Raw genomic sequence first — 72,089 nt, 5'->3', positions numbered from 1 at the left:
CAAATAGTTTAACTAAATCGAATTACTAATGAAAAATTAAAATCTAATTAAATCATAATGAATTTAAAATAGAGAAGATTAATAGTAAAATTGACAAAATCCTAAAATCAACCTCAAAGCAAGAAGAGTGGAGCAACGGTGGAGGTGGAGGTTGCGGCAGTTGAGGTGACTCGCCAGAGTGCGCCTCGATGGAGAGAGCGGTGGATGTCGCGGTTGCGGAGACGTGGCTCGCAGTGGAGATTTTGCTTCCCCAAATATATGTGGAGCGTTGAGCGCGGCCGGCGGGGGAGGTTCTGGCTCGCCGAGATCAGTGGAGCGGCAGCGGCAGCGGCAGCGACGGGAAGGGGCAGAGAACGGAGGTGGAGGCGGTGATGAGAGAGGGGTGGTGATGAAGAGAGAGAAGGAGAAATTTGAAATGAGGGAGACGAGGGTTCGCGCTTTCATTTAGGGCACGTTTACCGTCGAAAAAATCTGACGGTAACGTTCCGTGTGCCGAAAACTGCAACGTTTCACTAAACAAGGTTACCGTCGGATTTACCTGCTGGTAAATCCGACGATAGCCATAATTTCTTTTTTTTTTCCTCAAAATATTATCGTCGGAACCTCAATTCCGACGATAATATGTTAGGGTTATGAATTTATAGCCAAATTCGACAGTAAATTCGATGGAAAACTGGCAGTTAACTTCTGACGCTAAATTCGATGGTGCTCAATGTTTTTTTTGTAGTCACCCCACATGACAGTAGGTTAAGGATTTGTTCTGCAACAAACCGCCACCACAACCAAAGGATAGAATGTAGGTTTTTGGTTTAAAAATGACTTGGCTAAGAACAGGGATTCATACATTTCATTTGGGATAGATCCGGATACTCTTCGTAAGTATGCCAAGTACTATGATCTTATTTTTCACTACACACATATTTTTGTACTGTGACTCCATTTCTTATGTGCACGTATCTCGGGTATTAAGTATTTGATTTTTTTATGCCATATTCTAGGTGCATCCGGAATACATTTAAATCTTGTTCTATCATATATTTTCGATACTCAATCGCTGAAATATGATTTTAGTTAAATTCGAATCACAATATCAAAATGTGACTAACTACGTACATCAATAAATATTGGCTCCTCCTTAAACGCTCCTTGCTAAGTATGGAGTGTTGCACACCTTGTGAATTCATTAAATCTGAACTCTTCATTTATTATATTTTATTTGAATGGTCTACATTTAAAAAGGTAACCTATTAACAAGGTTAATCATTTTTTTACAAGTTTTAGTTTTTTTTTGTAAATCTCAAATATTGGGCTGAAGTTCGAAATAAAAAAATAGTATATAAATATTAAAAACAACATGTCTGTATAAAAAAAAAAGTTATTAGACTTTAGAATTAAAATAATAATACATAAAAAATAAGTTGAAAATTCATGTACTAAATCTAAAAAAAAAAGATATATTAGAATCTTAAAAAAAAATAATATTAAATATATATTATGTATATAATATTAAAATTTAAATAAAATTTTTTGTGTGTGAAATAAAATTATAATATTAAATATAAACACAATGATAAAAAATTTTATATTATATATATTATGTATATAATATCAAAATTTAAATAAATTTTGTTTTATGTGAAATAAAATTATAATATTAAATATAAACACAATAATAAAAAATTTTGTGTTATATATATATATATATATATAATTTTATTTTGTGAGAAACAAAATTAAAACATTAAATATGAACAGAATGATAAAAGATTTTATATTATATTAATTTAATTAAAAAAAACATATATGCAACGTAAAAAATAAACAAACATATAATAATTTTATTTTGTGCGAAACAAAAATTTATATAATTTTTATTAACAATTTTTTTATTGAAATATGTCATTTTACTATAATATATTATTTGGGATAATTATATTATTTTAGTTAATATATATTATTTAAAAAAATATTTAAAATTTATTATTTTATATTAAGAATATTGTTAAAAATATGTTATTAGTTTTTCTTAAAATAATACTTTCTTTTCTTTGGTTCAAATACTATGATAATAAAAAAATTTTACGTAACTGCGTCTACTCAATACATATTATATTCATTTATTTCTATATTGTATGTAAAATAAATAATTAATGTTTAAAAAAGTTAATAAAAAAAAAAAGTATTCTATTTTTTTTACCAACTTTTAGGTAAATATAGAGACTATGTCATTTGAACTATAACTCATTGACAAAGAAAGAAATACTCTTAATTATATATTAAATAGAATAATTATTTATTAGGCTCATTCTTATACAAATAAAAATTTTTCTTAGTTTTATATCTGTAATATTTTATACCAATTAGCTTTAAAATCTAATTATTTTTTGAATAAATTAATAAAAAATAATATAAATAATTGTTTAAATATAATTGTATTTTAATTTTTCATTCTATTACGTGCACGTTTAGGATAATTTGAAATAAAAGATAATTAACTTGTTGTAACTTTCATGTATTTTGTACTGTGACTGCGTCGTCATCTGAGAATCATGACGCCTTCATGGAGACCGAGTTCTTCTACAGAATCAGTTTTATGTTTAGAGTTTGCCAACCAGCAGCGGCGACAGACAGCGTCTTCCTTTTCTATGGCAGTAAATTTTCGGGTTTTGAATGTCCATTTATGGTAGAAGTGGAATGGGTGGGTTCATCTGTAACTAGACAGAACAATAGTGGAAGCACCTGTTAGCAAGCAAAACAGTGAAAATGCTTGAAGACATCACATCAACAATAACAGAGTAATGGAGGAATTCGATCAAATTTTTCTGAGTATTTTTAGTTTTTTTTGTTAGTGCCAGTTTGTTTGTTCAGCCCATGACAATGCAAAAAGAAAAAATAATAACAATAATAAATAAATTTAATTTACTTGATTACTTTTGATAGTAGATTAACTTTTAAAGAGTGCTACACTCCCTACTTTGTCTGGAGTGCACTAGCTTTCGCCATAAATATCGTGTGTTTTACAGATTTCGATAAATAATATATTTATTTAATTTAAATAAAAAAAACTCATTTGAAGAGAAATACAACTTGAAGAGAAATTTTTGTACAATGATAGGAACCTAATCGAGAAATTTATTTTTCCTGGATGACAAACAGTCAAGCTTTACTGCATGCTACGGAACCATTGCACCATAAATGTTAACTTATTTTGTCTTTTTGTTTAATAATTTTCTTTTTTCTTTTTTTTTTTCAACTTGGTGTTTAGATTTCTTTGTATCATTATAAGGAAGGCAAAAGAAACCCATCGAAACGAGTACCTGGGAATATTACCTGTGAATACGTATGTTATGTATTACTCACATCTATAAAGTTTTAGAAAGTTGCATTCAATCCGGTCATTCATAAATTTTTAAATTAATGATATTTATTCAATGATAGATTTGCATTTGGAAAGATTTTCTGTTTTTTATGAAAATGTTGTGTTCTATAACTTTTCAATTATATTTAGATGAATAATATTACATACTCAAATTTTTTTTATAAATCAAGTCGAATGGAGTTAAATAATAAAAATTAGAATAATATTAATTATAATTAATTTTTATTATATTAAATCAATTTAATTAAATTTAATTAATAAAAAATTTTGGATGTATAATATTATTTTTTTTGGATTTTGATTCCACATTAGTGCGGTGAAAGGCTTAAATAATACTAGTGGGCATGGAGGCTGGAGCACTAGGTGATTGCCTAGTCTTAAATGAGTTAAATGATTAAATCAGTATCATTACTAAATTCATCGGTTATTCTAGAAAGAAAATTGTATAAATATATATTATTTGTCCATCTATCACAATGTGACCAAAAGGTAGTTATTATTATAAGTAGAGCTAAAAATAGGGAGCAAGTAGGGATGGTAACGAGGTGGATAGAGAAGGATTTTTGTTCTATTGGATTCTATTTCATCTTACAAGAATTTGTATTGAATTTGTTCCATTTTTATTTATGGATAGTAAAAAGTTAAATTTTAACTTATTCTTGCAGGTATTTGTTTTTATCTGCTTTTATAATTATTAAACTTCAATAAATAAAATTAAATTTTAAAATTTATACTACCATCATTATATATATAATATAAATTAATATAAAAATTTAAATATAATATAATATTATTAATTATTTTATTAATATATATATATATATATATATATATCGAGGCGAGTAGGGGTGGGTTTAACCTAAATCTGACTCTTTCCTGTCTCGTCCAAAAAATCCGCCCTATTAAAAACCCATTGCAAACGGATAAGGGTAGAGTGAGTACACACGAGTTCTAGTAGTGTTGTCACCCCTAAAAGCAAAGAAAAAGATTGATAATGTTCAAGCTTCAAAAAATCGCTTTTTATTTTTTGCGCGGGGCTTAGAATGGTGATTTCTAATAGGGTTAAGTACTTTTTTTTCGTTCAAAATATCTTGGATCAAAATTAAAATTGTTTTCGACTATTTTTTTTATTAATATCATCCTCAACGTTACAAAAACGTTGTAAAATCATCATTTTTTAATTCTTAGACCAAAATACCTTTCATCATCCTCCTCTTTTCGCCTTCCTCACCCACACCACTTCCACCACATCCACTGCCACCTATATTGCCGGCGAGAAAGAAGAAGAGGAAGAAAAAAGCTTCGCCAGCAAGAAAGGGCATCGCGAGCAGTAGTGGCGACCCAGCAACAGCAACCTCTCTCTCTCTCCCTTCCTCCCTCCCTCCCTCCCTCCCTCCCTGAATTAGGGGCAACAGCAGATGAAGTTGTGATAATGTAGGTGGCAGTGGATATGGTGTAGGTGAGGAAGGTGAAGAGGAGGATGATGATGATGAAGGATATTTGGTTCAAGAATTAGAAAAATGATGATTTTATAACATTTTGTAACGTTAAGGATGATATTAATAAAAAAAAAAGTCGGGAATAATTTGAATTTTGACCTAAGACATAGAAACAAAAAATGTACTTAACTATTTTAAATAATATGGAGAATTAATGTGTTTTTTTTTCATGTGAAAAACACATATTTAAAGGTCATCTTTGTGACTTTTATTATTTATTTTTTTTGAACATGTAAATTTGAGGGTCAAATTTATTTTTTTATTTTAACTTCTTTTAAATATACAAATCTAACCATTAGATTTGCATTTTAGTATTAAAAACTTTTTAAAAAGTGTAAATTAGACTCTTTAATTTATTTTTCAGTAAAAAATTATTTTAACACAAATTAAACCCTCCAGTTTGTAAAATTAAGAAATCCAATTTTCATATTTCTCTACAAATTTTATTATTTTTTAAATTTGAGAGTCTGATTTATTATTTAAAATTAAAAAAATCAATTCATATAAAAAAATACACCAATTAATCATTACCATAAATTACACACAATCTTTTTTCATATCTAAAAAAAATAACCTAAAAAAATAATAAGAAAGGAAAAGTTATTTTTATTCAGTTTCAAAGATATTCGTTGCCATCATAGAAATTACACTCCAAATTAAATTAAAGCCACACCCAAAAGTGGTTTAACGACGTGGTGAAATTTTTCGATATAAAATGCATAAAGTTAAGATTTTAAAACACTACTCATTGTCTAAAAATAAAAATAAAGGAGTGGTTATTACCAACCATTTTTTTATAATGTGCTTTGTTATTTTGTTCTCTTTTCTTTAAAAATAAATTTTATTTCTAAAATATTAATCCAAAACTATTATTTATTAAATTAAATAATTTATCATCTTGATTAATCTCATATTTATCATTATTTCACATATTAAAAAATAGATAACATAAATAAACAATTAAAACTCTCCGGTTAAAATAAAAATGTAGTAATAATAGCACCTAGATCCTTTCTATTTAACATGTTTACTCAACAGTCTACAAAGAAGAGGGTAGTCATCAAGAGTCAAGACATCAATGATTCAACATGTCATTTCTTTTTTTTTTTTTGGACCTATTCAGGTATTCAACTTTCAACACGATATTTGTAATCAAAATTTTTCTACTATATTCTAGAAGCGGGAAAGAATGAATCATTGAACAACTGCGGCCCCACAATGTAACAACTACAGGTACTAATATAAATTATATATTAAAATATAATATATATGTATAATTGTATATACAAATATATGATGATTAGTTTTAATGATTAATTTCAGTGTACAAATAGTATTTTTTATATAAATAATTACTAAAAAAGAAAACAAAATAAAGAAAAAAATTGAACGACAATAGACCTGTCAAATGGATCAACTAGACTTTATTGAGTTTGGTAAACTTGTATCTAATTAAAATGATGATCAAACATTATTATATATAAATTTAGAAAATTATCAATACTTTTAAATTACTTCTAATTGTTTAGTTAATGAGTTTGTTAGTGTGCAGAAAAAAAAAATTAATTTTCTAATGGGCTAGCAAATAGAAGTTTGTTTTTGGTTTCCAAACAAGTATAAGTTCATCACATGTTCAATTCAAGTGGTTGAAGAAAAACTAAACTGGCCCAAAACCATCTAGGCTCATCATAAATTAAGAAAGAAGCAATTGACTCAAGTCTTCAAGTATGCTTCGGTTACTTGCTCCCATGGCTAATGGATTTCAAATTTTAACTCAATTAATTAGTTCATGCCTTAGTAACTGAAAGTGAAAATTTAATTTTGTTAAATGCACTCCTTGATAACCGAAACTCAAAATTAAATTAAGTTTATTGTGCATTGAAAGCTTCTCTCTTCTCTCTCCTCTCTCTTATTTTTTGGTCATGTCAATCCATCAGAGAAGAAGATAGAAGAAGCTATCAGAACAAAAAGGCTATGAAAAAGAAAGGCTAAGGAGGATCTTTACTTCAGAAGAAAAGATTTTGGAAGATGGCTTCAAGATTTTGATGCCAAAAAAAGAAATAATCTTCCTCGGTGAAGAAGCAAATCTAAGTTAAAAAAGTTTAGTTCCATTTTTGTTCATCAAAGAAGAAAGATAGCCGCTGTGCTACACGTAGGAAGAAGCAAAAATGGAAGGCAAGACGCTGTCCTGGGTCAGGAGCTCATCAAGGGTCCGAATCCTTTCTTGGAGCCAAAGACAAGATCAAGGGTTCAGATTAAAGGAGCTTGATGAAAAAGGTTTAGAAAGATGAGGTAAGCTTGCATGCATCAGCCTCAGTTCTCTCATCTCTCTCTGGTGAAGCCGTTGCTACTCGTTGGTAGGAGAAGAAGTTGTTGGGTTAGGGTTTCAACTTTGGAAGCTTCCCCTTCTATATTAAGGGTGAACGGCCAAAGGGTGAGATCAAGGAGAGAAAGTGTAAAGCACAGAGTTCTCATAGCTACCCAAGCTTCTTGAGTTCTTCTCCTTCAATGTTGTTCATTTTGTTTTCTTTTTCTTAATATTGTCTGTCTGAGACTCATGGTAAAAGGCAAACATGGTGAGGTTTGTAAGAAAAAGCCAGTGAGAGGTAAAAGGATGTGAGCAATATTAGAGAAAAAGCCATAGATGCTCAGATTTCTTTGTACATCTATCTGTTGTGTTTCATGATCCTGTAGGGATTTCCTTGCGAGTTGGGTTAGCACTTTGCGGTTGAAAACTAGGTTTTGAGTCCTAGTCAAATTCAGATTGGGTGTAGAATCTGGATTTGTCCCATATAGGAATGGGTAGTTCCTAGGAAGAAATTGGTATTTGAAATGTTGTGATAACATAGTAAAATTCCATCATTGTTGTGATGGAGACTGGTTGTAGGCCACATTGCACCTAGTGGCTGAACCAGGATATATCTGGTGTTAATTCTTCTTCTCTACTCCTTTCTCTGTTTCTATTAATCAGGAGACAAAACAAAAATGTCTCTCAACTCGACACAAGACAAAAGCAGAAATATCTCCTAAAGTTTAGTTGAAAAATCAGATACTGGAATTCAGCAAAAAGGGGTTAAGATTCAACCCTCCCTTCTCTTAGCCACTAATTATCATCAATTGGTATCAGAGCTTGGTCTCAAAGAGATCAAGCTTTGCAGCTTGGAGAAAAGATCCTGATAGAGATCAACAGTGGTTCTAATCTGGTGGCCTACACTCTGACAGAAGGGCAATCAAGCAACAGACCCCCATTCTTCAATGAGAAAAACCACAGCTACTGGAAAGAAAGAATGAAGATTTTTGTTCAGTCTGTAGATTACAGACTTTGGAAGATAATCCTGGAAGGTCTACAATTTTCAACCACAACAGGAGCTGATGGTGTGGTTGTTCCCAAAGCTGAGGCCGATTGGAATGAAGATGACAGAAAAAAATAGAGCTCAACGCCAAGGCTGTCAACCTGCTAAACTGTGCGGTCAGCTTCAAGAAATACCGTCAGGTATCAAGATGCACAACAGAAAAGAATATCTGGGACAAGCTTCAAGTTACTCATGAAGGCACAACCCAAATCAAAAGATCCAGAATAGACATGCTGAACAGAGAATACGAAATATTTTCAATGAAGGAAGGAGAAACAATTGATGAAATGTTTGAAAGATTCAACATTATCATCATTGTCTTGGATGCTATGGGAATCAGACATTCAGAATCTGTGCTTGTGAGAAAAATCTTGAGATGTCTCACTAAAGAGTGGGAAACCAAGGCTATAGTGATAGCTGAAAGTGGTGCCATTGATGAAATGACTTATGCTGATCTGAGAGGAAACTTACTTACTTTTGAAAACACTTATTTGAAAAAAGATACAAAAAAAGGAGTTGCTCTCAAATCTGTCACTGAATCTCTGGATGATGAATCCAGCGATAATTTATCGGACAATGACTTTGTTTTGTTTGCTAAGAAATTCAGAAAAATGATGAAGCTGAAGGAACGTGTAACACCCTACCATACTTAATCTTATGCTTAAGTCATAAGACTCAGATAGTAAGGTATTACGACCTCTAAAAATAGAAATATATATATATATATATATATATATATATATATATATATATATATATATATATATATATATAGAAAAAGAGATACTTAACTAGGAGCCTTGAAAAACGGGTAAATCAAAATCGTAAAATAAAAAGTGCAACGCTCAGGAAAAAGGATTACTTGCGTGCTAAGAAACCTAAAGGTTATAGACAATTAGACATAAATAAGCAAAAGAACGGAAAGAGAGCCAAGAATACAGTGAAACTAGCTCCTGACTCAGCCTGCGAAGCCAAGGCTGGCCGGAGAATATTTACATATATATACAAGTATCCCAAAATACTCAAAATACAGAGACAAAGTCCTAACTCTCCTGTAACCTCTATGAAGAACAAAATAAACAAGTTTCTTGGAGAGCAAGCTAGGTACATAGATACATATATATACAATCATAAAACCCAAAATAACCCAGGAACTACTCTGCTTCAAGATCCATACACCTAGCGAGGAGCCTCTCGACCTGCATTTGAAAATAGCAACACAGTATGGAATGAGAACCAGAGGTTCTCAGCATGGTAAAGGTGCCACGCATATAATAAACAAGGTCCTGGGAATGCCAGAGGCAATCCTAGAACTCCGTCATGTAATTATAAAAGTTAATCTCTAAGCAGAAGCCATAAAAGGGGTAGGTTACCTAAAGAATCCTAACCTTACATACTTTAAACCTAACATTAACTCCAAACCAGTCCACCCTTCCTCCGCTCCTCCATCACCAATTAATTTACACAGACAAATAAGCACACAAGACAAGCACAAGTAACTTACAAGTAATACAGATAACAATTACAACAAATAGCATGTTATAATCACGTAGGCATTCCCAAATAGTTCAAAAACAAGCAATTCAAACAATGTGCACATGATGCATGCCTGTCCTACGGCTGTTGATATCAACTGTCGGTTACGTAGCCATCCTGACATGTTCTCAAGCTCAAACTACACCATGGGGAGAATCCCCAAGCTGACATGGGGAGGAGAGAACGCCCCCAAGCTCAAAAATATCCATGGGACGAATCCCAAGCTGACATTGGGAGAAGAGACAACACCCCAAGCTGACATGGGGAACATAATACCCCAAGCTCAATAATAACCATGGGAAAAAAAATCCCGACTGACATGGAGACAACGCCCCAAGCTCAAGTTATTCAATCATTTCTTACAATTTATCATTTTCATTCTCAATACCAATTCATATCTCATCTCATCATTCTCAACTTTTCTTAACTCATTGCTCATACATTTTATTATTCTTGATTGATTATCAACATCAACTCTCAACTTTTATTTCCTTCTTTGTTCCTCATTCTTCTTTCTTCTCTTTTTCTCTCAATATCATTGTCTTTAGCTTTAACCCTTCCTAGGGGCAACTTATATTTCTTTTCATTTCCTAAGCTTGTTTATTCTAAAACCTTGTTGTGCTATAAATACTTATGCACAACCTATTTTTCTTGGTAAGGTAACTCTAGAGATCCTAATCTTCAATTTAAGTTAGGTTTTGCTGAACTTGGATTAGAATTGAATTTTTTACAAAATTTAGAATTCTGCTACTGTATTTACAAAATTCCAGAAAAATAGACAACATCAGTATTTTTATAAATTTCACAATAATTCTAATTCTAATCCGTTGCCTCTAAATTTTGATGGGATTACAGTCAACATTCTCAAGTTTAAAAACCCATAAGTTTCAGGTTCATATCACTTCGTTTGAGTAATTAACTATCAATTGGAAGAGGTTCCCCATTTTTATGAATCAATTCAGAATTTCCAGCAAACAACCCATCTTCCAAATGACTTATCTAAGTCTAAAAAATAGATATGGACCTCAAACTTATTCTCACTTAAAATAGACTGATAAATCTTTAAATCCTTTTTGGAGGCAACTCAAAATTTCGTTTAAATCCAAAGTTATAGCATCTGAAAGTTGGTACTGCAGAACCAGAAAACCAGAAAAATCTGCAGCAACTACTAAACTTCAAAAAATCATATCTTCCAAACCACTTGGCCAAATTTCCTGAAATATTTTTGGAATAATCTTGACTTATAGAAATTTGTTAGAAAAATATATTAATTCGAAAATCATGTCCAGATTATTCCCAGTTTTCTTTTTAAATTGCTATCCAAACAGATTAGGAATTTCTGCAGCAAGAGTTCTTAATTTCACTAACCAAATTTAGTCCTCTGGGTTTCCAACTTATACCAATCCACCATTCCTCTTATTCATCACTTTAACTACTTAAATTATATCCCAACCCTATCCCAAAATCTCAGTTCTATGTACCTATCAGAAATCACCATGATTTATATCATACAAGCTCACTTTAAAGCATTAAAATTCTGCACTTCTTTTAACAATAATAAATCAACCAATCAACAGAATTTCAACAACAACAACAATCTTATTAACTTATCACCTTCAATCAGAAATTACATCTAACAATTGTCCATTATTCGTAATTCTAACCCTTACCTCAACCTTCTTAATCAAGTCAAACTTCTGCATCCCAATCAACATACGCTTAGCTCACTATATATATATATATATATACACATCACGCTTCAACTTTAGCAATCAGCCTTCACAATTTAATTCACTTTCTACTCTCAATAACCCAACATCAAACATTCAACAATACACAATTGTCCATAATAAGTCATCACAATTTATCAAGTTTCATCAAGGCCACTATCATTAACATAAACAAACATTCCAGCTTATCATATGGTTATCTAGCCTAAATTTTCACAGGGCATTACATATTAAATGCGCGAAACCTAAACCATACCTTGACCGATCAATATATTTAGTCCAAGGCAGCCACCCAAGTCACAACACAGCCCCTCAAGCTTTTAGAAACCACCCAAAATCTTAGTTTCAATCACCACCAAACCTCCAACATATACACTTTTACACCTAATTTCACATATATCACCATACATACTCAAAATTCACATTTAACATACTAGAATCAAAATTGGCTAGGGTTTATGAACCTTACCTTGTATGTGCCTCAATGGAACCAAAGCCCACTCATTCCTCAACTCAATTTGATCCTATAATCATCAATTTAACCAAAATCTTAACATCCAACAACCTTAATATTCCCGAATTGAAGAAGAGAGAATAGGAGCTGGGATTTTGATTTCCTCACCTTGAAAGGTATTAGCCTTTGTAGAGCTTGTCTCTGCGGACGCGTGGCCGCAAACGGTGCGGCGATCAGAGCTCCGGATCAAAAGTTAGGTGGAATCAAAGATTTGAGTGAGGGTTTGGTTATTGAGAGTGTTCTTCCCTTATTTCTAATTGTTTCCAGCGTGCATGCTGAAAGAGGAAGGAAGGAGAGCTTCCTTAAGTATGTTTGGGCTGAGTGGGTTGGGCCTTGGGCCCATTATGGGCCTGGTTCGATCGGTTCGGTCCGTTCGGCCCAATCTTTGGCCAAATCTTTTAAAATTGGTGTCAAAATTCTCGTTTTAATTAGATCTATACTATTTTACTATTAAATTTTCATTTCTAATTTTCTTTTATTAAAATTAATTTATTGACTAATTAGTCGCTAATTTACGGGGTTTAAAGAACGGAACAAATGAGGCAGTTCACGGAAACCAAAGAGGGATTTAAGCAAGGTGATTTGCTACAACTGTAAAGAAACTGGACACTTCAAGTCTGATTGTCCAAAACTGAAGAAGGAGGACAAACTGAAAAAATAAAAGAGGAAAAGACTCATGGCATCATGGGAAGACTTGAAGAATGATTCGAATGAAGAAGATGAAATAGAAACCAAGTTCCAAACTTGTCTCATAGCCGACATAGTCAATGAGGTAATATTTCCTGAACCCTCAACTGAAGATCTTCATCTTATGATAGATCATCTCAATGAGAAAATCAAATGCTTCTTAAATGAAAACTGTGAACTTGAATCTCACGTTACCATTTTAAAAGCAGAAAATGATTTTTTCAAAGATAAATTAAGGGAAGTTGAAACTGCTATTGATCTTGTTGAAGAAAATAAGTAGTTAAAGGTTGAAATTAAGAGCTGTGAATACCATCATTTTGTGATTGCAAATATAAATTATTTTGAGGAAAATGAAAGGTTGCATAAAGAGGTAAAAAGACTAAAAGAAGACCTAGCTAATTTTGCTCAAAGTTCTGAAAAGTTGAATCAACTCTTAGCTAGTCAAAAACCTTTCTATGACAAGGCTGGTTTGGGTTTTCATAAAAGTTCAAAAATTGTTTTTGAAAAATCTCCTTTTGATAATATGGCTTCCACTTCAGATGACATAAGATTTCAAAACCCAACCAATCTAAACAAATAGCAACCTAAAAAGTTTTGTAGATTATGCAATCGGAATGGTCACTTTCCCATTCAATGCTTCATAAGTGAAAGAATGATTGGTGATAAAATTTATAAGATTGTTGGTAACTATAATGACTTGGGGCAAAGAAGATGGTTTAACATAAAAGGATCCAAAAAGATTTGGATACCTAAGGTCACTTAAGATTTTTGTAGGTTTGCCTAGCATCCAAGAGAAAAGACAACATGTAGTATATGGATAGTGGATGCTCTAGGCATATGACAATGGAAAGGGAAAAATAGTGGCCATTGGAAAAGTGGGTAAGAACTTCTCTTCTTTCATCAACGATGTTTTGCTTGTTGATGGACTGAATCACAATCTAGTAAGCATTAGCCAATTGTATGATCTTGGATATTTGGTTATTTTTAGAAAATTGGATTGCTTGGTTATTTGTGAAAAATCCGGTGATATTTTATTTGAAGAAAAAAGGTACAATAATGTGTATAGATTAACTCTAGAGGATTTAAAGGATCAAAAAGTAACTTGTTTTACCTCTCTTGAATCTGAAAAATGGCTTTGACATAAGAAATTGGGACATGCAATCATGTACCAAATTTCTAAGCTTGTTAAAAAGAATTTAGTTAGAAGAATTCCAAATATCAAATTAGATAAAGATATTACTTGTGATGCTTGTCAACTAGGCAAACAAGCACTACAAAAAAACTTGGTAATTACGGCGGTTTTTTAGAGTTATTACGGCAGTTTGAACCGCCATTATTACCTTGAATAGCGCTCAAGAAAAACCGCCATAATTTTAAGCGCTATTTGGTTATTACGGCGGTTTTTGAAAAACCGCCACAATTACCTAGTTAAAATGGCAGTTTTTGAGTTAGGTTAAAACGGCGGTTCAAACCGCCGTTATTTCCAGATAAAATGACATTTTTTTGTTAAAACGGCAGTTCAAACCACCGTTATTTCCAGGGTAGAACGACATTTTTTGTTAGTTAAAACGGCATTTATGAACCGCCATTTTTACCTTGACAGAGTGGCATTTTTGGTTGGTTAAAATGGCATTTGAAACTGCCGTTTTTACCAGATTAAAACGGCATTTTTGTTGGTTAAAACGACATTTTAAACCGCCGTTTTTACCCTGATAGTAGCATTTTTATTGGTTAAAATGGTATTTGAAACCATCATTTTTACCATGTTAAAATGGCATTTCATGTTGTTTAAAATGAAAATTATAAGCCGCCATTTTGACCGGGTAAAAGTGACATTTTTTTAGTTTAGAAAGGTAGTTTTAACCGTCGTTTTTACCGTGTTAAACAAATAATTTTTTTCATTAGCAAAATAAAGCTAAAAACCATATTTTAATGGTTAATAAGTGCAAATATGGTTAATATGGTTTAAAAAGAGGCAAGCCTGAATAATCAGGTGATGAATAAATTATTGCATGCGGTTTGGGGTTACTTTGCAGGTTTGTTTCTTTATTCATCCATCTTAAAAGTAGGAAAATACCAAGTTAGAAGCTTCTGGAATACAAATGAAATGCAGATTCAACTTATATTGATAATAACATTAACTAAACACAGCAAAACAAGCTTCTTCTTCTGGTTTCTTGAGGTATGATATGCAGCTTGATTCCGGTTTGGTGTGAAGGGTTTGCTTTTGCCAATCCCTTTTCTGCAAAAAGAAAAGGAAAGAAACACACACATTCGATCATTCATTCAGGTTTATTTGATGGTAAAGTTAGAGATTAACACCGCCTACCTATTTCATAGAAGAGCTCATTCACATTCTGTGCAGTTTTTGCTGAAGTTTCAAGAAAAGATAATTCATTTTCTTTCGCATATTCTTCACCCTCCTGCATATACAAGAAACAAGCATCACTGTTTCACCACCCAAAACCTAATTCTTTCATTAAATTTGCACTGTAATGTAAGCATATATATCAAAAAGAAATACCTCATTTGTAACCTTTCTCTCCGCTCCCAAATTAGCCTTGTTAGCCACCAAAAACATTATCAAACTCGGATTTGCTGATCACATGGTTTATCAAATAAATTGAGTTAGAATCCTAGTTACTCACTACTTATTTATGAGATATAGACAAACTTACCATGTCGTTGCATTTTTTGAACCCACTTCTTTGCTCGCGCAAAAGATTCCTGGTTACACAATGCATCACTTACAAATCAATCATCACGTTTGTTTTATTTTTCGTGCACTGCTTCTCATGTATGGACTTTACTTTTTTCCCCCCCCTAAAAACAATGTGGATGTTTTTGCTTCATCTAATTTCCATGAACCTCAGCTTTTAAATGTGAAGACTAGTTTTCTACAAAAATGTTCTATTTTTATTCTAACATATAAAAACACTTAAAAATTATATAGATATGAAACAACTGTAAAGTTTACTTATATAGAAATGAATTCAAGAGGTTCATTTAAGGATCATTTGGGTAATAAACAATGGAATGATATAAGCGAATATTGAAACAAGTGATTAGTGATGAGATGATTAATAGAGTTAGTAGTTAGTACCATGCTTATAATGTCATAGACAACAATGACAGCAGCAGCACTACGATAGTACATAGGGGCTAAACTATGGTAACGTTCCTGCCCTGCTGTGTCCCATATATCAAATTTGATAGTGGCTTCGTTCAAAGACAAAACCTGAGTGAAGAATGCTGCCCCAATTGTTGATTCCTGCATCCTTCCACATAGAATAAGGTTAATCCATTCCCAACACTAATAGCCATATAATATATTAAGAAAATGCAATAACTAAGAGTAACTTGGTACTCAGAAAATTGGCCTTTCACAAATCTAAGAACCAAACTTGTCTTCCCTACTCCCATGTCCCCAAGAAGTACCTGCCAGATCATTAATCATTATTCATCGCCTGTTTATTTAGCCTTGCCTCTTTTTCTAATGATATTGATAAAAAGTGTATAAAATTGTAATATAATTATTTATGAACTAAGCTTATTTACCTCTTTTTTCCCCAGGTAGTTTTTACCGTCATTAATTTGTCTAATGAAATTATCAAAATATCTGGACTTGCGTATATATCTAATTTTTCCATCTGCTTAAAATAAAAAGTGCAAATAGTAGTAGTTATTCACTCTGATAGTTGAATTAATTGACAAATTTAGATTCTTCATCTGCTCCTATTTATAATCTTCCTATGGCTATATATTCTATTATTCTATCAATACATTTGGGAATTGGTAAGCAAGTACCTTGTTGAGTTACAATTTTAATGCTATAGTCAAAGCCTCCATGGTTTCGATCACAAGAGCAGAAGCTGAGTCAAGAAAATAAACAAGTAGAATGGTAAATTCCTTAGTAAGTTGGAGAACAAATGCATAAGATACAATATCTCAGTCATTACATGGAATTTCTTGATGAGCTCACCATCATCAATTCTCTTCGCCACCAAATAATCCTACAAACTAACCCTTATTCACTAATAAAATGGTGTTATAGATATAAAAATAATCTTATGCCTTCATCTAACAGTTAAAGTGTCTATATAACTGTAATTCAGAGGCTAAGTATTCCTACTCCACTTCTTTATGAAAGTCAAATTATCCATTCCTCAAGCCAAACAAAGTCAATTTTGAGGAGCATGCAGGAAACTTGATTTAAAACCAATGATGTGCCTTAACAACTTAAGCTTTTAGGAGCAAAACCCCTCGGCATTTGAAATTTGATATCATCATAAGCATCTATGACTATGATCAAAGATATTGCTATAAAGTAAAATGGAGCTACAAAAATACCTGATTGTTTGTCAATGTCATGGGGATATTTTTCTGCATTAGAAAACACAGCCTATATCAAGACCATTTATCCCTGAAAAAAAAAGGAACGAAAAAAAGTGAACTATTAAAAATTATTAAAAATAAGTATACAAGTTCAGAGTAGAGAGAAATTAAGATGGAAGTTGTATTTTAGAACTATGGTTTTAAGAAAAAGTGTAACAAATTTGTTGCCTACCTGAGATTGCTAAATTCGTCATTGATAAGGCATCTGGCAGTGGAGGACTTCCATCTCTAAAGCATATGATTGGCAACATACTCTGTGGAGCTGTTTCAATTCTTGAGACATCCTGAAATAGTGTGCATACGAACAAATGAAAGAAGCAAAAAATATTCACGAGCCCACCGATCACACAATAAGATGATGTCTTAGAGAGCTACGATAATCAGAGCGCTATTTCATTTTAACTTTAACCAATACAATATGAGGCATCATAAGACAAGACATCAAAATAGAATAACATGAAATGAATTCAATTAACAATCATCATTCCTACCAACAAAGAAGTATAAAGTGAATATACTTATAAGGTCCACATTTGAGTTCAATGCTATAGACAGCACAGAGAACCATGGCGGCAAGTCAACTGCAGCATGTATCACATACCAATTAAACACCATATCAGAAGGATTGAAGAAAAAATAAAGGTTACTCCTCACTCTCTAAACTCCCAAGAAATACTATCTAAAACGTACATTTCAATGCTCCACAAATTAGAGATCAAATAAGAAATACTGGTTCTTCCAAATAAAATAAAATTGTATCATTCTTTTCAAAATTAACATTGGTCATCAATTAAAGCTAAACTGATAAAATACTTTCATGAGAGGCTAAACTCCATAATATGTAAGTGGAATCAAAATTTATACTCCATTAATGAAATAGTTGACAATTGAAGAGGATCATAATCACACTGCAATGGAAAAATATTAGTTGATAACATAAAGTAAACTTTTAAATAACCAAAATAACCTCTTAAGAAGATCATAGTTATCGGATTTGGATCCTCTAAAGTTTGAATTCACTTTAGAAAGTAAAGTGTGATTTTGTATCTTTGAATAGTTTCTCTTTTATATTTATTATTTGTCCCACCTATGAAATTAATGGTGAGAAATCACACTTTACTCTCTAAAGTAAAATTCAAACTTTAGAGGATCCGAATCCATAGTTATCACCTGGATAACCGGAGAATCAGGTTCCAGTTCTGTAATAAAAGCATTGATAAGGACAGAATTTAGTTGAAGCATTTTATCGAGCAGGTTATGTGCTAGTAAAATAAAAATGAATTTTAAAGCAAAAAAAATTTAATGCTTTCAATAAAACAATCTACCACATAGTAAGATATAAAGCATGAGCTTTCATATTAAGAATCAATAAAAAATTGAAAATTACAAGCAACTTTAGAAGTACCAAATTATATCAAATCAAATGAAATAAAAGAAAAAGGACATAATCATTATCAGAAGTGAATCGTTGAATAGCAAAACAGAACATTTATAATATAAGAATGGAAACAAATCAATAATCATGGATTCACTTTTTCTTTTCTTTGTTTGGAAGAAATAAAGCAAATTTGAGACGGATAGACAAGAATACTCACAGTTAGTGTCACCATAAATGAAACAAAGAATATCAAATTAAGATGAAAATTGATGCTTCACTCACCAGGACTTTCTCCCATAAATTTTCTGCCAACTTCATGAACATTATAGAACAAATTATCAAGAATTTAAAGAATGTACTTTACAATTTACATCTAAAAAAAAAATTGATTGTTAACCTACCTTTTCGAGACTATGATGCATTTGCTTTAGCTTAGGATGCCATGTCATTGATTGCTGCATTCACCTTCTCTAGTAAAATAATGAAAAGGGAAAGGAATTTAAAACCTGCTGGATTGCTCCAAGAGATTTTCATCTAAAAGGACGTATACCAATGACAATTAAATTTTTTATTTTTATTTTTCTGAGCATGCAATTTACACAGATGTTAAGATGAACTCAAATTACTTATGATGACAAGGAATCTAGTTCACTTACAGTAACATGGAACATGTTGGTGAACTCAGTTATTCAAGGCAAGACCAAATACCAAAAATTAACATGAACAAGTGCACCAAAAGCTATGTAGAATTGATTTTCCATAAGATCCAATTATATTCTTGCAATTATATTATAGTACATACATGCATATAGAAAGCAAATCAGGCAAGTGTTTCAACTTTCAATTACCAAATCAAATATCAAAACATAACATAAGATCTCCTATTTCAGCAAACAAAAATACTCAGAAGGAATTATCCGTCTAATTTTATATTGAACATCAGATGTTCTATAATCACAAAATTTAATAATATTTTCATAATATTTTTAAGCTAATAAGGCATTCCGGTTAGATTTTTGAGTGATTTTTTTTATCTACTTTGATTAAACTAAACCACTCTATATAATTGTGATGATCCTATACCTTCAGTAATATTGATATTATATATCTAAGAGCAATTATACAGAGAGGTTAATTTGACGTTATAAAATTTTATCAAAAGCCTAGAAATCAAGGAAATTAGATTTTTAATTTGACAGTAAGCAAAAGCAAACAACAATTGATATTAAATTAGGAATTTAAAAACCATAAATTTTAGAAAAAAAGTAAAAAAAGAAAGGAAGACCTAATGTGGCACTGGCGGATCAGGACCTTGGCATGGTGGATTGACTTGGCCATGCCGGCCTTGAAGAGGAGAGTCTGAAGGTGGCGCTCGAGGAAGTTCTCGACGGTGAGAGCAAGGACGTCAACACAAAAGTGAAGAAAAAGCGGAACCAAATTGTAGAAGCTCACTAAAGGCAACAACAATGTTGTTGCGGCAGCGAGGTGATAAACGAGCAACAAGGGGATGAGAGGCAATGGCTAACCTTTAGATCGAAGCTAGAACAAGATCGTAGAAGCTCATTGAAAGCAGCGGTGAGGAGATGAACAATGGCGGTGAACGGCGAAGAGATTCTAGTCGGAGAATGCCACTGAGGAGATCCTTGCTGAAGAAAGTTGTTGCTGGAGCAGATCGCACGCAGAGTAGATCCCAGTGGTAATGTCATTACCTTACAGAGAAACAGTGCATTAGTTTCGCAATTAGGGTTGGAATCAAATAGAGTGCGTGGGTTTTTTTAAATCATGGACCCAGATAATGGCGGTTTTAAACCGCCAAAATCATCAAAAACCGCCATTTTACGCAAACTAATTACGGCAATAACATAATACGCCATAGTATCTGAATATTATGGTGGATCTATAAAACCGCCATATTATTAATGTCATTTTAAACCCTTTTTTTGTAGTGAAGTAAGATCATCTTTTAAATCCAAAGATGGAATCTCTACTAAAAGGCCATTGGAAATGTTACATATTGATCTTTTTGGTCCTACTAAAACTCAAAGTTTAGGAGGAAAACATTATGGTTTGGTAGTGGTGGATGATTACTTTAGATTTGGTTGGGTTCTTTTCTTAGCTCACAAAACTGATGCGTTCTATGCTTTCTCTTCTCTTTGCAAAAATATCCAAAATGAAAAAGATTTAAAAATTGCCCACTTAAGAAGTGATCATAGAAAGGAGTTTGAAAATCAAGATTTTGAACATTTTTGTGATGAATTTGGAATAGCACATAACTTTTCATGCCCAAGAACACCTCAACAAAATGGGCTTGTTGAAAGAAGGAATAGAAGCCTTCAAAAAATGACTCGAGCAATGCTTTGTGAAAATGATGTTCTAAAGTTTTTGTGGGCTGAAGCTGTAAACACAGCTTTTTATATTCTAAATAGGACCATCATTAGAAAAGGTTTAAAGAAAACTCCATATGAGTTTTGGAAAGGAACCCCACCTAATCTTAAGTATTTCCATATTTTTGGATGCAAATGTTTTGTACTTAATAATAAAGAAAATCTTGAAAAATTTGATCCAAAATCTTATGAAGGAATGTTTGTTGGATACTCCACCACTAGCAAAGCATTTAGGGTTTACCTCAAAGAACATAGAACTATTGAGGAATCCATACATGTGTCTTTTTGTGATTCTAACTCCATTCCCAACGCTCTTTTAGATGATGATGCAGGTAGTGAAACTGATGTGAACCATCAAGCCAATCAAGAAAATTCCAAATTTGTCCTAACTGTTGAATCTATCTATCCAGAAATATCTCTTCAGAATGGAGGAGACATTTCTGTTTTGTATCCTGAACAAGCCAAAGAATCCAGAGCAGAGTTGCCAACTGAAACTACTCAAAGAAAAACCATTCCTCAAAGGCCACGTGAATGGAAATTTTTTAAGGATTACCCTCATGAATTCATCATTGGTGATCCTTCACAAGGCATAACTACAAGATCCTCAAGAAAGAAGCAAGCGGATGCAAGAAACGTTGCCTTCTTGTCCCAATTAGAACCCCTCAATGTGAAGCAAGCTCTTGAAGACCCCTCATGGGTTAAAGTCATGGAAGAAGAGCTATCACAATTTGAAAAGAATGAGGTTTGGACCCTTGTATCGAATTCAAATGGTAAAAAGGTAACCGGTACAAAATGGATTTTCAAAAATAAATTGGGTGAGGATGGTAGTGTTATTCATAACAAGGTTAGACTAGTGGCTCAAGGTTACGATCAAGAGGAAGGCATTGACTTTGATGAGTCATTTGCTCCGGTAGCAAGAATGGAAGCAATTAGGTTGCTTCTTGCCTATGCTGCCCACAAAGGATTTAAAATGTTTCAAATAGATGTCAAATGTGCCTTTCTTAATAGCTTTATAGATAGGAAAGTATTTGTGGCTCAACCCCCTGGTTTTGAAAGCAAAGATTTTTCAAATAATGTTTTTAAACTTTCAAAGGCCCTTTATGGCCTTAAGCAAGCATTTAGAGCTTGGTATGAAATGTTTAGTGCCTTCTTGTAGGAAAATAATTTTCAAAGGGATACCACCAATACTACTTTGTTTATAAAATTATCTAATGATGATATCTTACTTTTTCAAGTTTATGTGGATGACATTGTGTTTGGATTGGCCAATGAATCCTTGTGTGAAGAGTTTGAAAAACTAATGACTAGTGAGTTTGAAATGAGTTTAATGGGAGAATTAACTTTCTTTCTTGGTCTTCAAATCAAACAAACTCCTAGGGGTATATTTATTCACCAAGAAAAATATGCCAAAGAGTTAATCAAGAAATTTAGTTTAGAAAATTCCAAACCAATGAGAACCCCTATGCATTCAGACACTAAACTTGACAAGAATGAAAATAGCAAAGATGTGGATAAACAAGGTATAGAGGAATGATAGGATCACTTATGTATCTTACATCCTCTAAGCCTGATATTGTTCAAAGTGTGGGTGTGTTCTAGATTTCAATCTCACCCAAAAGAATCCCATCTTTCGGCCGTTAAAAGAATCATTTGATATATTAAAGGCACATGTGACCTTGGCTTATGGTATCCTAAATCTAATGAGTTTTATGCAGTGGAGTTTTGTGATGCAGATTATGCGGGAGATCGAGTGGATAGAAGAAGCACTTCCGAAATGTGTTGCTTCTTTGGAAGCTCACTAAACATGTGGTCAAGCAAGTAGTGAGCCACTGTCACTCTATTTACGGCTGAAGCTGAATATATATCCGCGACTGCTTATTGCTCTAAACTTTTATGACTTAAAACTCAATTAGAAGATTACACATTAAAAATTAATATTTGAATAATAGCTTATTGGCAAGTTGGCCTGTTTAATTCTTATGTATTTATGGGTCTTAATTTTTAAGATATAGATTATTTACGATCAATTTGATGAATTATATAGGCTGATTTATTTATTTTTTGTTTTTTGAAAAACAAAAGAGTTTATTTAAAATAACATGTTTTAGTCTCACAAAAACAGTTTTCTCGATAGAAAAGAAAAGCTTTATGACAAAAATTAAATCACTTATATATACACCCAAAAAAAAAAAATCTTAAACAATTTCTTTTTGTGGTGGGTCAAATCTTTAGGTTGATTTACAGGAAAAATCAGAATCGTGTTAAATTTGTATTGAAATGCAAAGGGAAAAAAAATTAAACAAACTACTTATTTAGCTATTTAGCTGTGGACTGGCCCATTTAATTTGATAGTTTGTGAACTAATCGGATTTATCTCATCTAATTTTTCATTTTTACGGATCTAATTTTAGATATAAGAACATGTCCGTTTAACTCAGATAAATAAATTGTCCGTCTGTCCAAACAAATTTGGCTCATATTTTTAAGAGCCATATGTCTAGGAAATTTAAACAAATAATCGATAAAAAAAAGAGTACCGTACAGAAACATATGAAGTAAATAATAAGAGGATTTTAGTTTTTAGGGTACTTATGATGATGATATATGAGTAAATATAAGATAATTGCAGTTATGGTGATAATATTTATATTCGTTAAACAATACTTTTATAATTAAAATTACAAGTATTCTTAAAAATTATTAATTCAAAAATTATCATTTTAACTAATGTTAGTTTTAGTGACACAAAATATTTAATATCAATATAAAATAACTTTGTTTATAAATTTTAATTTTACAATAAATTTAATTTAAGGAACTTAATATCCTAATAACCCTAAATTTCTCATGGCATTTTAAAAATTGTCATCATAATTGTAATTTCGACAAATTTTTACATTAAAAAAAGTCAAATACACATTCAAAATTCATAATTATTGAATGACTATTTTTTTTATTGTTTTCACATATTTATCCTTTTCAAATATGATGTTTGATCAAACACTTAAACAAACATCATAACTTCAATAGAATATACTAAATAAAATATCATTTTTAATAACTAATTTGGTTAGTTCGGTGATCAGCTGATGTCTCGTCTACTTAAACAAGTGTCTAAGATTTAAAAATTCTATCTTATACATGCAACAACTCATTTAAATCCTTTAATTGAGCTCAGGTCCACGACAAAATAATTATTGGCCCTTCGAATTAAAAATACCATAGAAAACAAAAAAATGTCATTCTTAATTTTTCTTTTTCTCTATTAGTAGCAAATGAATTGTCCTATCACCAGACAGGTACAATTGTCTGAACAGCACACCGAAAGGAAATATTTCACAAAGTGCAATTAATGAGATTCACGCTAATTTGGATAGGAGTGGTAAGCAGCATGTTGGTATATGTTTGATGAGGGATGAAGCAGTGCATGATTCAGATTTAAAAGATGAGGAAAACAGGTGTTGTGGAAGTAGTCAATAGGTCGATTAGAAGTTACAAAAAATAGAGTGATATTTGATCTTTTGGGTTATTGATGACATTGTCAAAAATGATTAGGAATTAATTTATTTTATCTGTCTAGTACTTTTTTATCGATGCTTCGCCTTAATGTGTTGAATATTTTTATTAAAAAAAAAAAGGTACAAGCTCAATATTAATGTTAAAGATGCTTAGCAACGGGTGCGGGCAGCGGTGCCATGTGCTTCCGAAATTGTAATGATTAGGTAATGGCGGCATCAACTCAAAAACTTATGTGAGTTCACTACAAGAAAAAGCGTATTTATCGACGCAAAAAATCGACGGCTATCTCTCCCGTTAATATTTTTCGACGGCTTGCTGTCGATATTTTTTTAAAAAATAAATAAAAATAAAATAATAAAATCGACGGCCTGTTCGTCAATTTTTTTATGATGCATTAAATCCCTATTAACTATCGTCATATTGTCGACGAACCGGAAGACGAAAATACTTTTATTTTAAAATCGACGGACATGGCGTCTATTTTTATATTTAAAATATCGACAACCTTTCTGTCGATAAATTTAAACAGTTCAGATTGCTTTCTTAAATAAAATGAATGGTGTGGATTTAATGTATAAAATAGACGCTAAAGGCGTTGCTTTTTTTCAAATTAAAATCGACATAAATGGCGTCGATTTTATATAATAATATCGACGAAAATGTTGTCAATTTTAGTAACAATGTAAAATTCTCAAACTCATATTATAGACAGAAACAGTGTCGATCTCACTACAAGAAATAATATAATTATCGACGCCAAAAATCAACGGCCAAACTTTTCGTCGATATTTTTCGACGACTTGACGTCAATAAAATAAAGAAATTAATTATTAAAAATAAAATATTAAAATCGACGACAATGCTGTCTATTATTTTAGCAACTTTCAACAACTTTCTCCTATAGCCACATTGCCGACAAAGGAATGGGTGTAACACCCTACCATACAAAGTCTTATGCTTAAGTCATAATTCAGAGATGGCAAGGTATTACGACCTCTAAAACAAAAATTTAGTACGTATAGTAGTATGAATAATTGATTATAACTAGGAGCCTTTGTAGAAAAAGGGGGTAAACAAAAACCGTAACTCGAACAGGCAACACTCCGATCGACAACGTAATGAACCGGGATAAGCTAACGCGAGATCATATATATAAAGAGTGTCAAAAACAAGAATATCAAGACTCAAAACCCGGCTGCGAAGAGAACCGGTCCGAGCATAGCAATATATACATATGATAAAATAAGGAAACCCCAAAGGAAACCCAAAGGGACACAAATACAGAAAACCTATTCTCCAAAAATCCCCTCTAGAAGGAGTCATCACAGTTTGTATTATTTAATGGAGATAAAAGTATCTAAACAAGATATATAACCCAAAACAGAGTCCCGAGAACAAAGGATCTTCGCTAATCCAGAAGTCTCCAGCATGCCTCAACGAGAAGCCTCGCGTCCTGCATCTGAAAACCACAAAATCCGCATGGGTGAGAACCAGAGGTCCCCAGCACGGTAACAGCTTCCACATATATAATACATAATAATAGAGGAAAGCCGAAGGCAATCCTAGAACTTCCTTCAGATAATATCAAAGGTTATAAACAAGCTAAACCGTAAGTGGCAACTGACTAAAGATTCTTCAGTCTAACTAATACTTCCCTTTCCAATTCCTTCAGACCTCCCAACCACCAGCAGGAGTATAATATAGCAAACACAGTTATATCAGACAAGAGATTTTACAAATAGGAACAGATAAGGCATTTAGGCAATTAGCAAGTAATATGCAGTCAAATAGGCAATCTCAAACAATTCATGTAGTATGCTTATGATGCATGCCTGTCCCTAGTGGCTGATGATATCATCTGTCGGTTATAGAGCCAACCCGACAAGTCCTGGTAGCTAGCCATTGGACTGTCCCTCTGTCGTGCATCCCCAACTCGAGTTATACTCATCATAAACTTGATCATAATCATGATCCATATCCATCACCCTCACTGGTGAATATTTATCCATCACCATCACTGGTGAATATTTATGGGGGCGAGCTCATCCGGGCCTTTCACAGTGTCCGGCCACACTTACGACATTGGGTTAACAGAGCTTCGAGTCTCAACCTGGAGCACATGGTGGCTAGCCATTGCTACTACCCAGGGAAACCCTCATCTCCAATGGTGGAAGTGCCAACATTCACAATTCATTCAACAACATATATGCATTTATACTTAGCCATAAACATGGCTCCGCCGCCACACGGCATAATCCAGCCATCCGGCTCACGGTTAAATCCATAACCAGCCAATTCATTAACAATTACGGCCATTCGGCCCATGGCATAACAAGCACTTCCACCGCCATCCTCCACATCTCACATAATCATCTTTGATCCTCATGGATCATTCATTTTTCCCTTGCTTCACTCGCAAGTTACCACATTCACTAGCCCTTTTTCCTTATGCTAGGCATATCATAATGATTTAAGACATAAGTGGTGAGATTGGAGGCTTAGAAGTATGAAGTTTGGCTTTTAAAACTCAAAAATCAACTTTGGGATGAAAACAGGGCCACGCGTACGCGCACTCCACGCGCACGCGTGGATGATGCTTTCTCGAAGAACGGCGCATACGCGCCAAGTGCGCCTACGCGCGAGGGGTCATTCTGCTAAAAATTTTCTAAGTTAAAAGCTGCAGAATTCACAGATTCAACCCCCAATCTTCCGACGGTCATAACTCTCTCATTTTAAATCATTTTTCACCCGTTCTTCGAACGGCATGGACATCCCGGATCCAATTTCATTTCTAAACAGAATTGGCACAAATCAAAGATCCGTAGTCCAAGTTATGTCCCGTCAAAGTATGCCCAAAAACCATATTTTCATTCAAAACCACAAAGTGCCATTTTCAAAACAAGCCACTTTCAACTCTTTTCAAAATCAATTAAAACATGCCAATTTCATCCCTTTTCTTTGAAATCAATCAAAGTGTACCAAATTCAACAACAAGCCATCCTCAACTCACGCATTGACATTTTACCAAAATTCTCAAAACTACCTCCAACCATTTTAACACTTCTCAATCAAAAGGCCAAAGGATAAACACAATATTATGTCATACATCCTTCTCATCCCAATTTCTAACAATATCAATTTCCAATCAACCATCATTATACATAATCATCATACTCACCAACAATATGGCACCACCCATCAATTCAACCTCAATCATTCATCAAGCATATATCACAACATGCATTTTCTCACATATCACACAATCAAGGCATCAATATTCATAATCACACATATGATCACATCATATATCTCAACCATTCCACAACATCATCAATTCAATGCCTATCTTAGGGCCTCTAGCCTAAGTATTTCCTACCACATTACATATTAGATACGGGAAACCGAAACCATACCTTAGCCAATTTCCCAAGCTCAACCGGAGCACTTCCAGACCACTTGTCCACAAGCTCTCAAGGTATCAACACCTCCAAGAACAGATTTTATCACACAAAACCCTCTTCCAAGCTTTCCAAAATCACCAATCAAGCTCCAATATTCACATATACACAACCTAAGCCACAATCATCATACCCATACACAACATCTCAATGCCCAAACCTCATAGAACAACAAATTACACTAGGGTTGAGAATCTTACCACACCCAAGGTCCAAAGAGACAAGATTAACCTTCTCCTTCAAGAGAGTTGGGTCCTATAACATCAAAGAACCCAAAATCTCAACATTTTTACTCATAAAACTCGAAATCAAGGGCTGGAATTTCGAACAGTAAAACGTGGCTTACCTCAAGATTAATTGTATGAGTTTTGTAGAGCTCTCCGCGGTGAACGCGTGGCCGCAAACGGAGCGGCAATCGGAGCTCTAGATCAAAAGTTATGGTGGTTTGAAGATCAAGTGAGAGATAGAACTTGAGAGAGTGTTCTTCCCTCCATGGCCTCCATTTCAGCGTGTTTAGTGTCTCAAATGAGGAGAGAGAGTGCTGAAAACTAGGGTTTTGGTTTAGTTTAGTTGGGCCAAGGGCCCACTTTGGGTCCGGTTGGCCCGGTTTGGCCCGTTCGGTCCAATCTTGGTCCGATTTCTATAAAATTGGTATCGAAATTCTCGTCTCAATTTCCTCTATCATATTAAGCCATAAAAATAACATTTTTGGCTTTCTAGAATAAATTCTTATTTATGGGTTAATTAGCCGTTAATTAACCGGATCTTACATTCTACCCACCTAATTGGGAATTTTGCCCACAAAATTCAAATTCAAATTCAATTACCTGAGAATAAGTGCGGATAATCCGTTCACATCTCCGACTCAAGTTCCCAAGTGTGTTCCTCAACACCGCCTCGACTCCAAGCCACTTTGACTAATGAAACCTCTTTTCCACGCAACCGTTTGATACTAGTATCATCAATTCTGACTGGAGCCACTGGAAGCGTCAAATCTTCTCTTAACTGAACCGATTCGGGTTCTAACACATGGCTAGCATCAGGAGTGTACTTTCGAAGCTGCGACACGTGAAATACGTCGTGCAGGTTTGAAAGATGGGGTGGTAGAGCCACCCGATACGCCACCGGCCCAATCCTCTCCAAGATCTGAAATGGACCAATGTATCGAGGATTCAACTTCTTTGCTTTAATCGCTCTACCTACTCCTGTGGTCGGAGTAACTTTCAGGAAAACATGATCTCCTGCCTCAAATTCTAAGGGCTTCCGCCTTTGATCGGCGTAACTCTTTTGATGACTCTGCGCCGTAAGCATCCTATCTCGAATTTTCTTGACTTGTTCAGTGGTCTCAGTTATCATTTCCGGTCCCAACAAGCCTTTCTCTCCAGCTTCATACCAACATAGTGGAGATTGACATTTTCTCCCATACAAAGCCTCATACGGAGCCATTCCGATGCTCGCATGGTAACTATTATTGTATGCAAACTCTACTAACGGCATATACCGATCCCAACTCGCCGATTGGTCCAAAACACAAGCTCTCAACATATCCTCTAGTGTTTGGATCGTCCTCTCGGATTGACCATCTATTTGAGGATGGTAAGCTGTACTCAAGCTTAATCGGGTTCCAAAAGCTTAATCTCCTTTATGTATAACCGAGCTAGATCCTCAAGGGTGTAAGTCATCCGAACGGGTAAAAAGTGAGCTGACTTCGTCAGTCGGTCCACGATCACCCAGATAGCATCAAAACCAGTCCTAGTCCTTGGCAATCCCGACACAAAGTCCATTGCAATACTTTCCCACTTCCATTGCGGAACCTCTAAGGGTTGCAACATCCCGGAAGGTCTTTGATGTTCAATCTTTACCTTTTGACAAGTTAAGCACTTTGAAACATATTTCGCCACATCATTCTTCATACCCGGCCACCAAAACATCGCCTTTAAATCATGGTACATCTTAGTACTCCCCGGGTGAATGGAGAATCCGCTTTTGTGTGCCTCCTTTAATATATCTTGCCTCAAAGTGCCAACATCCGGCACAATGATCCTACCCTTGAATCTCCATAACCTATCTTTTTCTTCCGACACTCTCCACTGTTTTCCTTGCTCGATAGCCGGTAACACCTTCCATAACGCTTCATCATTTTCATGAGCCTTTAGGAGTTCGGACTTAAAGTCACTCGAGATTTCTAATCGGCTCAAACACAAGGTTCCAGATACTTCTCGAGCACCAATTTTTAGACTCTCGAATCCCTTGAGCAACTTCTCCTCTTGAAGCATCATCCAAGACGCATATAACGACTTTCGACTTAACGCATCCGCCACTATATTCGCCTTTCCAGGATGGTAATTTAACTCAAAGTCATAGTCTTTCAACAATTCCATCCACCTCCTTTGCCTCATATTAAGCTCTTTCTGATCAAAGAGGTATTTCAAGCTCTTGTGATCGGAGAAGACTTGGAACTTAACCCCATAGAGATAATGCCTCCACACCTTCAAGGCAAACACAACCGCAGCGAGTTCCAAATCGTGCGTAGGATAACTAACTTCGTGAGGTCTCAACTGTCGTGAGGCATACGCCACCACATTATGATGCTGCATCAGCACGCACCCTAGGCCCTTTAACGATGCATCACAGTACACCTCAAAAGGCTCGTTCGGCTCAGGTAACACTAACACAGGTGCAGTGGTCAACTTTTTCTTCAATGTCTGAAAGCTCTCCTCGCACTCAGGAGTCCAAACAAACGGAGTGTCTTTGCGAGTTAACTTTGTCAACGGCAAAGCTAATTGCGAAAAGCCTTTGATGAACCTTCGGTAATAGCCAGCTAAACCCAGAAAACTCCTTATCTCAGTTACTGTGGTTGGTTGCTTCCAATCCATCACAGCTTCTACCTTGGTTGGATCTACGGCTATTCCCTTCTTACTCACCACGTGACCCAAAAACTTTACCTCACTCTTCCAGAATTCACACTTAGACAGTTTCGCATAGAGTTTCTTCTCCTTTAAAATCTGCAACACGGTCCGCAAGTGTTCCGCATGCTCTTCCTCAGTCTTGGAGTAAATTAGTATATCGTCAATGAAGACAACAACGAATTTATCCAGAAACGGACGGAATACTCTATTCATGTAATCCATGAATACTGCAGGAGCGTTCGTCAACCCAAAGGACATTACAGTATACTCGTAATGACCATAACGAGTCCTGAAAGCGGTCTTAGGGATATCCTCACCCCTCACCCTTATCTGGTGATAACCGGATCGCAAATCGATCTTAGAGAAAACCTCAGCTCCTTGTAACTGGTCCATGAGATCATCAATTCTCGGCAATGGGTATTTATTCTTTATGGTGACCTTGTTCAGCTGCCTGTAATCCACACAGAGCCGCATACTTCCATCTTTCTTCTTTACCAGTAACACTGGAGCACCCCACGGGGAAACACTTGGTCGGATAAAGTTCTTACCCAACAATTCCTCTAACTGAGACTTTAGCTCGGCCATCTCTAACGGTGACATCCTATAAGGAGCACTTGAGATTGGTCCCGCCCCAGGCACCAATTCAATAGCAAACTCGACCTCTCGGTTAGGTGGAAATTCCTCAATATCATCGGGAAACACTTCCGGAAACTCACACACTACCGGAATCTGATCCAACCTTTGATCATCACCCGAAACACCCGCGGTTAACAACAGGATACCCTGACATTCGATTCCAGAACAGTTCACCATCATCGAATTCAAGTAATAATTATTCACCACAACCGGCCCTTCTGTATCCTCCGGCATAAAGTACACCGACTTTGTAGAACAATCAAGCAGGACATGGTTCTCAGATAACCAGTCCAATCCCAAGATAAGATCAAGACCGATCATCGGTAAGCAGATTAAATTATGGACAAAATCACGCTGCTTGAACCTAAACGAAACTTTCGGGCATCCTAGTCTAGTTACCATGGCTTCATGGGTAGCATTATACACTTTTAAGTCATAACCTAAGGTTACGATCTTCAATCCTAACTCATGGGCTTTCTCAAATGCAATAAATGAATGCGATGCTCCCGAATCAAATAAAGCATTTAAAGTTTGACCAGCCATTTCACAGTTACCTCGAATGAGTGTCTCGGATCCCTCTGCACCCACAGCTGAGGTGGTGAACACCCGACCAGTCTGTTGTGCTTTCCCAGCACCTTGCTTTTGCTTCTCCGGACAACTTGCGGCTTTATGCCCCGCCTTTCCACAATTGTAGCACAAACCCCATCCGGCCTTGCATGGTACTCCCGGATGGTGACTTCCATACCTAGTACAAGCTTGATCATTCTGAGGCTGCTTCCCAAACCTTTTCCCTTGGGAGTTGTTGTTGTTGGGCCTCCTAAAAGAACCTCCCCTCTTGAAGGGTGGACCTCTAGGTGCAAAGCTCTTCCCTCGGTTCTGTGGGAATGATCCTTTGTGACTTCCTTTCTCAACGGCTGCCCTCTTCACGCACTCTTCAGCAACCCTACACTTGTTCACCAATTCGGAAAAAGTCCTAATCTCCATTGGCCCCACTGAACCGAAAATATCACTCCGGAGTCCTCCTTCGTACTTAACACACTTCCATTCCTCATATCCTACCGGAGTCCCTTGACACATACGAGAGAATCTGAACAGCTCCTCAAACTTGTCAGTATACTCAGATACGGACATAGTACCCTGCTTCAGCTGCAACAATTCAAGCTCCTTGGCCGTCCTAACAGAAGTCGAAAAGTACTTGTTATAGAACTCCTCTTGGAAGACATCCCAGGTGATATAGTCATCACCCTGCTGCAAGAGGCGTCAGATACCCTGCCACCAATGCGACGCTTCACCAGTGAGCAAATAGGTAGCAAACTCAACACGCTGTCCTTCAGGCACCACCTGCACTTGTAGTGCTCGTTCCATAGCCTGAAACCATGTATCGGCCTCAGTCGGGCTAGTAGTTCCCTTGAACTTCGAGGGATTAACCTTCAAAAAGTTCGCCAGTGTCATCGGACCCTGAACTCCACCTCCGTCATTACCATGGTTGTTCATCTGTTGACCAAGAGCCTTAGCAGTGGCTTGCATAGCAGCAGCCATGTTCTCCAACGCAGTCATAAAGTTCACCGGGTCATTAGGATTAGTCTCCGGCGTACGAGCATTCGTATGTCCTCTCCCACGGCCTCTACCGCGTCCACGAGGTGCCATCTGCTCCCTATACACACCAAACAATCGATATTAAGTTGATCAGTCTCAATATTGGAAGTCTAGTGCTTCAAAGTCCCAAATGCATGCTCATGAACGTTTATGCCAATTATATCAAGCAGATATACTAACAGCACATAACACACATACAGAGAATGCACAGAAGCATAGTCAGTCCATTCCTCAGGCTCTACAGGAACGAACTGCTCTGATACCATAATGTAACACCCTACCATACAAAGTCTTATGCTTAAGTCATAATTCAGAGATGGCAAGGTATTACGACCTCTAAAACAAAAATTTAGTACGTATAGTAGTATGAATAATTGATTATAACTAGGAGCCTTTGTAGAAAAAGGGGGTAAACAAAAACCGTAACTCGAACGGGCAACACTCCGATCGACAACGTAACGAACCGGGATAAGCTAACGCGAGATCATATATATAAAGAGTGTTAAAAACAAGAATATCAAGACTCAAAACCCGGCTGCGAAGAGAACCGGTCCGAGCATAGCAATATATACATATGATAAAATAAGGAAACCCCAAAGGAAACCCAAAGGGACACAAATACAGAAAACCTATTCTCCAAAAATCCCCTCTAGAAGGAGTCATCACAGTTTGTATTATTTAATGGAGATAAAAGTATCTAAACAAGATATATAACCCAAAACAGAGTCCCGAGAACAAAGGATCTTCGCTAATCCAGAAGTCTCCAGCATGCCTCAACGAGAAGCCTCGCGTCCTGCATCTGAAAACCACAAAATCCGCATGGGTGAGAACCAGAGGTCCCCAGCACGGTAACAGCTTCCACATATATAATACATAATAATAGAGGAAAGCCGAAGGCAATCCTAGAACTTCCTTCAGATAATATCAAAGCTTATAAACAAGCTAAACCGTAAGTGGCAACTGACTAAAGATTCTTCAGTCTAACTAATACTTCCCTTTCCAATTCCTTCAGACCTCCCAACCACCAGCAGGAGTATAATATAGCAAACACAGTTATATCAGACAAGAGATTTTACAAATAGGAACAGATAAGGCATTTAGGCAATTAGCAAGTAATATGCAGTCAAATAGGCAATCTCAAACAATTCATGTAGTATGCTTATGATGCATGCCTGTCCCTAGTGGCTGATGATATCATCTGTCGGTTATAGAGCCAACCCGACAAGTCCTGGTAGCTAGCCATTGGACTGTCCCTCTGTCGTGCATCCCCAACTCGAGTTATACTCATCATAAACTTGATCATAATCATGATCCATATCCATCACCCTCACTGGTGAATATTTATCCATCACCATCACTGGTGAATATTTATGGGGGCGAGCTCATCCGGGCCTTTCACAGTGCCCGGCCACACTTACGACATTGGGTTAACAGAGCTTCGAGTCTCAACCTGGAGCACATGGTGGCTAGCCATTGCTACTACCCAGGGAAACCCTCATCTCCAATGGTGGAAGTGCCAACATTCACAATTCATTCAACAACATATATGCATTTATACTTAGCCATAAACATGGCTCCGCCGCCACACGGCATAATCCAGCCATCCGGCTCACGGTTAAATCCATAACCAGCCAATTCATTAACAATTACGGCCATTCGGCCCATGGCATAACAAGCACTTCCACCGCCATCCTCCACATCTCACATAATCATCTTTGATCCTCATGGATCATTCATTTTTCCCTTGCTTCACTCGCAAGTTACCACATTCACTAGCCCTTTTTCCTTATGCTAGGCATATCATAATGATTTAAGACATAAGTGGTGAGATTGGAGGCTTAGAAGTATGAAGTTTGGCTTTTAAAACTCAAAAATCAACTTTGGGATGAAAACAGGGCCACGCGTACGCGCACTCCACGCGCACGCGTGGATGATGCTTTCTCGAAGAACGGCGCATACGCGCCAAGTGCGCCTATGCGCGAGGGGTCATTCTGCTAAAAATTTTCTAAGTTAAAAGCTGCAGAATTCACAGATTCAACCCCCAATCTTCCGACGGTCATAACTCTCTCATTTTAAATCATTTTTCACCCGTTCTTCGAACGGCATGGACATCCCGGATCCAATTTCATTTCTAAACAGAATTGGCACAAATCAAAGATCCGTAGTCCAAGTTATGTCCCGTCAAAGTATGCCCAAAAACCATATTTTCATTCAAAACCACAAAGTGTCATTTTCAAAACAAGCTACTTTCAACTCTTTTCAAAATCAATTAAAACATGCCAATTTCATCCCTTTTCTTTGAAATCAATCAAAGTGTACCAAATTCAACAACAAGCCATCCTCAACTCACGCATTGACATTTTACCAAAATTCTCAAAACTACCTCCAACCATTTTAACACTTCTCAATCAAAAGGCCAAAGGATAAACACAATATTATGTCATACATCCTTCTCATCCCAATTTCTAACAATATCAATTTCCAATCAACCATCATTATACATAATCATCATACTCACCAACAATATGGCACCACCCATCAATTCAACCTCAATCATTCATCAAGCATATATCACAACATGCATTTTCTCACATATCACACAATCAAGGCATCAATATTCATAATCACACATATGATCACATCATATATCTCAACCATTCCACAACATCATCAATTCAATGCCTATCTTAGGGCCTCTAGCCTAAGTATTTCCTACCACATTACATATTAGATACGGGAAACCGAAACCATACCTTAGCCAATTTCCCAAGCTCAACCGGAGCACTTCCAGACCACTTGTCCACAAGCTCTCAAGGTATCAACACCTCCAAGAACAGATTTTATCACACAAAACCCTCTTCCAAGCTTTCCAAAATCACCAATCAAGCTCCAATATTCACATATACACAACCTAAGCCACAATCATCATACCCATACACAACATCTCAATGCCCAAACCTCATAGAACAACAAATTACACTAGGGTTGAGAATCTTACCACACCCAAGGTCCAAAGAGACAAGATTAACCTTCTCCTTCAAGAGAGTTGGGTCCTATAACATCAAAGAACCCAAAATCTCAACATTTTTACTCATAAAACTCGAAATCAAGGGCTGGAATTTCGAACAGTAAAACGTGGCTTACCTCAAGATTAATTGTATGGGTTTTGTAGAGCTCTCTGCGGTGAACGCGTGGCCGCAAACGGAGCGGCAATCGGAGCTCTAGATCAAAAGTTATGGTGGTTTGAAGATCAAGTGAGAGATAGAACTTGAGAGAGTGTTCTTCCCTCCATGGCCTCCATTTCAGCGTGTTTAGTGTCTCAAATGAGGAGAGAGAGTGCTGAAAACTAGGGTTTTGGTTTAGTTTAGTTGGGCCAAGGGCCCACTTTGGGTCCGGTTGGCCCGGTTTGGCCCGTTCGGTCCAATCTTGGTCCGATTTCTATAAAATTGGTATCGAAATTCTCGTCTCAATTTCCTCTATCATATTAAGCCATAAAAATAACATTTTTGGCTTTCTAGAATAAATTCTCATTTATGGGTTAATTAGCCGTTAATTAACCGGATCTTACAATGGGTGATAATTATTTTTCTTTAAAATCGACGGATCTGTTGTCTATTTTAATAATTATAATATCGACAATTTTTGTCGTCGATAAATTTTAACGATGGAGATCTTCTTTTAAAATAGGATGGACGCTATAAATTTATTATATAAAATTGACGGTTAATATGTTAATTTTTAATTTAACTAAAATCGACGAACTTGCTGTCGATTTTTATCAACAAAAAATTATGGCCGCGTTTATTACCTGCGTCCTTCGTTTCAATCAATTTCCCAAATATTAACCCCAAACCTCCAGAGACTCAAAGTTCAGAGTGAAGCTGCTGCTGCTTCTTCTTCTCCAACGCTTGAGAGTAGAGACCAGAGACGGAGTCACCGTCACGGAGAGAGGCAGAGAGTAGATCAGTAGAGCTTCTTCTTCTCCGACGATTGAGAAAACCCGCCGTCCTCTATCGGAGAGCAGAGCTTCTTCTTCTTCTTCTCCTCCTCTGCCGAGCCCGCCACCGCGCCATCCTGTTCATGTAAATTCCTCTCAGTCTCTCTGATTATTATACTTATTTTTGCAGTTGTTGTATCTACTATTTTCATAATGAAATTCTGAATTTGCATTTGTTAATAACAATCGCATCACTGAAACCTAGTTAGCATAATCAATTCATCATATTTCATCAATCGCTTCGTCTCTCTGTGCCGTTGTTGCTGCTGCCTTCAATTGATCGTGCTCAATCAAAATCAGTTACTCTCTCTCTCTCTTTCGTTCTTCAATTGATTTTTTCATCAATAAAAAATTTGCTCAGCATTTGTAGATGATTCACTACTTTTCTCAATGATATAGGTCTTCAATTCAAAGATTGATGAAGGAAGAAAGGTATTGTGGGTGTTATCACTACTTTTGTTTATTTTTCTGTGTTATCCTGCAATTTTGTATTCTTTCTTCATGACTGACATGGATTTATAGGATTCTTCTCTATTTTCGGTGTTAGTTCTCTAATTTTTTATTAAGTTAGATTCAATGATCAACTATATGTAACCTCATTTTATGCTGAAGAAATCTGTAAAGAACTTCAGTGTCTTGCAACGCTTTTTCATGAAGAGCTTAGAAATGATCATTTAGTTATTTTATTTTTCTTAGGGAAGAATCATCTCTTGCAGTCTGAGATTAATCAATATGATGCCAATTTTCAGGGAGTGAAATGCGGTATCTATGGTGCCAATTGCCCTGGGTGGATAATAAGCATGGAGGTTCATTTTCATTTCTTCGCTTTCACATTTTGTTTCGTCATCCTCTCAATATTTCTTGTTGACTAAGCGCAACATAACTACAGGCCTGTAATGGTCATGGACTTTATTGTGTTCCTTTGTATGATACATTAGGTGAGTCCTTAACTTCTTTAGCATGACTAATCATTTAAAAGATTCTTTTAAGTTTGAATTCATTGTCCCAAGTTTAAAGAACACAGAATCTCATTGATAATAGATATACTATATCAGAAGCCTTAGTGTTTATAACTTTTGTTCCTAGGTTCTTTTCATACCAAGAATATCTTCTGTATTAGTATTTTAATTTTTTTTTCAAAGTTTGACTTTTATTAGCATTCATATGTATGTGTATGCTCAGGTGCTGGAGCAGTGGAGTTTATTATATGCCATGCAGAGATCTCAATTGCTTTTGTAGAAGAAAAGAAGATACCCGAGGTTCTTCTACTAAAATTATTTGTTACATCAGTGTCTTCTTACAAAGCATGATTTTTTATTAAATGTGATCAATCCTTTTCATATATTTATTTCTGAAACTTCTCAGCTATTGAAGACATTTCCAAATGCATCGAAGTTTCTCAAGAGTAAGTTTTCACTGATTCTCTACATAGGTTTCCTAAAATGTCTCTGTATTATAAAGAAGCAATCACATTTATTTCTTCTTTGTAGCACTTGTGGCTGGTTTTGAGGTATGCAATTCTCAATTTGGAAGTTATTCAAGCAGCAATCTCTTTGGCCAAACAGGAAGGTCTTCTTTGTTTCTTTGGATTTGGCCAATTTTGAGGTACTAACCACCACAATTTGTTTTTCTTCTGCTTTTATTATTCTCTTCCATGGAAAAATTAATGAAGCTAACTGTTTTCTAATACTTCTTTTCTTTGACAAGATGGTGAGGAAATTTAAGCCACCACTTATGAAGTTATTGGAGTCTGGCAATATAGACCTCTGTTTTGCCAATCAGGATGAAGCAACGAAACTTCAATTGTAATTTTTTCTTCTGGCTTCTTTCCCAATCTCATTCTCTTTTGCTTTGGTTGGAAAATGTGTAGTTGACTCTGCTGTGAACTGTTTGCTGTTGTGCATTGATCACTTGGAGAACATGACTAACTATACAATCATGGTAGTTTGGTTCACACTGCAGGAATTTGTTCTCAAGCCATTGCCTCCCAATATACTGCATATCAGGATCTGATTCATGAAGCTTTCTAAAGAAAGCTAGTGTTCTCATTGCTCTTGCAATGACTGCTGGCACTCGAGGGGTACGATGCTTGCTATATTTAGAGTGCTATGTTTTGCTCATATTATTGTAGATTCTAGATTGGCATGTTGACATGTTGATGACCTTTCTCGTTGCTTACAGGTTGTGGCTGGAGAGCTTGAACTGAATCATGAATGCAATTTGATGCACTGGTCACCAGAGGATTTCGAATCTAAATTGCAGGTATTTTAAATATTTTCCTTTGCTGAGAATATATTACCTATACAAATCACTCATCGTATATTTCGTTATGACGAGAATTTATGCTAGATGAAATTTTGACAAATAGCTGATGTGGAAATTGTGAACTAGTTCATAACTCTGATTCCTAAGGAAACACAAGGTTTTCTATTTTGTCCTAAAACCTAATGACAAAATTCAGTTTACAGGCTCTACTATTTTGTCCAAATATAGTGTTTTGATATGAACAAGTTTTAGCTCATTGCAGTTCTTGATTTCTTTCTTTCAATTTTGTAGGGGATCTTGATTAATGGGCAATTCCCAAGGCCCACTATAGATGCAGTTACAAATAATTTAAAAACACCAGGGGATGAATTGGAAGTGAATCTCAAGAGTTGGGCTGTTAGCTCAATATCTAGCTTTCAGAATATTTACTTTTTGGGTCAGTATTTAGTTATTACATATTTGGTTTTAAATTTTCAGTTTCATGCTACATTTTGTTACTTATGACAATGTGACTTTAGTTTTTCAAAGGTTGTAAAATTTTATGATTTTAGCTTTTTGTACTACAGTCTGCACTATTATAATTGTTCTGTGCAAAATGCATAAACATCTAAAACTAGTATTATGTTCAAGTTTACTTTGTTATAATAATGCATTGTACATTATTTTCGTGTAGAGAATTTGATTGGGAAGGGTGGTTATGCTGAGGTTTACAAAGGGCGTTTGCCAAATCATCAGTTAGTAGCAGTTAAAAGACTAACAAGAGGAACAGCTGATGAAACTATAGGTGTGACTTCTTATCAGAACTTGGAATCATGGCTCATGTAAGCCACACCAACACTGCTAAATTGGTTGGTTATGGTGTGGAAGGTGGAATGCATCTGGTTCTTGAATTGTCTGAAAAAGGAAGCCTAGCTTCAGTTCTTTATGGTAATGCAGGATTAATTGTTTAACCTTTTCAAAATTTTCATGTGTTTCTAATTTCTTGTGATTGTTATTAGGGTCCAAGGAGAAGCTTCCGTAGTCTATTAGGCAGAGAATTGCATTAGGAACAGCAGAGGGAATATTATATCTTCATGAAGGTTGTCAAAGAAGAATTATACATAGAAATATAAAAGCTGCAAATATCTTACTCACTGATGACTTTAAGCCTCAGGTATATACACTATACAGCTATATCTTACTTTGGATTCTGTGATTCAAAAGACACTAAAGACAAATATTCTTTTTCGAAGATTCTTGGTTTTTGTTAGCTATGAAATTATGAAACTTGTCTCTTTCCATGTATTTGAATTTTATGTTTTTGTTTCAGATTTGTGATTTTGGGCTAGCAAAATGGCTACCAGAGAATTGGAATCACCACAGTGTTACAAGATTTGAAGGGACATTTGGGTTTGTAACATTAAGAAATAAATAAATTAATCCTCTATAATCTATATTTAATCATTTTTTGTAACCTCATAATAACTTAGGTATGGGTGACACAGATACCTTGCTCTAGAATACTTACTCCATGGCATAGTAGACGAAAAAATAGATGTATTTTGCCTTGTTATCTAAAAGTTTATATTTAAAAGTTTATTTGCTTATTATTTTTTAAATAAAAAAATAATTAAAAAGATATAGCTATTAAAATCGACGGCTGTAATGTCGCTTTTAAAATTTAAAATAGACAAACAAAATAAAATACAGACGAAGAATTTGTCGGTACCTAAAAAATTAAATCGACGGCTATTATGTTGATTTTATTGAATTAAATATCGACAAAAACGTTGTCGATTTTATATAATAATATCGACGACAATGTTGTCGATTTTATTAAGCAGGTAAAATTTACAAACTCATATTATAGACGAAAATATTGTCGATTTTATTGAATCAAATATCGACAAAAAAAGCCGTCGATTTTGTATAATAATATCGAGGGCAACGTTATCGATTTTAGTAAGAAGTAAAATTCTCAAACTCATTATAGACGGAAATATTGTCGATTTTATTAAATTATTATCGACGGATAGGCAAGCCGTCGATTTTACTAGAATTTTAAAAAATCGACAAGTCTAATAGCGACCACCTCCGTCGTCTATTTTACCGTCGATTTTTAATATTATCGACGGCCTAGCCGTCGATTTTAACGATGTTTCTTATAGTGGTTTGATGTTAGAAGTCAGAACAGTCGAAATGATATGTCTGAAATTGGGGATACTGTTAGCTTTTGATCTAATATTTTTTTGTATTAAACTCTTAAATCGAGGAGGTTATTAAAGTGATAAAATAAAAAATTAATTATTCTTAAATTAAAATTTGACATTTAGCATTTTAACCTATTTCACGCACACAAACAGCTGCAAATCAAATAGCACATACATTAAGCAAATTTTTATAAAATTAAATAAATAAAAATTTTAAATCTTAAAATAAGTTAATTCTAAAAGAATTCTTGTACAGTAACTTGATAGCAGAAAAGTAAAAGGAAGAAAGAAAAATAGAAAACTAAATAATAGCATATTGAATTGAGTTCAGAAAAATAATGAATCACTAAAAAAACCTAAATAGAATTCTACTTCGTCTCTATTTATATAGCACACTTAAATCAAGACTAGTTCTCTACAATTGTCATAACTAATAATCCTGATTCTTGATTATCTTAACTTTTTATAACCAAAGAGTTACACTACTCGACACCCCTTCCCCCAAATTCAAGCTTGGCCTTGGAACAACTCGCAGGTTGAACCTCAGCCTCTCAAATGTGGAGGCTGTCAAAGGTTTAGTAAGAAGATTAGCAACCTGGTCTGTCCCTGGAATATGCATAACATGTAACTGTTTCTGACTTATCTTGTCTTTGATTAATTGTACTTCAAGTTGGAAATATTTAGTCTTGTCATGTAACACAGGATTTGCTATTAACAAAACAATGCTTAAGTTATCACAATATATAGCTGGAGCAGTTTGAAGCTTGATATCCAGTTTTTCTAACAAATGCTTGAGCTATTGTACCTCAGATTCACAAGCTACTGCACTCCTAAATTCTGCTTTTGTAGAGGAACGACTTATAGTTGTTTGTTTCTTGCACATCCAAGAAATTAAGTTAGCCCCCAAATACACATAATACCCTGACACAGACTTTCTATCTTCTAAATCTGCAGCCCAATTCAAAGTCTGCAAATTCATATAATCTCATATCATAGCTTCTGTGCAGGACTAAACCATGATACTGTGTGCCTCTCAAATATCTCCATGCCCGCTTTGCTACCTTCCAATGAGCCAAGAGGAAAGAGTGCATAAACTGACTAATTTTTGCTACAGCAAAAGAGATATCTAGTCTTGTGACGCATAAATATTGTAGAGATCCTATAATAGTTCGATAAAGTTTTGGATCTTCAAAACTCTCTGAACCTGCAGACAACAATTATAACGAAGAAATCATAGGGGTTGGCATAGAGCTAGCTTGAGCCATCCCCAATTTTAACAATAAATCTATAATATATTTGGTTTGTGAGAGATGCAATTTTTTATTTTTAGTTTTGTGAATCTCAATCCCCAAAAAATAGCTTAAGTAAGCTAAATCTTTTAGTGAGAAAATAGTGTCCAATTTCTTAATCATGTCAGCCACACAATGTGAATTATGTCATCCACATAGCAAAGAATATAAATAATAGAATTGGTATGTTTCTTGATAAATAAAGAATTATCAGACTTGGCATTATTGAAATCGAAAGAGTACAAAGTAGCGCTTAGCTTAATGAAAAGTCCTAGAGAGATTTGTTCAACTTACAAACATGTCTATCAGACTTCTCTTCAAAGTCAATTGGTTGTGACATGTAGATTATTTGATGTAAATCCCCATTCAAAAAGGCATTGTTGAAATCAAATTGTCTTATCACCCAATTTCGAGAAAGAGCTAAGTTTAAGATCAGCCTAATTGTTGTAGGTCTAATTACTGGACTAAATATTTATTCAAAGTCAAAACCTTCTTCTTGGTGAAAATCTTGAACCACTAACCTAGCTTTATATTTGTGAATAGATCCATTAGGATGTCTTTTAATGGTAAAAACACATTCGCAACCTATAACTTTTGCATTTTCTGGCTTAGGCACTAAAGACCAAGTATTGGTTCTTTGTAGAGATTTAAACTCTTCTATCATTGCCTCTTCCCAAAAAAAATACTTAGAGAAACATGAGCTATTTTAGGAGGTTGTTCATCACTAGCTTTAGACAAAACAGAAGAAAAAAATACTTTTGGTTTAGACGAAATTGTTTTTGACCTTGTCATCATAGCATGAGTATTGTGATGAATAATGTGTTGTGAATGGTGTGATGTTGTAGAGGGTTGAGTGTTAAAAAATTCTATAGGGGGAAGAACCATGTCTATGTCAAAAGTGGAGTGCATAAGGCCTTGGTGTTGTGTTGGAGTAGGATTGTGGCTAGGATCAGAAGTATCCTCTAATTGATGGCTTGGATAGTCATTAGTTGTGACCGAAGGAACACCTTTAATTATGTGTGAACTAATCAGAGTGTCTTGTTCATTTAAGGTGCATGAATTTTGATGAGTGGCTGAAGTTACATTTGGAACAATAGTAGGAATATGGTACTTTGAAAAATAAAAAGAACTATATGCATCTGTCTTAGTTAAGTCAAGCTTGTTAGTATCAGATTTAGAGAGAAATTAGTATTTTTACTCGTAATAATATTACGGGAAGATAATTTTTTTTTAAATTATGGCCTATTTTTTCTGACAGTATAGATTATGCATGGCATAAAAGATTTATAAAATCAAACTACTTTTACAGAAAAAAGTCGTAGATTGACAAAAGTCTCTGTCTAAGAAGACCAAGATATTTGCAAATAAAAAATCAAATAATAAGATTTTTAGTTATTATTTTTATATAAAAAGTCTAATTTTTTATTAATAATTAATTTAAACATTTGTTATCTAAAATTTAAAATAATTTAACGTGTATACTTTTACATTTAATTAGGTGTTAAGTCTGTTGCACAAATAGAAATAATTAATTTTTATACTTGCTATTTAAAAATAATATTTTTTCTCTGTGAATATAAAAATATAATTAGATATTAGCATAAAAAAATTATACTAATAGTTATAAAATTAACTTAAAATTAATTTTCTTTAAAACAATTGAATCTTGATTCTAACTTTTAATTATAACATTAGTATTCTCTCCAAATTATATGTAATAAATATTTGAAAGAAGAGAAATGAAAATATAGATAAAAGGTAAAAATTTAAAACTAAATAAAAAACTAAAAAGTATATATATATATATATATATATATATATATATATATATATAATATTTTTTATTTGAATTACATTATTTTGTTAATTAATTTTGCTTTCTGTAGAACAGAAAGATTGAAAAAATAGAGAATGAGAGAAAAGAGAGAGAAAGATAAAGATGAAAAATGAGAGTGAGAGTAAAAGTTTGTTAATTTTAGAAGAAAAAATTTATTTTAATTGTAAAAAAATATCGGATGACATATTTTGATTTGTCAAATTATTAATATAAAATATAAATTATATATAGAGTAAAAATGGTAGAGAGAAATAGAAAAATAGAAAGAGGTAGATGAGAGAATTTAGGGAGTTTATTAATTTTGGAAAAATATTTTCTTTCAATTTTAATAAGAGAGTGTCATGTGACACATTTGATTATTAAATTAGATAGTAATATATGATACATAATATAGGTATATTTTAATTTTAATTTTTTAATTTTAATTTTAATGCAATTAAAGAATGTCATGTTGCACATTTTAACTGTTAAATTAGTAATTAATCATTGATATTGATAATGATATATAAAATAGATAGAGTGGTTGAAGGAATGAGAGAAATAGAGAAAGGAAGAGGGAGGGGGGATAACTCTTTAATTTTGGAGGGAAAGATTTGATTTTAACTGCAATGAGGGAGTGACATGTGGCACATTTTGGTTGTAAATTTAGTAAGGAGAGGGAAAGAATTCTTTAATTTTGGAGGGAAAGATTTAATTTTAATTATAATGAGAGAGTGACATGTGGCACATTTTGGTTATAAAATTAGTAAGAAGGATGGGAGAATTTCTTAATTTTGGAGGGAAAGATTTGATTCTAATTATAATGAGAAAGTGACATGTAGCACATTTTGGTTATAAAATTATATATATATATCAGAATAAGAAAACTGAGATTCATCAAATTTAACATTTCTAGTGATATATATTCATCCATTAGCTGATAGACATTTATAACCTTTGTAATTAGGGACATATCCAAGAAACACACACTTATGTGATTTATAGTCTAATTTATTCTTATTATAAAGTGTAAGAAGAGGAATACATGCACTGCCAAAGACTTTGAGAGATTGATAACCAGGTTTCTGTTTAAATAAGACCTCAAAAAGTTATTTTTGTGACAAAATAAGAATTGGTAACCTATTTATCAAATAAGTAGCTGTAATATCAACTTCATTCCAAAAAATCTTTGGCATTTGAGCAATGGATAACATGGCTAAACTCATTTCTATCAAGTTCCTATGTTTCCTCTCAGCTCTTCCATTTTGTTGGGGGATATGTGGACATGAAAAACGATGTTAAATACCTTCTTGTGCAAGATAGGTAGAGAATACTTTGGAAGTGTACTCATCGCCATTATCTGACTGTAAAGCCTTTAATTTGCAATCAGTTAAGTTCTTTATAAACTTTTTATATTGAATGAAAGCTATAAAAATTTGAGATTTGTGAGAAAGTAAGAAAGTATAGGTATATCTTGAGAATGCATCCATAAATGTGACATAATACTTGGTGGCAGTGTGTCCTAATCTCTTATGTACAAATCAAAAGAAGGAAGAGAGATAAAAAAAAGCTTTAGGACATGAATCTGTTTGTGAATGATAAGGGACAACAATGTTAGAAAACTGATATAAGCCTCCTTGTCTAAAACCTTGCAATAGAACCTTCTGGGTGGATTGGCATTTAACAAGACAATAAAAGACATGAAATTCAAAATAAATAAAGTTATCCTCAGCAAATTTAGATACCGAGATCAGATTTGTGGTTATATTAGGATAATGAATTAACTTTTGTAGAGAGAACCATCTTTTAGAAAATAAAGAATACAAAAAAGAGTGTCCAACATTAGATATAAAAATACCTATTCCATTATCAATTTGCAGTTGTTCTGGCCTTGTGTATTCAGATGATGCAATCAAGTTAGATTGAGACGATGTTACATGATGAGATGCACCTGTATCTAGATACCAAGCTAGGTTAGAGACAGTAGATGGTGCAACAAGAAATGCAGCAGGGTTATGAAAGGTATTTGTAGGTGGAGGAGGAGTGGATGCAATAGAATTCACTTGTGATGAAGTGGAAGCAGTCGATGAAAGAGAGTTGTAGTTGTTCATTCGAGTGTCTTGAATTTATGATGGCGGAGGAATCTGTTGGTCAAATCTATGAAAATATTGCCAAGCAATATGTCCAAATCAGGCACAAACTTGGCATTGAGGTCTTGGTTGTTGATAAAAAGACTTGCCACCTCTAAAAGGTCGACCTCCACCTCTCCCCCTTCCTCTAATCAGACTGCCTCTTATAGTATTTGGCATAGAAGGAAAAGAACTTTGAGTAAAATTATCTTGTATAAGAACATTATCTGGCTTTCTGAACTTATTCATTATGTCATCATGAGTCAATACCAGAGTTTACACTTCACACAGACTATGCATTTCAGGTTTTGCATTGATTGTGATTCAAAGACTTTGATAGTCTTCATTTAAACCCTCAAGAATAGCTTCTACATGTTCCTCTGTCGAAAGAGGGTAACCTAAGGCTGCCAAAGAATTAGAAAGGTTTTAAATTTTGGGATATAATCTTGAGCAGACATATCATGTTTCTTGACCAATTTGACTTGCGCTTTGAGTTGTTTGACCCTATACTTGATGGATTTCTCGAAATATTCTTCAATCGTTCCCCAAATTTCATGAGCAAAGATGCACCCAACCATTTTACTCTTGAAACCAGAATCCATAGAGGCGAGCATCCAGGGACGGATTTATGCATAAGCCAGTGGGGGCAACTGCCCCCAGTCAAATTTCAAATAATAGAGAGTAGTTCTTAGTGAAATGTCAAGATTGCCCCCATTATATAATTACTTTTGCCCCCAGCCCCAACCCAAAGCCCCAAATCCCTAAACTGTTCTTCTTCTTCTCCCTTTCTCTCCAAATTCCTAACTACTCCAGCCTCTGCCCTCCAAACTCCAATCCCCAGAATTACTGCCGCCAGACTGCTACTCCGCGTTTCTGCCGCTTCGTGGCTCCGCCAGTGTGGGCTGTGTGGCAGTGTCACTAGCTCCCTGTCACTTCACGTTTCTGCTCCCCGCGACTCCTTGTATCACCGTGATTCTCCTGCGTGGCTCCGTTCTCCGTCAGTTTCTCCTTGCATCGTCGCCACGCCGCGTCTAATGGTTCTCACTTCTCAGGTTCTACTTTCTTTTTCGTCACTGCTTATGATTTGTGTGGATCTGCCGCTGCGTTCCTCTTCTGCGTTCCTTCCTTTGGCACTCAGCAATTTGGCATCTGATTCTACGGTTCTGCCTTCTTCTTCAACAAACATCAATTTCTTCTGGACTTTTGGAGTTCTGGTTGACTGGTTTTTTATTCTACAATCCTCTTCTCTGTTACCGCTGGTGCCACACCGCTACTGGGTCATCCTCTTGGAGTTTAGTTTGCCTCTTGGTACATGATTGAGAACCCAAATCAACCTATCAACTTATCAAGAGTGGTAAACAACAAAAAATTCTCAAGTCTATCTTGTAACCAATTAATTATAGCATATGTATATTATAAATAAATAAGCTTTTGGGGTGGGGAATGGCCGAATGGGGATTTAGAATAAAGGAATGGTTTCATTGGTTTGTGATTGAATAAGAATCAATAGTTAAGAATCAATAGGTCTTAGGTCAGGTGGTATTGTGTTTTGTGTAATTTTGTTGGTTTTCTTGTTAAGTTGAAACAAGAAATTATGAGCAACTAACCAAATTCATTATGTTAATTGAGATTCAAGTTCTGTTGGAGTATTGTATTTTTATGTGACTAAATAATAATCAATAGTTAGCACATAGTTCATATACTTAATTCACTTAGTTGCTTCATTCATTTTTTTGCTCATTTGTTTCATTGTTTGATAAATGATAATTTGATATAGTTGGTTTAGAAATTGTGAATTTGTGATTGAATTTGTTCTGATGTAATTGATACTTTAGTTTCATTAATTTTTTGTTAATTATTTTGAATTAGAAATTTGGGATATTATTAGTTGCTAGCTTGCTACTGTTGTTAATGGATCAATTTTTTATTTATATTTTTATACTGAACTTCTCAATTTGAGAAGAATTGTAAATTAATTTTATTAATTAATTAATTTAGGTTTATAATTTTATTCTATTAGTAATGGAGAAATATTTCAAAAGAACTTCATCATTGGAGATTGGATCCCAAAACAATTCATCGACCTCTTCTAACAAGAGGAGGTTTTTAGAATTTGAAGTAGAGAGTCTCATAGCAGATCCAGAACAATGACCAAAGATTTCAGGTTATTATCCGAATGACAGAGACAAAGTTAGATGTGCATATTTGCAAAAAGGTCCTTGTCAACCAAGGACTCATGATTTTTCGCAAACTGCTTGTGGTTCTTCTTTTTGAAGATTTAATCCTAGTTGGTTTGATGATTATGGCAATTGGTTAGAGTATAGTATATCAAAAGATGCTGTTTTTTGTCTTTGTTATTATCTTATGAAACTTGAGAATGAAAGTGGCGATGCTTTTATAACCAATGGCTTTTCAAATTGGAAAAAAAAAAGGACAGATTACAAACTCATGTTGGGATTCATAATAGTGCTCATAATCAAGCTTGGAGAAAATGTGAAGCACTTATGAAGCCAAAACAACACATTAGTGCTGCTATTGAAAAATAATCTGAGCAGGCTAAAAAGAATTATCAAATTCACTTGACAACCACAATTGATTGTATTAGATTTCTTTTGCGACAAGGATTGGCCTTTTCGTGGTAATGATGAGACAGATGATTCTGTTAATCAAGGAAATTTTTTGGAACTTCTAAACTTTCTTACACAACATAATGAAGAGATTGATCATGCTTTTAAAAATGCTCGTGGGAATCTTAAACTAAGAGCTCCCTCAATTCAAAAAGATATTGTAAGAGCGGCTGCAAGTGAAACGACAAAAGCTATTGTAAATGATCTTGGGGATGAATTGTTTGTTGTTTTGGTTGATGAAGCTCGCGATATTTCTATTAAGGAGCAAATGTCAGTTTGTTTAAGGTATGTGAATAAAGAAGGGCAAGTTAGGGAGCATTTTCTTGGTCTTATTCATGTTTCTAATACTAATGCTTTATCTCTAAAATTAGCATTGGAGTCATTATTAGAAACATATAATTTAAGTTTATCAAGAGTACGTGGCCAAGGATATGATGGTGCAAGTTATATATAAGGAGAATTTAATGGTTTGAAAACTTTGATATTGAAAGAAAATTCTTATGCTTTCTATGTATATTGCTTTGCCCACCAACTTCAGTTAGCTCTTGTAACGGTTGTAAAAAAACAAGTTGAAATTGCTTTGGTTTTTAATTTGTTAACCAATTTGTGCAATGTTGTTGGAGCTTCGTGTAAACGAAGAGATATGCTTTGTGATAGTCAAATGACTAAGACAATTGAAGCATTACAAAGTGGAGAAATTTCTAGTGGACGTGGTTTGAATCAAGAAATAACTTTGAAAAGAGCTGGAGATACTAGATGGGGTTCACACTATGGAACTATACTTCGATTAATTTCTTTGTTTCCTTCCTGATCAATGTTCTTGAATATGTTGAAGAAGATGGAAATAATTCAGAACAAAGAGCTGAAGCATGTCATTTATTGAATGTCATTCAATCTTTTGAATTCATTTTCAACTTGCACTTGATGAAAAATATCTTGGGAGTTACTAATGAATTATCTCAAGTGTTACAAAGGAATGATCAAGACATTGTAAATGCTATGGCATTGGTTAAAGTGTCTAAGCAACGGTTGCAAACTATAAGAGATGATGGTTGGTCTCTTTTACTTGATGAAGTCTCATTGTTTTGTGACAAACATAACATTACCGTTCCAAAAATGGATGATATATTTGTGTCACAAGGAAGATCAAGACGCAAAGTTCAAAAGATCTCAAATTTGCATCATTTTCAAGTTGAGATATTCTATCAAGTAGTTGATAGATAACTTCAAGAACTCAATAATCGTTTTACAGAGGTAAATACTGAATTGCTTCTTTGTATAGCTTGTCTGAATCCAAGACACTCATTTCTTGCATTTGATAAGGAGAAGTTGATCTAGTTAGCTCAATTCTATCCATTAGAATTTTCTTCTACTCAACTTTTGGCACTTGATAGTCAACTTGAGAATTTCATATTAGATGTACATTCTAATGATCAATTCTCAAACTTAAATGGGATTGGTGCTCTTTCTCAGAAATTGGTCGAGACTCGAAAAAATATTGTTTATCCATTAGTGTTTCTTCTTTTGAAGTTAGCTTTAGTTTTGCCTGTAGCAACTGCATCAGTTGAAAGAACTTTTTCTGCTATGAACATCATAAAGAGTCGGCTTCGCAACCGTATGGGAGATGAATTTTTAAATGATTGTTTAGTGACATATATAGAAAGAGAGACGTTTGATTGTATTGACAATAAAAAGATTATTCAATCTTTTCAAAATATGAAACTCAGAAGAATGAAATTTTAAATTATTTACTATTGTAAATTATTTTATTGTTTTAATTTGTTAGTTAAATAATTTGAGGAATAATCATATTTTATAATACTATAGTATAATTATAAAATTATTATTATACTATATATATTTTACTCCCACTGATAAAATTTTCTGGATCGGTCACTGCGAGCGTCCATGAGCCAAGATTATAGTCATCCTGCCTCCACTGTTTGAATTGTTGAGATTCAATCCCAACTTGCTTATTTGCCGTGGAATCAAATTGAAGAGAAATTCGTGTTGGATGGAGATGATCTTCAAGATCTTGTTCTCAAATTGCAAAGAGAGCTTGTTGTTGCCAAGTTTTGTGATTATTATCACTAAGTTTGTCATTGTTTGGGTAAAAGGGTTCCGTATTGAAGAAATTTAAGGAAAAATTGTTGATAACAAAAGAGGAGGGAGGAGTGTTGTTGGAATTAGAATTGGCAGAATTTTCATTCGGGAAGCCATGAATCAAACACCTGAAGCTCGTAATGCCATAAAAGAATTCTTGCAGCGGTAGCTTTGATAGCAGAAAAGTAAAAAGATAAAAAGGGAAATAGAAAACTAAAAAATAGCAACATTGAATTGAGTTCAGAAAAACAATAAGTCACTAAAAAAATCTAAATAGAATTTTACTTCTCTACTTATATAGCACACTTAAACTAAGACTAGTTCTCTACAATTGTCATAACTAATCACCCTGATTCTTGATTATCTTGACTCTTTATAACCAAAGAGTTACACTTTTCGACAAATTCAACTTTATTTACCTAAATACATGTTTTCGAGTTGCATACAAAATTGGAATACAAATTGAAGTATTCTTTCTGAATCTAACACCTACATCGGGGTGATTGTATATGGTTAAAACAGTGCCCAACAGTGATAGAGGACTTGGTGATTGGTGATTCTAATAGGCTTCTCTCCACTTAATACAAATCCTGAACTTGAGGGAATAAAGAAAAGAAAAGAAAAGAAAGTCATTATGGAAGAGAACTGGCAGTAGTTTCTATGGAACTTGAGAATTGGGAAAGCACAACAGGAGCTTCTACATGCATCTTCATTTGATTAAACTTAAGTGCTAAAATGGGTTTTGATAACATCACATAAGTGCTGAAACTCTCATGATTTTCAGCTACGTCACTATTATGTTGTTCTCTCTCATCATTTGTTGAAGTTGAAGGGATTGCCCCTGAAACCTTCAATGGCTGCACTGCTTGCACCCTATATCAAATGAACACACGTAATTTAAATGCTATGTTTTGAGAAAATAAATTAATGAGTTTATTTTTCATGAATTAATTAGATGTTGCATATATCCAATAAGATTTGTTTGTTTAGATTATTGTTTAAGTAACAAGTTCACAAAGTAGTAACTATTTTTGTTAATATAATGTCATATAATTAAATACTTATAAAATGCTTAAATTTAGAGTTAGGATCAAATAACATCGGTGTCCATTTAAGTCAATATTACACCTAAAGAACATTTTCTTAAAGAAAATTTTTAAGAAATCAATCGTTGGATTGAAAAACATATATATGTTATAGATCATTGCTAAAAAATTTCATATCAATCCAAAATCATTTCCTACCTTTTATTTCTTTGAAAATCGACTAATGTATTCATTCAAAATATATATATAAACAAATGGCTCTTCAATTACATGTCTATTGATGTCTAATTTCGATCAAATTTGATATAAATAATCTTCATTACATGTTATGGTGATTCAATAAATTTTACATCTTATAAAAAGTTACAGGTAGTGTAATTTTGTTTAAATTGTTCCTAGTATCATTGATCTTAACTCTAAAACTTAAGAATAAATTTTAGTGCAGTTTCATGAGACTAAGTGACTAACTATGTTGTACAGAATGAATTGCTATGTGACAATGGATATGAACATAATTTCAGTATGATCGAAATGATTAGAGTAGTGCCCATTGTGAAAAATATGATGGAATCTTATCTCAAGTGATTTAGACAAATAAGAAGAAGATTGATAGAGCATTCACTTAGAAGTTAGAAGTTAGAAATATAGGGTCAAAGAAGAAGTTCTAAAGAGCATGCATAAGGTATTCAAGTGAAATTTATGTGTGAACGACCTCTATGTTAAGTTGTATAAAATTTCAGAATTGTAGCATTTGCAAGTTAAATACTAAACAAGTGAATAAATATTCATCAACTTTTGAGGTTTGAGAGAAAACCTGCATTCAATCCGGCAAGAGTACTTAAGGAGGTTGGGATTATACTCTGTACCACCACTGCAATTTTAGAACAAAAAGTGATTATCATTGCTTCTGACTTCTGACTTCTCTGACAAACTGAAATCTATATATTTCAAGCTTACTTACCTGAAACTTGGAAGCGACATTTTAATTGGAGGCCCCATCCAGCTATTGGTGCCTATGAAAGCCACCGCAATTTAAAATATTTTGTACATCAATCAATATCTTATTCATAAACTAATCACAAATTAAGGGGGAATTTAAAAGAACAAAACATAGTGAACAAAGCAACTCCTCAGCCACATTTCTTTATAGTTGAGACCGCATTTATGATAATGGGGTGTACTATTTATTAGAAACTCGTTTAAAGATAATGATGATCAAATAAAACCAAACAACATCGTGAGAAGCATCTTAATCACAGCATGTGCCAGTTGAAAATGCTTATTAATCATCAATTATTTTAGAATGAAAATGAAGGGGTTAAACTCCAAAGCCACGTGCACAAAAATTTTTTTCGATATCTCAATTGTACAACTTACGTGTCTAAGAATGGCAAAAGTATATTATATTAGTCTCTAAGTCTTTTTCTATCAACTGAATCATCACGCGGTTAGAGACTAACGTGGTGCACTGTTGCCAATCTTAGAGACATAGTTGGTGCAATTGAGATCTCAAAAACTATGAAAAAATTATGAAAAAATGTACCTCCCACATATATAACATAATGTAGGAAGCTCAGGGCTAGTGGAACCAAATGAGCAACCAAATCCACTCACCATCAGCACTTGTGAGACTAATGTTACAAGCATCTGCTGCCTCGAGACATTTGATTTTGATTACTTCAACATTTAGACCTTGATCCCTCTGATTATTGCATGAGATAGAACCAATTCCTATCATGTTCAAGAATCCACTGCTTCTATCACTAGATTCTCCTGATATTGCTCTAATTGTCTGTTTCAACAATAAACAAAATCATATATCCTTGGCCCAATTTGGTTTATAAGTACTCAATCGGATATTTTGTTAGGTTAATTGATAGTTATTTTTTAATTTATTTTTTCAAGTAAAACAATTAGATTTTTAAAAATTTTGTGAAGCACTTATAGCTATCTAAGGAAAAAAAAGAGTTATCAAGTATTTTAATTGTAATTTTTTAAAACCCATAAATCCAGTATTCAATTTTTTCAAAAACTTATTTGATATTTTTTTATTTCGAAGACTTATAAGTTTATGAATAAAATTTTCTCATAAACTGGATAGTTTTTCCCCTTAAAATCTACTCGCAAGTTTTTTCAGATTTACTTGTGTTATTACTTATTACTCTTAGTCTTTATTTTTCTTTTTTAATTGTAATTTATAAGATTAACAAACTAGATTTTGTTTTGGGCCTAATAAATGGGCAGAAAACCGAAATAATGTTCGGGTTATAACATCTTTCCTTCATTAAACAAAACACATAAAAAAAAGGTAAGCACTTCTTAGAAGATAAAAAATTTCTCTTACCAAAAAAAAAAAGAGAAAAAAATTCTACCTTGGAAAACTTGGCAATCTGACTTGGAAGACCCACTTCCTGTAAGAGAATGCACAGTTGATACTATAATCAAGCACAAATCCAAGATGAGGAAAAAAAATTTCAAGCACAAATCCTGACCAAAAATATGAAGATTAATTTTTACAACTATTTTGTACTTGTCCTCTGTTAGTCTGTTACCTTTCGTCCATGATAACAAGCATCATTACTGTTCACGTACACCCTCGTGGCCCATCTGTTAAGGTAAAAAAAAGAAAAAGAAAAAGAAAATTACTGCTATGTATGTTACTATAACTAAACCTAATTAATTATTCTCAAACAAATACAATCATAATTCATTAGATAGTAAAATTGAATAATAAAACAATAAATATTGCTAACTAACTATCTTTTTTTTAACTAATATCAGTCATTTTTTTTAAAATTATTTTATTTATTTTAAATTTTATATCCTAAATTATAAATTATAAATTTTAAATTACAAATATAAATATTAAAATTGACTAATATTAACTAATTAAAAATTAGTTTTCTATACCTCTTTAAAATTAATAAGATGTCTAGTATAATTAAGGGTCTATTTAGAAAGTTTTAAAAATAATTTTTTTGAATTTTTGATTTATGAAAAGTAGTAGTATTAATGTTTGGAATAATTTTTAAAATTAAATTGCAGCTTTTTAAGAAGCTATTTAAAATCTTATACAGAAGTTAAAAAATGACTTCTCTTATAATACTACTACTTTTTATCACATTTTTATAAAATAAACACTTTTAAAATTAAAAATTTAAATAAAAAATAACTTATTTATAAACTACTTTTAATATAATTATTTATTATTTAAGCTATTTTTCCAAAAAGAGTTTAATTAAACTGTTAACCCAAACTAAACCTAAGTCGTTTTTCAAAAATTTACTTAGATTACGAAAATTTTCGAAAAAATAGTGTTAATTTAAAATATTTTTCCTAAATCATATGTAGTATGTGCTACACGTATTCCAAAATCAATCATCAATTATGCTTATGCAGTTGAATTTTTCGGTACTTAAATTTATAAATTGAGAATAACTCTTGTAGAAAAATTTCAAATTGGTCTTCAGACTTTTTTTTTTTTTGTTGAGTGAACAATTCAGTTTTTAGTCTTTATTTATCCCTTAATTAGTTCCAAAATTTATAAATGATCTAGATTATTTTCTAAATTTACAAAGAGCATATGTTAGTCCTTATTATTTCATACTTTTACAGGTTAGAAACAAAAATTGATCTATCTCACAGTTTGTAAATTTAAAAGCTAAGAATCTAATAAAGAAAAATGAGAAATTAAAATAAATAAATATGGAGCAATTTAGGATTTTGTAACTTTATTTTCACGAGTTGAGGGGTGTGATGAATGATGATGAAGGGGTAATCAAGTGTATGCATTCATACCACTAAGATAAATGTAGGTCCTTCAGTTCCCGAGGAGCTGTATTAGCTCAGCCACCACCACGTCAATGTTGCAATGACAAGTGACAACCATGCATGATTGCAATGAGGTTTCAATTTTATAATATTTCATTTGTTATCCCACTATTGCTGTTGCCTCTAGGCTTATCAACAACATCAAGCCAATCCAATTCTGATTGTGAAACTACCACAACATTCGTTACTTTGAAGCAACACCCTATTTACCTTCTCCACTTTTCATGAAATAATAATATATTTGAGATTTTGCTGTGTGGCTAAAATTTTTATATATGGATAATTTTAATGTGAAATACAAAAATATTTGATGATTTTGGTGTTCTACAGGGTTGTGGTAGTAGCACAAAACGTTACTAACGTTTTGTAATAAAAAATTTTTTTTAATCATCAAAGAACAAAACGTCACTGACGTTTTGTAATAAAAAAATATTATTTTAATTATTAAAACACAAAACGTCGCTGACGTTTTGTTAGAAAAATATTATTTTAATTGAAGAAACACAAAACGTCATTGACGTTTTGTAAATGGCCATAGTTGTGTTCAACACACAATTTGGTTCATGATAAAGGATTTCACCTCTAGTAATACAATATTAAAAAGAAAAAGTTCTTTGCTGTGTGCCTTCAGAATACATATTAATGTTGTTAATTACGAAAATTTACATAAAAAAGACACAGATTAGCTAAATTTTAATAATTATTAGGATTTAGTTATTTTGTATTTTATAATATTTTAAAAAAAATAGAAACTGAGAAGCAGAAATTATTAAGAGACAAAAATGAAAAATCAAAAATTAAATTAACTCTCAGTATTTTATTTGATTTAGTGGGAGTAAGTGCAACAATGAGGTGAAAGATTAAGAGTAGAATAGAGGTCAGTTGGAGAGGTGATGATAGTATAAAGAGTAGAATAAAAATTTGAAAAGTTAGATAAGAATATTTTTAAAAATAAATATTATTAAAATTTTAATTTGTCTTTCTAGGAATTACAATCCTTTTGTTTTTACTTTTATAGAAGTATTGAAAGAACTAAAATTTTGTATTCCAAAACTGAAATTTTAATTTTAGTATCTAGCCACTAAACACATTACTGAATCTAAATTCAAATATCTAGCAAAAATACAAATAGAAAAAGTACAAAAATATTAAGTTTTTTAATATATTTGTTTTGTATTTATTAAAAAAAATAAAATATTCTACTAACAAAAATCTTATTATGTGTCCTAAGGGTACATAAACGTTAAACCCTAATTTATTCATAATATGAGTCACTCTAATTGGAAAAAAATTATTAATTCAATATATTTAACATTTTTATATATTTAATCTAATGTTTATAATACAATACTTGTCATTTATAAGAAAAGAATACGAAAAGAAAAACCTTAAAAACTTTTATAATGGTCTAATTCAATGAATTAAAGATTCAAAATTTAACCTTGTAATACAACCCCCATTTAACTTGTATCATTGAAGTGGCAATAGAAAAAGAGTTGGAACATACGCACAAGATGTTGGGCGGTTCCAGACAAGTCCTGCAATCACCACTAGCTGCTATACATATAATAACAAAGATCTAGTGTTAACAATACATTGAATTAGTCAAGTGAACAACAATAATTGATGTCTTTTTCTTTCTAATTGGGTTGTTGGTTGGTTGCATTGCTTAAAAAATGTTAAATAACCATGTGTAGAAACAAAACCATTCTAAGGCCAATTTTCAGATACCATTTTTGTACAAGTTGTCTGCATTGATTTTTGTCTATTACTTTCACTAAACATGTGGGTACTAAGAAACTCAAATTAAAAGTGCATGTTCTAAAGGCTAATTGTTTAATTTTACTGCTTAATATTATGTACCAAAAAGTAAGATATTAAATCTATCACACACACACACACACACACACACACACACATATATATATATATAGGTAATTGATTGATTTAGTAATCTCAATTTTTTATGTATATATAGTATGATTGTATTTTATAAATACTACCTTTTTTTAGGGGGGAAAAACTCACTAATGTGAATTTCATTAAGTTAAATCTTGGATGGTGAATTTTATTCACTTCAAACTGTAAACGAGTTAGTTTCAATAAAGCTTTTTTCATTATAATGAAAGATAAAAAGGAACCCAAGATAATTATAATTTTATATTTGTCTTGAGTTTGAGTCATAATAAACCAAATTTTGAAATTTTTTTATTAAAATATTGGTTTTCTAACATTTTCGTTTAAATAAAAAGATAAAAGAGCAAGAATGAGAAGTGAACCGTACCTCGTCAAAGACACCGGCGGGACTGTCCTCATAGCTGGCTAGAAAGAAGCCACCCAAAGTGTATCTGTGTCAAGTAATAATCAATGCAACCTCTGTTTAATTTCAAAGTTTAACGTAATTTACAAGTCTTATCAAAATTCAGAAGATTTTAGAATGATTTTACAAATCGCCTAAAGACTCAAACCCATAAAAGAATTGCTGCATTTATAATCTAAAGAGAGGAAATTACAACATTGGACCTACCCAAAAGCTTCAACCAATTTGAATTCTTTTGGAATGTATCTTCTAGCTTTCTCTGCCTTCACAAGATGGAGTTGATACAAGGCACTGATAAACAAAGAAACAGAACAGTTAATGACAGAAACAATTCCCGTTTCCCACAAATTAACAACACTTAGAGAAAGATTCATTGTTACAATTTTGCAGACTTAATTAATTACCTTCCACTAAATACCCATGGAGGCTTACCATACCCAGATGAAGAAGATGATTTTGCTTCTACAGCTTCCATAAACTCTGAATAAAAACAGAATGCAAATAATCATTCATATATTATATATGAATAATAATGCATGTAATTAGAGAGCAAGAAGAACTTAATTATTACCTTTAAAGAATGGAGGAAAGGGAAGTTGAAGAGAACGAAGAAGAGGAGAAAATAAAGAAGTGGCAAAAGGTGTAAGGGGAAAGGTACGAAGTGAAAGTGTGTGGATAGAGAGAGACCAACAACACTACTTTATCCAATTCCAATTAAACAAGGCCGTAACTCATTGGCGCCAACAGAATTTCACAATACAGGACAAGTTTTTAGATATGCTTCCATCTTCAAATTATATTTAACTGTCTTGAATATTAAGGGTAAAATATATATATTTTTCAAAATTGTTAAAAATTTCAAAAATATCATTAAATTTTATTTTGTTTTAATTTTATTTTAATTTTTTTTATTTATACCAAATATATTCTTAGTAGTTAATTTTTTAAAAAATTTATTTCCAATTCAATAACAATTTTACAAAAATAATCTTTAACATAAGTTGACTAGATATAATTATTAAGGATGTATTTGATGCAAATAAAATTTTTTGGGATAAAATTAAAATAAAACAAAACTTAAAAATATTTTTAAAATTTTTGATAAATTTCAAAAAAAATTATTTTATCTAATATTAAAAAAGTGTTAAAATCTGATAATTAATCAATTGTTTGTAGTAGTGATTTTTATTTTAATAGTGTTTATTGAAAAATTTTGAGAAATTAATACTTTTTATTGATATTAGTCAACGTTTTGGATCAATATCATATTTTTATATTATTAAAATTTAGGATTTAATGTTTAAAATTTAGAATTTAGTATTTAGAATTTAGAATTGACAAAAGATGGGCAGAAATTATAAATTTAGTGTTTAGATTTTGCATAAATTAGTTTTTAAACTTTTTTATTGATATTTATTATCTTCTAACGAGATTGTTATATTTGATCTTTCTTATAATTTTTAAAGTATTATAAAAGTAGTTAAATTCACATGGAACCACGATGAAGTAACAAGCCAAGGAGTCAAGGACCCTTTTTTTTATTCTTTTAACTATTTGGATAAAGTACTAAATTGGTCTCTTAGATTTGGGCGTAATTCTGTTTTGGTCCTTAAGGTTTAAAGTGTTCTATTTGAATCCAAAAAAGTTTCATTTAACATCAATTTAGTCTCACAGTGAGGTCAAAATTAAATAATTAACAAAATGTCCTACATAACAACAGTACAAGAAAAAAATCGATAATTTGGAGAACAAGTACAAGCTCTAGAGACATAAAATCAACCATTGATACATCAATATATTTATTTATTATTTTTTTTATAATATAAATAAAATATTTTCTATAAAACTAAAGAAAATGATAAATAAATGTATTGATGCATCAATGGTTGATTTTGTGCCTCTGAAACTTGTACTTGTCCTCCAGATTATCAATTTTGTTCTTGAACTGTTATTATGTAGGACATTTTGTTAATTATTTAATTTTGACCTCACTGTGGGACTAAATTAATGTTAAATAAAACTTTTTTGGATTCAAATAGAACATTTTAAACCTTAAGGACTAAAACAGAATTACGCCCAAACCTAAGGGACCAATTTAATACTTTACCCTAACTACTTAACTAGTGTCAATAGAGTTTTATCCTTTTTTTTTTTGTAGTAGCCATTGATGAGTACTGTGTGCATAGAAAAAATAAAGTACATTATATTCAAAATTTATTAAATTTAATAAAGCAAAATACTCGAAAACCTCTATTCTTTTTATCTGAATTTGAATTATTTTATCAAACATGATTATTTATTTTTCAAAGAAGTCATGAGATTTTTTTACTTCCGAAAACTAAATTATGAATACCATAATGTTTCTGGGTAGGGGTGTTTGCGGTGCGATTTGGTTCGGTTTCAAGGAAAAAAGTCATCCGATCCGAACGCTTAATTTATGTGCGGTGCGGTTTGGATTGGATGATTTTTTTTTTGAAAATCCGATCCGATCCGATTACAAACGGTTTGGATCGGTTTGGATTTGCGATTTTTTAAATAAAAAAAATTAAATACATATAACAAGTTTTAACATCAAATTTTAAATAATCAACAATGACATAACAAGTTTTAACAATATCTTAAAAAGCTAACGATAACATAACAATAGAAATAAAATTATAGGTTAGTTAAAATAAATAAATAAATAACATTTTGAACATAAAATATTTATTAAATAATAATAATACATGAATAATAGAAAAATGTATAACAAATTGAACATGTTATAAGTATAATTGTAAATATAATAATAAAATAATAATGTTAGAGCACATTATGCGGTTTGGATTGGATTGGATCGGTTATGAAAAGTAGATCCGAAATCCGATCTAATCCAGCGGTTTGTAAAAAATAGAATCCAATCAAATCCGAATTAGTGCGGTTTTAATCAGTTTTCGATTTAGATCGAATTGGATGAGCGGTTTAATTTCGATCGGTCCGGATTTGAACCCCCTATTTCTGGGACTAAATGAAATTATTAGTAGTCTACCGAAGAAAAAATGAAATTGTAATTTTCTTATAATATTTATTAAGTGTTTATTTTTTACATATTAACTTAGAATAAAAATTATTGGAATGTATTTGAGTTATATACGTTAATAAAGGCAATAATTATTCTTCTATAAATATTTACTAATAAATTCTCTTTCGTTTATTATAATGAAAAATAAAATTACATGTATGTAAAATTGAATCACTAAGTAAACAATTATATATATATTTATATAAAGAAATAAAATTTTAAGAATGGATCGAGGATGCTGTAATTTTCATGTGGATTCGATCATATAGCATGTGGATTAAGAAACCCACAGCATTTGGTATTTGTGTGAGCAAGTTGCAAAAGCATCCAACCGCTTGTCTTTATTTATTCACGATAAGTAAAATAATAATATATGCAATTAATAATTAATATCCATATAAGATATAACAACATTATTGAAGCTTCAATTTGCAAGCAACTCCAAGATCGTATTTCGGCCTTCAATCCGATGAACCCATTACGCATTCACCCTGTCATATGCAAACTAGATAGCTATCAACTACATCCATGCATCCTGTATGCGAATACTCTTTCTTTAAGATAGATATTTTCACTGGGTTTTAATCAATTAACCAATACAACATAATGTTGTGTATTCTTTATGTTAGATGATGTAAATAGATACATTATTTGGAGTTAGTGCGTTGCATACTTGATATGATGCATCGAAAAAAAAAAAAAAACATATGTTTGATCAGCATTGGTAATTTTATAACAGGCATGAATCTTTTGATATTTCTTCCTATTTTAATTACACTAATTATTTTAGTTGTGTTTATTAATTTGATTTATTTTGTATTTATATTATTAGTAGGGATAAGTACTGTTTTGATTCCTAAGATTTAAAGTCAAAATTAAATTTAACTCTAATTTTATTTTGGATTTAAAATCGTTTCCAATATTTTGTTTGGTATTAAAATCGTACTTTTGAATAAAATATTCTTTTTAAATTATAAAAATACCCCCTTGCCCCAACGTTTTACACTACTTCTCCTCCTCCTCCTCCTCTTCTTCTTAATCAGACCACCCTCTGAACCCACTCATCTTCTTCTTCTTAAGCATTCTTGCCCTAATTTCGGTGCTCTTTAAAATTGTATCGTTGTTGTGTTGTTGTTGCTGTTGTTGCATGTGTTGAAAGGGGAAACCACGGCAAAGATCTGTTATCGAAAACTCCTTCGTCGCCGTCGATCTGAGATTGACGGCTGCCCTCACCTTGCCACGTTGCACTCTTGCCTTGCCATGCCGCACCCTTCCCTCACCTTGCCGCACCCTCGCCTCGCCTCGCCTCGCCATTGAAGGACATCCTCTTCGGCGTCGGTCACGACGCTGTTACCATTTACTTTGTTGGCTGTCAACGACCTTCTCTGACGACAACAGTAGCAAAGCAAACTAGTGACATTACTATCTCTACTTTGCTCTGGATCTCGTTTATCTTTTTCTATAATTAATTAATTTTTCAATTTTTTTTAAATCAGAATACTTTGTTGTTGTTGTTGTTGTTGTTGTTGTTGTTGTTGTTGTTGAATTTGAAGGATTTGAGATAGTGGTGAATATTGAAGTTGAGCTTCTCTGCTTCTCTACTTCTCTGTTAGCGTTTGTAGGGACTTCTCTGGTTCCAGATCTCCTTTTCCTTCCTTTTTCGGCGGCAATTTCGATGGTGGTGGCCACGATTTTGAGCTCTCTTCCTCTCGCTCTCTCATTCTCTCGCTTCCTCTCTCTTTCCGGCAGTCTCGCTCTCTTCTCAATCTCTTTGAAATAAATGAGGTTATTGATATTGTTCTTGAATTTGAATGTTATGTGTTGTTAATGATAATTTTTTTTTAATTTGAATGTTATGTTGTGTTGTGTTGATGGATTAAAATGAATAGATATGAGAAAAGGAATAGTCGGTGGTAATAAAGGTGGTGGTGGTGGCAGCGAAGTGGCGAACGGTGGGGTTAGGTTAAGAAAAAATATAAGGATATTTTGGTCTGAAAAAAGTTGAAAGGACAATTTTAACACCAAATGAAACGTTGGAGACGATTTTAAATTCAAAATAAGATTAGGGACAAATTTAATTTTAACTCTAAATCTTAGGACCAAAACAATACTTATCCTTTATTATTAATATATATAAAAGTTTAATTTTGAGACATTATTAGTGTAAAACTATTTTACACATACATATAATTACATATATTATATCATAAAAAATAATTATGTTTTATATTGATAGCATAAATAATTATTAAAAAAATAAATATAATTAATTGTGTAAAAAATTTTATATTATTAATATATTAAAATTAAAATCTATATTAAATAATCATCAATATAAAATTAATCAAAATAGTACGCTTTTTTAATTTATGTCGATAATCTCGTATTCAAATTATAAGAGGGTAATATTTTTTTTCTATTTAGTCCTTGACTTACCAATTGCACCAATTTAGTGGTCCTTGAGATTCACCGTTTGCACCAATTTAGTCCTTGACTTACCAATTGCACCATTTATGTTCCCGACTTTGTAAAAATTGCACCAAGGTCGTCCCTAGCCACATCTCCGGGCAAATTAATGAACGCCGGCAGCGACCTGGCACTGAGAAGCTACGCTGGAGTAGATAACGGCAAGTTGAGGTGGCAATTGAAACTGTTTGACCCAATGCGGTCCCTATACCTAGTTTTAATCCCAATTTCTAGCATGGCATTCGTGTGATTGTGTATATGATCATTTATGTTCAACAACTACATGGATACGCAATATCATCAATTCACTTGCTAACTCTGTATGCACGTAACATATAACACCAAACAAGGAATGAATTCTAAAATTTCAGTTCAATTTGGTGTTAAGCAAGAACATTCACCAAGTGCATAACCAAAATTCAATCTCAATCATCATAAAAACTTATAGAAAACTGCACAATATGAGTTACAATGCCTAATGAAAACAAAATTTGAAACCTATGATGATCAGACATAAGATTTAACTTTCAGGCAATTTATCGAACAGGTTCTATGCAGGATTCATAAACAGCAATTTCAGTTTAATGTAAGCATCAATCAACCCAAAAATTTCAACCAGCCAATACATATTCAGTCCAGAAACACAAATAATCAACTATCCTAAGTCTAACAAGATCAGTAAAAGCAGAATCAAAAGGCACTGAAATAAAAAAAATAATTAGAAAAAAAAGAAACAGACACAGAGGATGGAATGGAACCTGCGTTGAGGAGCGAAAAACGAAGATAGCGTAAGGAGCGGAGGTAGTGTCGTAGCGGCACAGAGTTTTGCCATCGCTGGTGATTTTCACCGGAACTGAAAGGTGCAGACAGAGGTGGCGCCACGAATAGGGGTGTTGCGTACAGGAGGAAAGAAATGGAGAAATAGGGAAGAAAGAAAAGGAAGAAGGGAGGAGGGAGGGTTAGCGACGGTGGTCGCCGGCGGTAGGGACAGATGGACGGACGGAAGGTTGGTGTGGAGGTCTGCGGGCTGGGCTGGATTTCAGAGAAGAAGAGAAGAAAGAAAGAAGGTTAGGCGGGCGTGGCTTCTCAGTGCCAGGTCACTGCCGACGTTCATTAATTTGCCCGGAGATGTGGCTAGGGACGACCTTGGTGCAATTTTTACAAAATCGGGGACATAAATGGTGCAATTGGTAAGTCAAGGACTAAATTGGTGCAAACCGTAAATCTTAGGGACCACTTTGGGATTTAACTCGCTTTTCTTTCTTCTAACGGACATTTTCAAAAAAATTTACAACACAGTCTCTATTTCTTTGTCATCAATACGCAATTAACTCCTAATAATCAGTTTACATACAATTTAATTATAAGGCATATTTTTAATATATGAAATGCCTTATATTTGAATAAAAAAATGGATGACTGTGTATATTAAAAATCAATCATCAAATAGTTATTATATAATTATATATAAATATATATGTCACTACAAAAAATTTTAGAATAGCAACTGATTTTAGCGACCAATAAAATCGGTCGCTATTAACGACTGATTTTGTGATCAATCAAAATTTTTAGGAAAAGAAAAAGTTAGTTGCTAAATCAGTCGCTAAATTTTAATTACTGACCGATTTAGTGACTACCCACTCTTGGTCGCTAAAATCAGTCGCTATTTTTTAATTTAGCGACCGAATTAGCAACCAAAACAAAAAAAATGCTTTTAGGGTCCATTGGTGACTAAATCGGTCGCTATTTTTAATTTAGCAACCGATTTTGTGACTGATGAGCGGATATTTTATACGCTTTTTAACATCACTTTCATATAGTTTTAAGTAGTTTTTATTAAGTTTTTATTAAGTTTTTATAGGTTTTAGTGTTAAATTCACATTTTTGGGATTTTACTATGAATTTTTGTGTTTTTGGGCAATTTCAGGTATTTTCTAGATGAAATTGAGGAGTTAGAGCAGAAGTCTGATTCAGAGACAGAGAAAGCACTGCAGAGCTGTCCAGATCTGACCCGCCTGCATTCGGAAGAGCTTTTCTAGATCTAAAGAAGTCCAAATGGAGTGCTCTCAATGGTTATGGAAAGATGACTTCCAGAGCTTTACAGCAATATTAATAGTCCATACTTTACTTCGAATTAGAAGGTCCAAAACTAGTGTCCAACGCCAGCCTCCTGTCCCCTTCCAGGTGTCCAGCGCCCAAAGAGCAGAGCCCAGCGTCCAAAGGCCCAAAGATGACCCCCTAGTTGGCGTTCCACGCCCAAGAGACCTCATAGCATGTGAATCTCATCAAAGCTCTACCCAAACACTCACCAAGTGGGCCCCAGAAGTGGATTTTAGCACTACTGCGATTCGAATAGAAATTACCTCCCTTCACTTCCTAAACACTCAAAATATCATTAAAATCCCCAACCACCACCCATGGGTCCTGAATGCACAAACCAATATCAAGCAGATGACTCTATAATTCTACTCTATTAGTGGCTTGAGGGCTGCCATAAACTGCACTGCATATCCATCTTCGCCCACCACCATTAATTTCCAAAGTTACACATTGATTCATAACCCAAAGAATTTTACAAGAAAATTTTAAATTAGCAGAGAGAAACCAAATTTCTCCCTTGTGTCCAATAGCATCTACAATCCCTATAGGATAATAGCCTAATCTCCCCCAAAATTCTTTCATAGTTTCAAACCCAATATGAGTTTCCACTAAAATAAAAAAAGTTGGTTGAAATTTTTGTACCAACTCCTTACAGTGCACCCGAGACATCTTATTTGACGCCCCCTTACATTCCAACTAATAATATTTAAATGGTCACAATCCATAAAAATAAATTAAATAATTAGAATGTATAATCATTTTATCTCACGTTGATGGACCCCTGTCTCCAAGTGTCTTCTCGTGGACTTGCGCCGCAGAACCATCATTCTTCTGTTGAGGTTGGTTCTTCAAGTTTGTTGTTGCACTAGCTTTATCAAACTCTTTTTGTACTCGAGAATCCATTGACAATGCTTCAGTAGGTGAGTTTTGAAGTGAAATAGGACGCTGCCTTTTGTGTCATGCTTTAAAAAAAGGAGTACTCTGATCCTTGAAAGTCAACTAAGTTATTCCCAAAGAGTCAAGCGTGGATGGAGGATCCTTCTTTTCCTTAAGTCCCACCTTTGTATTTGTATTTGATAAGGACTTCACCTTTGCATTTGATGAGGATCCAACATGCATGATATTAGACCCAAAAGAAAATTTTTTACTCACCAAATTGGAGCATATTGCTACATTGGCTTTTTTTGGCACCACATTGGGGCCTTTACCCACTTTTTCCTTGTCTTTTCTATTAACTGTAACCAATTCACCCTCTTTTGCACGAGTATCCCTATTCATGCGTGATTTTTGCAAATTATCATGCACAAGACCCGCTGCTCCATACTTCTCCATAATTGGAATTGATTTGGCATTAATTCCAAATTCAAAAGTTGAATTTTGATTTTTTACTGGGATTTGACAACCTTCTACCTTTTTCTCGTTGTTATCCACCGAAAATAGTGACGACAAATTTTTCTCCTTCATCGTGCTTTCCTTCCTAATGCCGTTGTTGTTCTCTTTCGCACATTCTCTTGTTATGTGCCCAAAGCAGCTACATTTTTCACAAATTAAATTCAAGTGCTCATATTCTATGTCATACATATGACCATCAACTTGAATTTTTTTATGACTGGAAGCCCAAGTTAATTTACACACATGCTCTTGCATACTTTCCCCTCTCTGCAGATTTGGTGACTAAGTCGATGCGGATCGGTTTGCCAACAGCTGACGCAATCATTCATGGCTCTCTCTTGATAATAGTTAATGTTTAAACCTGTGATTCTTATCCAAACCATGATAGACCCAAAAGTATTTTCACAAGGTCTGAATGAAGAACTTCAAGGTTTAACCGCAATATAACTACCAGTAATCATCCACGGTCCTCCAAGGAGAACTTTTTCTCTATCCTACAAGAGATCAAATTTGACTACGAAATAGCCAAAACCGACATCTAGTACCTCATATCCTCCTTTGGTTCTCCAGACACCTTTAAGCCTGTGCGTGATCACCGTATAGCTAAAATTTTTTCCAAGAACTTTGATCACGATGGCATCTTTGTAGGGCTCTGCCAATATCTCATTTGCTTCTTCAGTGAACGTCACAGTTGGTATCTCCGAATCGCCTTGCTTACCAACTAATGTAGCCATCTTATCCCCATCAAGAGAATCAGCAACCTCCAAAGCTCTCCTTGCTGAGGCACCAACAACTTTATCTCTAAACGATATCCGCTGACCTTGAATCTTATTACTGTCTCCTTTAATCCCCTCCTTTTCACCTGATGCATGCCCCCTCCGCTCTCCCCCTTATTGCTTCCGCCGGCATGGCCGGCTGCCTCGCTATGTGCCACCCTCAATGACTCTTTCCCGCTCTCTCCGCTCTCCATTTTATGTACTCTCATGTACTCTCTCTCGTATTAGGGTTTTTCTAAGCTTGTAAGTATTTATTTTTATCCCAATATTTTTAGAAAAATATTAATTAAATTTTACATATTTTAATATATAAAAAATTAATTAGATCGGTCAGTTTTAATGAGGTAAAATGTGCGGTCTTTAGTGTTCACCTCCAGAGCGCCCCTAGTAATGATAGATTTACAGCTAAATTCTTTCAATTCTATTGGAGTTTAGTAGGGAAGGATGTTTTTAAGACTATTCGCAGTTTCTTTGTTCGTGGTAGACTACTCAAGAGCTTCAACCATACACAAATTTGTCTCATTTATAAGATTTTTGATGCAAAGAATATGACATAAGTTAGACCCATCAGCCTTTTCTCAGTTTTGTATAAGATTATTTCTAAAGTACTAGTCCATTGGTTACAAAAATTTATGACTTCGTTAATCAGCCCTAATCAGAGTGCCTTTATTAAGGGTAGATTGATTTTAGACAATATCCTAGTCACTCATGAATGTATGCACTATCTAAAGACAAAGAAGAAGGGGCTATCGACTGAAATGGCTACTAAATTGGATATGAGTAAAGTCTATGATTGTGTTGAGTGGCATTTTCTTTGGTTCATTTTGAGAAACTGATATTTGAATCTAGGTGGATTGGTTGGATATAGGAGGTGGTGACTACAGTTTCTTACTTTGTCGTTGTTGAAGGTCAACCTTTTGGTTTTTTTAAACCAAATAGAGGTATCCGTCAAGGAGACCCTCTATCTCCCTACCTTTTTCTTTTTTGTGTAGAAGGATTATCCTTTTTGCTAAACAAGAGAGAGCAAAACAATCTCATTGAAAGTATTTAGATCAACCGAAGATGTCCTACTGTTAATCATTTATTATTTGCAGATGATTCAATTTTTTTTTTTACAAAGAGTCAGAAAAAAGTTATGAAAATATTATCAGTCTTCTTCAGTCATACGAGGGGTTTAGTGACCAAAAAGTTAATTTGCATAAATCAGCTCTATTCTTTAGTAATGATACTCCTCCTGCTGTTCGATTGCTACTGGCTCAGAAATTGAAAATTGCTCATATTGGTGCACATGATAAATATTTGGGTCTTCCCTCTACAATCCAAAAATTAAAAAAAAATCACCTTTAGAGAAATCAAGGACAAGATGAGATAGCGAGTTCAAAGGGTGGAAAAGGAAACGTCTCTCCTCTGCAGGCAGACATGTTCTAATCAAAGCTATTGGGAGACCATCCTAATTTATTGATTATCATGTTTCTGTCTTTCTGACACTTTAATTAGGGAGATTCACCACATACTCTCCCAATTTTGGTGGGAACAAAAAGGTACAGAGCGAAAATGGCATGAGTTAGTTGGGATATTATGACAAGTCCGAAATTGGAAGGTGGACTAAGTTTTAAGGACCTAAGGGCTGAGAATTCAGTGCTATTAACAAAATAATGTTGAAAAGTTGTCTCTCATCCACAATCACTCCTATCTAGACTCCTCAAAGATAAATATTTTCAATATAGTTCTATAATGAATGCAGAGATCATAGCAGTACCTTCGTGGGGGGGGGGTGGTGTAACATATTGGAAGGGCATAAGGTTGTTGAAAAGGGGCTGGTTTAGTGAGTTGGTGATGGGAGCAGTATCCGAATCTTCAGTGATCCTTGGCTTGCTCCTCTACATCCTTGTATTGTTCGTCCATCTGAAAGTTTCAATCTGCAAAATCAACTACTATTGATAGTCAAGGACTTAATACTTTCTAATGGTCTGTGGAATCAAACTCTAATTAGAAGTATTTTTTCTGAGGGCACTAGTCAACATGTGCTAGCAATAACAATTGGGGTGGAGAAGATAAAATTTATTGGACCCTTAATAAAAGTGGTTTGTATGAAGTAAGTATTGGGTACCGTGTGGCTTATAGGTTTTCGCATCCTCCCATTGAATTTTGCTCAGAGATTATGAGACAACGAAATTTGTGGCGAAAACTATGGAAGCTGAAAATCCCAACGAAGATTAAGATTTTTCTCTGGAGGGGCTTCCATGAAAAGCTTTCAGTGCTACAAAAGCTTCATCAACGCATCCCATCGATTCAACCCACCTGCCGAAGATGCTTATAATTCCCAGAAAAACAATCAATCATTGCATCTTCCATTGTGAGAAATCAAAGGAGATTTGGTCAAAAATGGGTTTACCGGCTGCTAGAAGGGGCACCGAAGACTCTGATTTCTATGTTGAGTAGAACTTAAGAATGGGGATCTTGCGTACCCAACCCAATAACTCCTCTCAAAGGATGATGATGTGATTTTGAGCTAGTCTTTATGGAAGGTTAGGAACAGGTTCATCTTTGATAATGTATCAACTAGTATGGAAGAGATAATGGCGTGGACTTTAAAGCTGCAAAAAGAGTTTCAACAAATCCCCAATTCCTAATTGATGAACACTTTACTTTTTTTATTTTTCTTATTATATTATTATATGATGTGACCTCTATAGTAGAGCGTTGGGAGTTTTCCGTTTCTTTTACTTGTTCTATATATGGATATCTATATGTTTGTTTCATTTCATGAATGGAATTATTTGACTTTGAAAAAAAAAAAAGAAAAGAAGAAAATGTGCTCAACTGCATATATAAGGGCAACTTAAGTGCTTAAGGGCTATGTACACTTAACATCATAACCCTAAAGAATGGTTTGTTAATGAAAAACAAGCTAAAACATTATATATCTGCGTATTCTAAAAATGTTTGACCAAACTTCCAGAAGTCGTTTGCCACAAAGACTTCACAACCATGCATTATGATGAGGGATAGATCAACATAATTTACTATTGCATTCATGTTCATCTACCTAAGATTATCAACCTTAAACACAAATTTCCTACTAGCTCTAACGATGCACCCTAAGCTATGTTTCACATTGCAGTAATGTAGATATCTATGCTGTTATGTTTTAGTCAATAAATTTATAGGGTAAGTAATGCCTTGGAGATGACCAGTACTATAGAGTAATGAAGAAAGAACAATTACATATGACTCTATAATACTTTACGATACATAAATGCCAAATTTATTTTGATTTATGAGTCATTGAAGAAGATTTAAGGTTGTACATTGTCGCTTGGCTTGAAACATTTACAAACTAAACCATTTGACAATCATAATTACATGCAAAGGACTTTCTACAAGTTTCAATCCTTTTTCTCGGCAGGCGCAGAGTGTCGCCAAATTCCGGCAAGAATGCTACCAAAGATATTGTGACACACACTCGAAATGGCGCAGGGTACCACAGTTAAGGGATCCCCAAAGTGCTGAGTAGCCAGAACAATTCCAAGAACAGAGTTCTGCAATATGGAGTTGAAGCTGGTAAATTGATAATGTGGAATTTGAGCCAATAATTAAAAACAAGAGCTTCACTTTTTAAATGGCAACAACTTACCTGCATGCCAACCTCAATAGATATGGTTCGCGATGTTGTCACATCTAGCCCAAGCATTCTTGCAAGTAT

General features: G+C 33.6%; 4 protein-coding genes, 1 long non-coding RNA gene and 1 pseudogene across 7 annotated transcripts in view; 2 read left to right on the top strand and 4 right to left on the bottom strand.

The window, feature by feature from the left end:
• Nucleotides 1-14,839: 14,839 nt before the first annotated feature.
• LOC107613767 (ras-related protein RHN1-like) lies at nt 14,840-16,686 on the bottom strand. The gene is made up of 9 exons (XM_021109353.2): nt 16,658-16,686; nt 16,506-16,570; nt 16,257-16,348; nt 16,059-16,136; nt 15,802-15,969; nt 15,377-15,425; nt 15,223-15,296; nt 15,028-15,121; nt 14,840-14,940 (listed from the first exon to the last, which is right to left on the bottom strand). The coding sequence occupies exons 1-9, from the start codon at nt 16,684-16,686 to the stop codon at nt 14,840-14,842; spliced, it is 750 nt and encodes a 249-aa protein (XP_020965012.1).
• A 7,414-nt stretch (nt 16,687-24,100) lies between these two features.
• On the bottom strand, nt 24,101-33,024 carry LOC148547818 (uncharacterized; annotated as a pseudogene).
• A 5,189-nt stretch (nt 33,025-38,213) lies between these two features.
• Nucleotides 38,214-38,543, top strand: LOC148547817 (uncharacterized). The gene is made up of 3 exons (XR_015896102.1): nt 38,214-38,229; nt 38,336-38,375; nt 38,461-38,543. It is a non-coding gene; the product is annotated as an uncharacterized LOC148547817 (long non-coding RNA).
• Nucleotides 38,544-38,677: 134 nt separating this feature from the next.
• LOC107613703 (receptor-like cytosolic serine/threonine-protein kinase RBK2) lies at nt 38,678-40,792 on the top strand. The gene is given in 9 exon segments (XM_088495548.1): nt 38,678-38,775; nt 38,993-39,050; nt 39,152-39,232; nt 39,527-39,671; nt 39,909-40,021; nt 40,024-40,162; nt 40,234-40,388; nt 40,545-40,624; nt 40,720-40,792. Coding segments are annotated over 9 exon segments (942 nt in total).
• Nucleotides 40,793-51,594: 10,802 nt separating this feature from the next.
• LOC107613590 (protein NEOXANTHIN-DEFICIENT 1) lies at nt 51,595-59,293 on the bottom strand. Of its 2 annotated transcripts, none has more exons than XM_016315666.3 (11): nt 59,157-59,293; nt 58,990-59,065; nt 58,793-58,876; nt 58,550-58,613; nt 57,773-57,822; nt 54,987-55,041; nt 54,807-54,845; nt 54,049-54,226; nt 53,396-53,447; nt 53,249-53,305; nt 51,595-52,261 (listed from the first exon to the last, which is right to left on the bottom strand). In XM_016315666.3, the coding sequence occupies exons 2-11, from the start codon at nt 59,058-59,060 to the stop codon at nt 52,021-52,023; spliced, it is 891 nt and encodes a 296-aa protein (XP_016171152.1). In that variant the 5' UTR covers nt 59,061-59,065; nt 59,157-59,293; the 3' UTR covers nt 51,595-52,020. The 2 variants fall into 2 exon arrangements, with proteins under 2 accessions (XP_016171152.1, XP_016171153.1); XM_016315667.3 differs by having other exon boundaries at nt 57,773-57,819.
• Nucleotides 59,294-71,628: 12,335 nt separating this feature from the next.
• The window catches only part of LOC107613397 (putative sodium/metabolite cotransporter BASS1, chloroplastic), a 4,243-nt gene continuing 3,782 nt past the window's right edge, over nt 71,629-72,089 (bottom strand). The window contains exons 6-7 of one of the 2 annotated variants that reach the window (XM_016315367.3): nt 72,021-72,089; nt 71,629-71,925 (exon numbers count right to left, since the gene is read on the bottom strand). The exon at nt 72,021-72,089 is cut by the window's right edge and continues 219 nt beyond it. In XM_016315367.3, coding sequence (XP_016170853.1) covers nt 71,773-71,925; nt 72,021-72,089 — 222 coding nt within the window. In that variant the 3' untranslated portion in view covers nt 71,629-71,772. Of the gene's footprint in view, nt 71,945-72,020 lie in introns of both variants that reach the window. The other variant, XM_088496908.1, reaches the window with a different exon arrangement.

Source organism: Arachis ipaensis, chromosome B8 (genome assembly GCF_059453495.1).
Source record: "Arachis ipaensis isolate K30076 ecotype BB chromosome B8, ASM5945349v1, whole genome shotgun sequence".
Taxonomy (NCBI): Eukaryota; Viridiplantae; Streptophyta; class Magnoliopsida; order Fabales; family Fabaceae; genus Arachis; species Arachis ipaensis.
The sequence above is the reverse complement of the archived record's forward strand: the minus strand, read 5'-3'. Positions and strand labels throughout refer to the sequence as shown.

Bases quoted from the DNA above. Each gene is read 5' to 3' on its own strand.
- LOC107613767 (XM_021109353.2), bottom strand. From the start codon at position 16,686: ATGATGGTGAGCTCATCAAGAAATTCCAT. The intron at 16,349-16,505 runs GTACTTGCTTAC...TATTTTAAGCAG, and splicing joins TAAAATTGTAACTCAACAAG to ATGGAAAAATTAGATATATA. The intron at 15,426-15,801 runs GTACTAACTACT...TTGTGTAACCAG, and splicing joins TCTATGACATTATAAGCATG to GAATCTTTTGCGCGAGCAAA.
- LOC107613590 (XM_016315666.3), bottom strand. From the start codon at position 59,060: ATGGAAGCTGTAGAAGCAAAATCATCTTCTTCATCTGGGTATGGTAAG. The intron at 58,614-58,792 runs GTAGGTCCAATG...TACTTGACACAG, and splicing joins AAATTGGTTGAAGCTTTTGG to ATACACTTTGGGTGGCTTCT. The intron at 53,448-54,048 runs GTGAGTGGATTT...TGGCTTTCATAG, and splicing joins TAGTCTCACAAGTGCTGATG to GCACCAATAGCTGGATGGGG.